At 40.5% G+C, this 71,708-nt stretch overlaps 6 protein-coding genes across 6 annotated transcripts; 4 read left to right on the forward strand and 2 right to left on the reverse strand.

Moving 5' to 3' along the window:
• Window positions 1–1,378: 1,378 nt before the first annotated feature.
• On the reverse strand, window positions 1,379–3,651 carry TMEM225 (transmembrane protein 225). The gene is made up of 4 exons (XM_008690167.1): window positions 3,474–3,651; window positions 2,716–2,862; window positions 2,331–2,465; window positions 1,379–1,617 (listed from the first exon to the last, which is right to left on the reverse strand). Exons 1-4 carry the CDS (start codon window positions 3,649–3,651, stop codon window positions 1,379–1,381), a joined length of 699 nt encoding a protein of 232 aa, XP_008688389.1.
• Window positions 3,652–14,876: 11,225 nt separating this feature from the next.
• On the forward strand, window positions 14,877–15,812 carry LOC103662483 (olfactory receptor 8D4). Its single transcript, XM_008690168.1, has one exon. The coding sequence runs from the start codon at window positions 14,877–14,879 to the stop codon at window positions 15,810–15,812; it is 936 nt and encodes a 311-aa protein (XP_008688390.1).
• A 7,112-nt stretch (window positions 15,813–22,924) lies between these two features.
• LOC103662484 (olfactory receptor 6M1-like) lies at window positions 22,925–23,872 on the forward strand. The gene has a single exon (XM_008690169.2). The coding sequence runs from the start codon at window positions 22,925–22,927 to the stop codon at window positions 23,870–23,872; it is 948 nt and encodes a 315-aa protein (XP_008688391.2).
• An 11,952-nt stretch (window positions 23,873–35,824) lies between these two features.
• LOC103662275 (olfactory receptor 6M1-like) lies at window positions 35,825–36,788 on the forward strand. The gene has a single exon (XM_008689933.2). It carries the CDS (start codon window positions 35,841–35,843, stop codon window positions 36,786–36,788), a length of 948 nt encoding a protein of 315 aa, XP_008688155.2. The 5' UTR covers window positions 35,825–35,840.
• Window positions 36,789–59,096: 22,308 nt separating this feature from the next.
• On the reverse strand, window positions 59,097–60,044 carry LOC103662485 (olfactory receptor 6M1-like). The gene has a single exon (XM_008690170.2). The coding sequence runs from the start codon at window positions 60,042–60,044 to the stop codon at window positions 59,097–59,099; it is 948 nt and encodes a 315-aa protein (XP_008688392.2).
• A 10,497-nt stretch (window positions 60,045–70,541) lies between these two features.
• LOC103662276 (olfactory receptor 6M1) lies at window positions 70,542–71,489 on the forward strand. Its single transcript, XM_008689934.2, has one exon. The coding sequence runs from the start codon at window positions 70,542–70,544 to the stop codon at window positions 71,487–71,489; it is 948 nt and encodes a 315-aa protein (XP_008688156.2).
• The last annotated feature ends 219 nt before the right edge of the window (window positions 71,490–71,708 follow it).

Genomic DNA, 71,708 nt, shown 5'->3' on the forward strand with positions numbered 1-71,708 from the left:
TAATGAAGGATTTCTGAAACAAGACACAATAAAGCACCAACTAAAAGGAAAAGGTTGTTATATTGTATTACATTTCATTTGAATACCTCTGTGAAACAAAAGGCATCATAAACAAAGTTAAAAGCCAAGGCGCAACCAGTTAGTATTAGTTTCCAATGTATAAGAACTACAAATCAATAAGAAATAGACAATTCATTTTAAAAAATGGTCAAACAGCAATTCCCAGAAGAGGAAATCCAAAAGCTCAATAATGAAATGAGAAGGTGAGCAAACTCAGTGATTGTTCAAGTAGAGATTAAAAAAAAAAAAATGAATGATTACATAAGTGTTGGCAAGGCACGAAGAGACTAGGACTCTCACACACTGCTGGCAGAAGCATACATTGTAACAGCCATTTTTTACATCCTGCTGTCAACATTTAAGTAACTTGGAGATGAAACTACTTTCTGATCCAGCTATTCTAGTCCTAGATAAATACCCTAGAGAAACTCTAGCTCATGGACAGCTGTGTATAAGGACGTACGTAGCAGCACTATCTGTAACAGAATAAAAGAAAACTACCAGATTTTCGTCAACTGGAGAATGAGTATTTTACTTTGTATCTCTACAACGGAAAGCTTAACAGTAGTTTCAATGAATGAAGTAAAACAAAACTTAATGAATCACAAAACCATACATAGAGTGAAAAAAGAAAAGCAAGTTGTAGAAAAATGGTCTGTACAGTCTGACTTTTAATCATCTTTGAACACTTTGAAAGCTAATCTATATAATTTTTAAAGAGGCATAAAGCTGTAAAAATGACAACATGAATGTAAAGTGATCAGCAACGCATCATTAAAATTATTTTGTGAAAAGAAACAAGGGAGGGAAATGAGATCAGGGAAATGCTTAGGCGAATATCACTTTTATCTATAAATTTAATTTGAAAATATCTAAAGCAAATCGGGCATAATGTTAGAATTTCGTAAAGTTGAGTGATGCGTGCACAGGTGTGTATCATACTGTTCTGTATTCTGTCCAAACGCTTGAAATATTTCACAATAAAATAAAGTACAAAAGGTATTCTATATTATTTCAATCTTTGTGGTGTATAGAGTTAACAATACAGCGAGTATGAGTTATATGATAATATTTATTATATGAATAACAAATGTTATTAAACGGTGAGAACAAATAGAAGAAACTATTTGTCCAGCAGGATGGGATTAAAAATAAAAAAAAAGAGCAACGCTCTGAATCTTCTTACAGACCCTAACCCAGGCACAGTCATTAAACAACGTCAAACACAGACAATATGGTTGTAGAGACACACAGGACATAACACGCAAGGCTGTTTCCATGTTTCCATTAAGTATATACGGAAAGATCGAATGCCAAGTCATAGAGCCCAGGTTACACGACGTGTTTGGAGTTGTGGTCTGTTTGGAGAATCGTCCTTTGTATGAACAATACTACGAGGTATTGCTGCTTCTGGTGAGGGAACAACTTTGATAGAACTGTCAGATTCCTCTATGTCCTGACTTTCTTTCTCAGGCGTATGGATGAGGGTCAGGCAGGGAAAAATCTTGGTGGACTGCTTGCACTCTAGGAAAGAGAGGATTCCTGGGGAAAAGAGAAGGCAGGGGGAGGGTGATGAAGGCACAATGGAGAGTCACAGAAACATGTCCCTCTGGGTCAGCAGAGAAACGCCAACCCAAAGCCCACTGGGTCCCTTTGAACTGCCCAAACCCTTGGGGAGGGGGAGGCTCTGTGGAAGAGATGAGAAGCATATGCAAAATAGCTTAAATGCTGCACACGCAAAAACACTAAAGACTCGTTTTGAAAGGAGACGTGCTTCTGAGTTTGTAAGTGCAACTCCAAATGAAAATCTAAAGACTTTATAAGAAAAGGAGGGTCCCCAGTGTTGGTGTGTGGCCATTTAACATCAGAAATTGCTTGTCTCTGAATTCAAAGTGCCTCGGCACCACCCTGGACGCCCAGGGTACCCTGTCCCTCTCCACATTAGCAAACATTCCGTATCAGCCACTCTCTTTGGTCGTGACTTTGATGCTTATCTCTGTCCTGAAGTGGGAGGCGGTGAAAGACTGTAGAAATGGCAGAAATGAGAGTTGCCCTTGAAGCAAGCTTATTGAATATTTCATACAGCCCTAATCTCCAACTCTACCCTTGGAGGAACTGTCCTCAGAGCGCCAGTCTACTGGAACTTTAGCCCTTTAACACGCAAGGGTTGGCACCTTTTCCCCATGCCCCTTCCCCATCCTTTTTTCCTCTCCTCTCTATCAGGGATTGACTGGTTCTTATCACCCATCAGGGGCCCTGAATATACTCACCAGAGACCATAAAGAGGCAAACGGTTAAGTAGGCAGTGAAAATGACCCAGGTGATCTTGTAACTGGAGTAGTACACGGATTGACCTTGCCTTAGCTTTTGATGATACAGGAGGAGTGCACAGAGCAGAAGGATACCTTTTGTTCAGACAAAAGGAGAAAAAAGTCCCTTCTGGAGAACTTTGGTTCTTCTACTCAAGCCTTAACCCAAGCTATGACTTCCAAGCCTCCACCCTATACACCTGCACCTTGTCCTAAAACCAATCCCCCTCAGTGGTCGATCCAATTCAGAAGCTGCATCTCTGAGCCAAAGAACTAGGAAGGCTGTAGCTTGGACCCATAAACCAAGTCTGTCTCCAAGCCTGTGTCAGGGGAACCAGGAAGTTACCTGTGAAGACACTGACGATGACAGTGATGAAGAGGACATGTTTAGTTTGAGGAATCAGATATGTGAATTCCAAACCCAGGAACAAATTATGGAAGAAGGATAAGCTGAGAACCGAAATCATCATGATCCTGACCAGTTGCAGGCCATCTGTTGGAAAGCAGAAGCTGTGTTGAGAGAAGGACAGAGATTTCTTCTAGGCTCATTTCCACCTGAGGACCACAAATCTCTAGGTAAGAATTGGAATGGGGTAAAAAGATTTGATTAAATAATAAAGAGGGATAAGGGGAAAGAATAAAGAGGCGGGGAGCTTCAAGTTGAGTGGGAGAGAGAACCAGAGGAAACTGCTCTCTCTCTCTGAGTCTCTAAAAGCTTCTTTTTCTTCTATTTTTTTCTCAGAACGATTTCTGGTTCAATACATTTCATCTGTCCTCCTCTAGTGCCAATACAAGGTATTTTCCTTGTTGCCAATTACCTTTCTTTTATGCCCTCGTGGTCTAGATGAGCTGATTACCCTGCTGCTGCTGGGAACACTTCTCAGATGTCCAGCAATTAAGTCTGTGAGCTTCTAAGCTTTTCCCCAAAATATGCAAAATGGTGAGATTTGGGCATTGGCTTTGACCATTGATTATGGAACTGGGCGCAGTGCAGCCCAAGGAAGGTGCCCCAGAGAACAACGAGTAAGCTGGTGAGATAAAAGGAAATCAAGGAAAGAGGAACCCTCCCTCTCCACCCGTCTCTTTCCATAGTGTAGTTCTGACCTTCTGGCCAAAGAATGGTGCAACAGATCCAGGGACTGTGGCTTACTGTATTTTTCTTTGTTTCCAATGTCAGTTCAACCCATTCTTCCATGAGGATTCCTATCGCCATGAAGACTAAGGCCCAGGAGGAGAAAAACATGTTGATGGCCTGGATGTTTCTGAGCGATACATTCACCATTGCGAGCAGGGCTTTCTAGCTGAGACCACCACCAATATCTCACATGGATCTTCTCTGATTTGTCTTCTCTGATTTGATTATTTCTTCACAGGAGGACAAGCAAAGTCTAAACTCTTAGTGATTGCAGAGGCATTGGACATGGAGGGGCTGATGTAAACTATGGAACAGAGAAGATAAATCCCCCTCCCCGCTACTCCTATATCTGGGCCGGTCTGCTGTCAGGGCTGCCAACTGCCATGGAATGCTCTCTTTGCTTGACCCTTGACCCTGGCGACTAGCGCAGTGGAAAGACCAAGGGGACTACAGGTCCTAAGAGAGCTACCCTTTATAGAGGGAGATACAATATCACATATTACAGCTGCCAGATGCGGTGATAACCAGAGGCCTTGAAAGAAGTTAAACATGCCTGACTGAAGAGGCCCAATTTTCGAGCTCGGGATCAGTGAAGAGCAGAAGGAATTCAAGATCATTGAAGGAGTCGTCGGCCAGCTAGCTTCACAAAAGGGAATGACCACTCAAAATTCAGGATGTTTTGGAGAAACTTGTGTCCGTGTTTGGAGAGCCTAAAGAAGTTTAGTTAGGCAAGCATCTGAGAAATGGACCAGCGCCTCGAAGGCACAAGAACTGGCTTGATACACTGAAGCACTAGTCTGGTATCATCGATAAGGGCCAGATTATTACTTTTTGACAATTGTCTTTGTAACTCGGCAGAGAAAACATTTATGGATTCCTTGAGTAGGCAACCATGGTGTGCAGTAAGCTCAGAGTCAGAGGACTTGTATTAAAATCCCCCCCAAAAAAGCCATTCACTGAACTAAGATGAAAGTCATATCTAATGGCCTCTTTCTGCCTATTTATTTGACCTTATTGTGGACCCCTTTCCACGGGCCAAACTGGATTTCTTTCATTGCCTCAACATGCTGTACTGTCTTTCTTCTAGACCTCTGTACATTTCTCGGTATATTGTATTTTAAAAACTTTTTAGAACAATGCTCAATAGGGGCACCTGGGTGGCTCAGTGGGTAAAGCGTCTGCCTTTGGCTCAGGTCCTGATCCCAGGGTCCTGGGATCGAGCCCCACGTCAGGCTCCCTGCTCAATGGAGAGTCTGCTTCTCCCTCTCCCCCTGCTTATGCTCTCATTCTCTCTCTCTCACTCACTCACACTCTCTCTCGGTCAAATAAATAAAAATTTTTTAAAAAACCATGCTCAATATATTTAATCTTACAAGGGAGATTTTGCAGGTAAGAAAATGGACTCAAGGGGCACCTGGGTGGCTTAGTCGGTTGAGTGGCTGACTCTTGATTTCAGCTCAGGTCATAATGTCAGGGTTGTGAGATCGAGCCCCAAGTGGGGCTCCATGCTCAGAGGGGAGTCTGCTTGAGATTATCTCTCCCTCTCCCTCTGCCCTTCTGCTCACATTTTTTTCTCTCTCTCTCTAAAAAGAAGGAAGAAAGAAAGAAAGAAAAAGAAGGGGAGAAAGAAAGAAAGAAAGAAAGAAAGAAAGAAAGAAAGAAAGAAAGAAAGAAGAAAGAGAAAGAAAGAAAGAAAGAAAGAAAGAAAGAAAGAAAGAAAGAAAGAAAGAAAGAAAAAGGAAGGAAGGAAGGAAGGAAGGAAGGAAGGAAGGAAGGAAGGAAAGAAGAAGGAAGGAAGAAGGAAAAGAAAGAAAAGAAAAGGGACTCGCAATCCTGGCTTTAAATCCTGGCTCTACCACTGAGCAGCCTTGTGCTCTTACAGATAATAATGCTTCCTACTACATAAGAATTTTGTAAAGATTACATGAGTTTAGAGATATAAAGCACCTAAAAAGAGTTCTCGTCACATGACAAATGATATGCAAGCAATCACCACAGTATTAATTTGGACTCCCTGGGACAGCGACTCTGAGGCAGAGAATCGTTTGTGGAGAGTTTATTGGGGAGTACGGCCAATAGTCACACCTGCCCGTGTCTGAGGGAAGCAGGTTTAAACAGAAGTTGAACTGAGATGTAGTTGCAACAAAAGAAACACTAGCCAACCCTACCAGGATCTCCAAATGTGGAGCAGCTTTCTGGAGTCATCTCGAATGGAGCAAGAGAGCTCAGTTTGCCGTGGAATACAGGCTGTCCCTGGGCTAGTATCTCCCCTCTGTGTCCAGGACAATTCCTTTCTCTCTCAGAAACTGAGAGCCTCAGTAGCCCTCACTTCTGGAAGTCATGGGAATGAGCTCCCACCCTTGCCCTCTCCTGTATCAGAGCCAGCTTGCTGTAAGAGCTGCCAACCGCCATGGAATCACCTGTTGGTTTGACACTTGACCCTTAGGGACTAGTGCGGAAGAAGGACCAAGAGGGTAATAGCACGTCACGACAATTTATATCATTAAATTCTTACATATTAATGCCTTTATATCTATGCAGTTGGTCCTTCAGAGTAGGATTCTGGGCTGAAAGATTTGTATCTCCTTTAAACTTTAATAGATAATGGCACTGAAAGATATAAAGATGTAGCCAGATTAGGGGAACTGGTGGGATGTGAGGGATTGATGAGAGACAGGTCAAAGAAGAAATCATGTTTCCAGCTAGGGAGAACAGTAGTCCGTGATGCCATTAAGTAAGATATAAAATATGGGCGGAAGCACAAGCCTGGTGAGGAAGAAGCTAGTAAGTAAATATGGTTTGGGTTCAGCTAAGGTATCTACAGCCCATACAAGAGACAGAATTTAGTTCTAGAACTTGATGACCAATTAGGGGTTATCAGCCTGTGGATGGCAGTGGAAGCATTGGTGTGCATATCCCCATGTAGAGATGTGACAAGAAGTAGAGAAGAAAATTCTGGAGAGGGGCATCTGGGTGGCTCAGTGGGTTAAGCATCTGCCTTTGGCTCAGGTCAAGATTCTGGGGTCCTGGGATGGAATCCCCCATGGGGTTCCCTGCTCAGTGGGGGGCCTGCTTCTCCCTCTCCCTCTGCCCCCTCCCCCACTTGTGTTCTCTCTCACTCACTCTGTTCTCTTTCTCAAATAAATAAATAAATAAATAATCTTTAAAAAAAGAATCCTTTAAAAAAAAAGAAAATTCTGGAGAACATTACCACTTATGAGAAAAAGCAAAGAAGGACGAGTCAGAGATTTTAAAAAAAAGATTTGTGATAACATTTTCCTCTAATAGTTTGCTTTCGTGGATTGTATTGGCACCCATCTTGAAAAAAATGGCTGGAATCAGAGGAGTTAGGGGATCACACAGCTGATTCCCTCACAGTGTCTTTCCTGCCCCCCTTCTTCCTTCCAAAATACTCGATAGACACATTAGTATAATCTCTTTATATTTTATAAAACACTTCTGTGTGTATTTCTTATTTGACCTTCAAAAAAATGTTAAAATTCAGATAGAACCTATTAGAATTATATCTATCTTATCAGTAAGAAACCTTACTTAGCTAACTTGCCCAATGCTACACAAAAGCTAGTAAATAGCAGGAATGGATCTTAAAATATCTTCAAGATGAGAAGCGCATGTGTGTTTCCTCTCTCTCTGGATATCCACTCCATGCACGTATTAGCCATCAGATTAGAAGCGTCCACAAAAGAAGGGTACAGCACGAATCACGAATCACGTCACTCCTGAGACACACGATCATGGACGGTTCAGTTATAATTTTAAAAACTGGAACCTGTTGGGGACAGTGTACATATGCACAAATGTTCTCTCACCTGAAGGCATCGTGGAAAGTAGAAACGATAATATTGTAGCACTCGTGATTGTAGGATTCCCTTGTAAATAATTGAACACAGTCCCCACTGGGGCCATTAAAACTTTTCTTAAACAAAGTGAACTCCAGAGGCCATAAAGGCAAATGGAATAGCTAGTCACCTAAATCAGTGTCTGAGTCACTTATTAGCTTGATTAGGTATCTCCATGATCCAAACGATAATTTCAAGAATGAGAGCCTTGTGAGCCTCTGTCTCCCAGGGCTGGGAATTAATGGGCAAGTCCTTAACTGTACTGTTCTGGGACTCTCCCTGGATAATGTGTTTTCCTTCACTTTAAAGGGACAGATGGCTACCTCCACCAGAAGTGCTCCAGTTCGGGACTGAGAGACCATACGCTAGTAGACCTTAGCACCTGAGACCTGGCTTGTCTGATTCCCGCCACAGGAACAGGTATTCAAGGACCCACTCTATCATTCTCCCTGTGCTGAAACAGCTCTTCCTGACATCTTCCTGAAGGGAAAGACATAAACAATCCCCATGAAACCCTGGGGCACATACATAAAAGTGGAATTTCCCCTTCCACCGGTTGACCCCAGTGATGGTGGTGATTGTGGTGTTGGTGGGCAGACAGTATCTACACCGCATACATTTATGGTCTGTGTTGAAATTTCCACTAGGATGCTTTTTCCTGTCATGTGGCTGCCCTATTCTCTTCTTCATCAGGATGTCCTCCTGAGGTTGGGTCTGGGCCTTCAGGATTCCCTGAAGTATAGAACTGGTTGATGACATTTTGCCACATGCTAGCCCAAGATTTCCTGATTCTGTACCCCTCTGGAATGTTTATTGAAATCCAAGATTCAATTTCCAGATTTATGGAATCAGAACTGAAGGAGGTGGGACCCCTTTCTGCCAGGTACCCCAAAAGATTTTTCAGCACACAAACACTTAAGAATCTCTTGCAATCATAGCACTGACTGCCTGGAAATGTGGTACCTGGTCTTCGGTACCGTATCCTTTTGGCCCCTTTCCACGGTGATCAGGGTCTTCGAGATGGAGTGCAAGAAACCCACTAGTTCAGGAATCCTAAAATGAGAGGGGCTTTACTTCCGGGGCTTCTTTTCATGAATCTCCTGAATATCTATGCAATTACGAGTCTGGTGCATTTTTTGAAGAGGTCAGTGATAAAAAAGGTTAGCAGATATTTTTCTAGTGAAGTGCACCAGCTTTATTTCCTGGGAAATATTTGCTCCAAATCGGTTTGCTTTTCAAGCTTAATGATGTGCGCTAAATCCCTTAGGAGACACTAAAAGTTCTTCTTGTCTCCCTCCGAATATAAGCAGCCACCTTCTTGCTTTCCTCTTGGGACAGCAAGACACGGGCTCTGGGATGAGGCTTTGTGAATTCGCTGCTTGTCAATCTGCCAGTTACCAGCTGGGTAGCCTTGAGCACGTGTCACGGTCACCCTGAGCTTTGTCGTCTCAAGGATAAAATGGAGCTCCATGTTTGCCTCATGGAGTAGTTACTGCTAGCAAATGCGATAATGTTTACCAAATGTCTGGAGCAGTACTCAACAAATACAAATCTTTTCACCTTATCCTCACCTCGAGTACTTGTGTGTGTGTGCAAGGTTGTGTGTGTGCTGGCATGGTATGTCTGCAGGCAGCAGGCCGTGCAGATACATCTGGACACGTCAGATGACATAAGGGGAGCCATCTTCAAATTTCCATTTACATCAAAACCAAGAGTTCTTGAAGAATTCAAATGGAGAAGAAGCAAGAACTTGATTTGATGAGTTGGTCCCCATAACATAAACTATATCCACCCTCAGAGAGGTACAAAATCTGAGAACAGTCCAGAGCGGTCACTGAGATTTGACTCTGGGCCATCTCCCTTTGCATTTTCATAATATGGGAGGGAACAAAAAAGCAAAAATCTAATTTTAGTAGAAATCTCTGTGAGACATTGCTCCACCATTAGCATTGCTTGGATCAACCCTAGCAAAGTACAACATGCAGACAAAATGCAAAAGCGTGTCTTCACCCCACCGACCTTGACCCCACTAGAGCTGGAGTAGTAATGCCTGGTGGAGGCTTGTGGCACTGGGACTGGGGCTGGGCCAGGGCTCTCCCCGGTGCGGCGGGCTATTTCCAGTACTGATGAGTGACAGCAGCAGTGCATGAGGTTGTGTGGGTCCTGTGGCTCTGCCCAAACCTAAGTGCCCTAACTGAAAGCCTCGTAAAGCTCGAGCTTTGGGGCGCCTGGGTGGCTCAGCTGGTTAAGTGACCAACTCTTGATTTCAGCTCAGGTCATGATCTCAGGGTCGTGGGATCGAGCTCCACAAAGGGCTCTGCCTGGGTGTGGAGCCTGCTTGGGATTCTCTCTCTCCCTCTGCCCCTCCACCCCCCACTCACACACACACTCTCTCTCTCTAAAAAAGTAAAATAAAATGTTTATTAAAAATCATTTTTAGGGGCGCCTGGGTGGCTCAGTCATTAAGCGTCTGCCTTCGGCTCAGGGCGTGATCCCGGAGTTCTGGGATCGAGCCCCCCATCAGGCTCCTCCGCTGGAAGCCTGCTTCTTCCTCTCCCACTCCTCCTGCTTGTGTTCCCTCTCTCGCTGGCTGTCTCTCTCTCTGTCAAATGAATAAATAAAATCTTTTTTAAAAAATCATTTTTAAAAAAGGTTCTAGCTTAAAAGGGCTTAAAAAGCAAAACAAAAAAACTATACAATGACAAAAACAAAAAATAACAAAACCACCTCTAGCATCCTGGCTTTGTACTGGCTCACCTGACTTTATAATCTTCTCATGTCTCTGCCTGGTGACAGCGCCTTGAATCTTACTGTTTGAGCATAAGAAAGTGAAGAAAGGAGGAAGAGAATTAGATCCAAATCATTCTCTGTGTGATTTCTTGATCTCCATGTTCTTTTTCTTTTTTTAAAGATTTTATGTATTTATTTAAGAGAGAGAGTGAGCAAGAGAGAGAGAAAGAGAGAGCATGAGTGGGGGGAGGGAGAGGGAGAGGCAGGCTCCCCACTGATCAAGGAGCCTGATGTGGGGCTTGATCCCAGGACGCAGGCAGATGCTTAAGGGACTGAGCCACCCAGGCGTCCCAATAAATAAATCTTTAAAAAAAAAAAAAAAAAAAAAAATTATTTCTATAGTTTAAAAGAATTTCCGTGAGAAAATAATACCTTTTTTAAAGTCTAGTCCACTTCCTTAGCATTGTATTCTAAATAGTTCCTAAAGTTGGGCCATGCTGATTGCATTACTCTAGAAACACGACCCCATTAAATGGCTAGGTTTACTTCTGTAAAAAGTGGATAATAGGCCAGCACAGGGACAGTTCTTACAAATCTACAAATATACCAAACCTCAGGAGATAAGAAACCCAAGAGGATTACCGGTCTTTATTTTTCCAGATGTGCAATACTTGAACTGAGACTCGATGTCACGGATGCATTTAAACCCGCTCTTTGTTTGCCATGGTTGTTTAGACACTTAAGGATGAAAAGATATAATTAACCCATCTCTGTTCCTAAAGTAAAAAGGATAGGAAAAAGAAGAGGCACTCAGCACGAGTCTTCAGAGGAGGAAAGTGAGTTTCACAGCTATAATGTGCATATGGTATAGGTATTAAAAGGCATTCTAGCATCAACTCCTGATTGTCCACCAGAGCTCTCGAGGTTCTGATGTTTGCAGGCCACTCAGGCACAGGAATAGAGGGCAGAAGCCATGGGCTTCTTTCATCCTGGATTCAGCTGTGCTTTGCCCCCTCACCTCCCCCTAAGGAGCCTTGTGCCTCATCGGTGAATTCATCTGTGAAATCACCAGCATCTAAAATAGGAATTTTACAAATATATTTACATAGACCTTATAATGCACAGAATGTGTTTCTGCTTATGTCCTATTTAATCTGCACAACTCTTAAAGTATTTATTATTTTTTACAGATTAAAATATGAACCTCAAAGAGAATTTATGATGAAATATTACACTGTAAGTCTTAGAGCCGTGGTTGAATTAAATTTTATGGCTCATAGTTCAGTGCTCTTTTTGCCGCCTCTGTGCTAATGGTTTCCTTCTTTGTAAAGGGGGCCATGGAGATTTGACAATTAAGTCAGACTTAGGAAAAAAAAAATTCTGGGCCTGGGCTGTCCAATACTGTAGCCACTAGCCACATGTGGCTACTGGGCATTTCAAATGTGGCTAGTTTGATTTTAGAAGGGCTGTAAGTATAAAATACATTAAGAACTTCAGAGATCTGTACCAAAAAAAAAAAAAGAAAAGAAAAATGAGTTCGTTAGAATTTTTTAATAATTTTTTAAAAGATTTTATTCATTTATTTGTCAGGGAAAGAGAGACAGAGAAAGAGCACACAAGCAGGGGAAGGGGCAGAGGGAGAGGGAGAAACAGTCTGTCCACTGAGCAGGGAGCCCAATGCGGGGCTCAATCGCACGACTCCAGAATCATGACCTGAGAGGAAGGCAGACACTTAACAGACTGAGCCACCCAGAGGCCCCAGTTCATTAGGATATCTCTATCACAATGCATAAATCCTTAAAACAGGAACTTTTATATCATTAATGTTGAAACAAGAAAATTTTAACATATATCAAGTTAAAGAAAGTGAAGTATTAAAATTGACTTCAACTGTTTGTTTTACTTTAAAAAAAATGGATTTCTGAAATTTCAAATCACCCCTATGAGTGCATATATTTCTATCAAGCAATGCTGACCTGGACACCACTTTTGTAAAATACTTCCGATCGTCATAGTTTTAACAGCACTGTGTGGTTCATTAAAATGTTTAAAAACATGTTTTAAGCTACTAAATTACTTTTGAGTTCCTGAAATTATTTGAGATCTGAATCAGGTCTGAGTCAGTGTAGTAGGTCATTCTGGAAAGTGGTCAAACACAACATAACAAGCTTTAACCCCAGAATCCTGGAACTTACTATTTAGTAGATGGTCAGATAAAGTCGATACTTTTTTTTTGTGCAATGTTAGCATTGCTGGCTCACATTGCTAATATTTTAGCAATGCTAATATGTATACACTGCTAGCATTGTTCCCTCCTACGTGGATTAAGGTATAATTTTATAACATTTCTTCCTTGCAAACACAGAAGCATAATACAGTTTGTTGTAATAAGTTATCAGATATGCACCTCTCACTGCTGTGAGGTTTCTGAGTCTACATATAGGTGGCAAAATACTGAAATGTAAAATACAGTTTTATCCTTTATCCAAGAAATCTATTCTTGAGAAGCTGTTTTCAAAGGTGGGCTTTACATGATCACGTAATGCCTTCTGGAGCAGAGAAGAAGCAGACAAAGTGGTTCAGAGGAAGAAACAGGAAGGAAGGAAGGTGATTTCGGTTCCAGGAAAGAATAATCAAAAATAGTGCTTCTCACACTTCAACGTGCACACAGATCCTGTGGGCATCTTGCCAAAATGTAGATTCTGACTCAGTTGGTAGGGGTTAGGTTTTGAGATGGTGCATAAATTTCCAAATCTTACAAATTTCCAAATGATGCTGGTGCTGGGTCTGTGGACTGCACAATGAGTAGCCAGGACTTAAACACTGAAATGTGTGGAAAGCAAGAAATATAGAAGAGAGAATCATAACTAACTTCAATAGAAGACAGGTGGGTTCAGGGCCCTGGAACAGAACTAGGAACAGGGGCAGGACAGAAAACATGTTACTTTGATAGAGAGCCCTGCAGGAATCTGGGGAAGTGTGAGAGAATTAGAAATGTGGCCAGACTGGTTGGTGTGTTTCTGACAATCAGGACAGTCTGAAGGCACACGTGAGAAGAGATTAAAGGCCAAAACTGAATATATGCATCTTCTTGAACATCCTCTGGTATTTCCCTGTATGGTCTCTGTGATAGACTATACCTGTGCATGCTGATTGGTAAGGGATGAAGGGAAAGGAAGATTCTGGAGTATTTTGGCATCAGCCTAAGGACAATTGGACACTCTCTCTTTTGCACGTGGTTCCCCTATTTCATCCCTCAGGATGGAAGAAGAAGAACAGACACAAAAGTCATGTGTTCTATAGAATTTGGAAACCTTCTCAGAGAACAGCTGTCCAGTGTTATGAAGTCTCCTTGTTGTCAACTGATTTGGGAAATTGGGAGGAGGCCCCTGCATCCTTGAGAATGCAAGTGGCCAAAGGAAATGTGCCTTGTCCTAATGTAACTGTAATAGATTGAAAGTAGGAGGACATGAACAGCTTCTTGAAGAGCCAGGCAGAAAGGTAGGTCCTGGGCTGGGCAGGTTGAGAAAATAGTAAACCAGATGTCCGAGCAGCGCTCTGCATACACCGTGGGTGAACACGAGAGTCTGGACAGGGCTCTATGACAGCCCAACACTAAAAGAAAAATGGTCAGTTTTTCAGAGATAAGGCCTGGGTTGGCCCCAGAGCAGGGAACTCCAGGTTGCCTGCCATCTCTGTCCCCTCGGGGGAGACACGTGAGTGGAAGGTAGGATGCACTCCATGGGAGCCTCCCATGGAAGCAGAAACACCTGGGTTGTTTGCATCCAAAGCAGCAGCGCTATCTGCAGAGCATTCCATCGTGCTCGGTGGCCTTGGTGAGAGCGATAGGCTTAGCCCACAGGATGGCCAGGGAGTCAGAAGCCAAACACTGTTGTAGGAGGTTTGCTGTGCTATCATCGTTCAGCTTTACTGAAGTGTATGAAGAATTAACTTCCTACCTGGAAATCAGCTTGTGATTAGATTAAAAATAGAACGAATACGCGAATGAAAACACAGTTTCTTCGAAGGTTCTGAGCCACACTAGTGCTAAAATATGTTTTGTGGAAAAGTGGGTGGGGGCCTCTACCATCAAATAAGTTTGGAAAACGTTGTATGTTGCATAGCTCCCTAGGAGACTCTGAAATATCCTCGGTTCAGAAACGCTTTTAACTTTGCATAACTCTGCACGTCGAAATCGTGGGCTACCGATTTCATGTAACACCTATTAACGTCTCCCTAGAATTCATACTCTGCTGAACACCCCCGGAAACCTTGACGTGCAAAGCATAATCGACCTTAACAATGGACATCTTCTCTGTAGGAAATCCTGGAGGCAGGCCAGCCCTGGGCAAATGTGTCATTAACAAAAGCATTTATTTTCTCCATCCACAGCCCTTTCTTTAAGAACATCTTCAGCTGATTTGCTTTAGAAAGCCTCTCCTGTGTCTTTAGTCTTCTCTCTGACATTAGAGTTAAAGGTTTCATACTAGGCTAGAAGAATCTGAGACAGGGGAGAGATTGCTGAAATTTATTTATAGCTCCTAAAATCTATAGTTAAATAGATGCTTACCTACTATGTTATCGGAGTGCTGACTTTGCAGAGGGAGGTGGCCAAAGTCCCGCATGTCAATGGAGGCACGGGCTTGGTGCCAAGGGGCTAAGATAACCTTCGTTGCGCGTCTTCATGCTATAAATACCTGAACTGCAGAACTCGGAGATGCTAGGATTCTGCCTGCCTGACTTGGTTCTTTCCTCTCATCTCTGCAGATTTCTCAGAAGAGAATGGGCATCAGAAATCATTCCTCAGTGACTGGGTTTCTTCTTTCAGGACTAACTGACCAACCCGAGCTTCAGCTGCCTCTTTTCTGCCTCTTCTTAGGGATTTATGCAGTGACAGTGGTGGGAAATCTCGGCATGATCTCAATAATCAGCTTGAGTTCTCAACTTCACACCCCTATGTACCATTTCCTCAGTAGTCTGTCTTTTTTAGACGTGTGCTATTCTTCTGTTATTACGCCCAGAATGTTGGCAGGCTTTTTACGAAGCGATAAAGCTATCTCCTATTCTGGATGCATGACTCAGCTATTTTTCTTCTGCATTTTTGTCATTTCCGAGTGCTACATGTTAGCGGCCATGGCCTATGACCGCTACGTGGCCATCTGCAAACCCCTGCTCTACCATGTCATCATGTCCCCTGGGGCCTGCTCTCTGCTGGTGGCTGCTAGCTTCTCGGTAGGATTCACCGATGCGATGATTCATGGAGGTTGTATATTAAGGCTGACTTTCTGTGGCCCAAACGTCATTAAACATTATTTCTGTGACATCATCCCACTTATTCAACTCTCTTGTTCAAGCACTGACATTGATGAGCTTTTGATCTTTGTCATTGGCGGATTTAACATGGTAGCCACCAGCCTGACCATCATCATTTCTTACGGCTTCATCGTCTCCAGCATCCTCCACATCCGCTCTGCCCAGGGCAGGTCCAAAGCCTTCAGCACCTGCAGCTTCCACTTGACAGCCGTCCTCATATTTTATGGGACGCTCGTGTCCATGTATCTCAAACCTGCCTCCAGCAGTTCACTCATCCAGGAGAAAGCGTCCTCAGTATTTTATACCACTGTGATTCCGATGTTGAATCCCCTGATATACAGTCTGAGGAACAAGGAAGTGAAAAATGCACTCGCGAAACTCTTAAAAAGAAAAATATCTTTATAATGAATATGCTCTTTAGTAAGATTTACTTACATATATATAATCACAATGTGTATGTGTCTGGGTGTATACCCTGACTCTTTAAAAGTCATTGAAGCGAGGTGAAATTCTATGCATAATTTTATAAATTAGTATATATATAAATTTAGTATAAGTTAGTCATATTTAAAATGTAATTAATATATGTTTATTAACATTGGTACTCTCCAGAGAATACCTCTTTGTTTCCATCCACGATGTATGAATCAGATATTGGGGTGCCTGGGTGGCTCAGTAGGTGAAGCATCTGCCTTTGACTCAGGTCATGATCCCAGGGTCCTGCGATTGAACCCCAAGGCAGGCTCCCTGCTCAGCGGGGGGGGAGGGGGGGGAGGTCCGCCTCTCCCTCTGCCCCTCCTCCAGCTCCTGCATTCTCTCTCTCTCTCTCTCAAATAAATAGATAAAATCTTAAAAAAAATAAAACATGCAATTTTATGGAGGAAAAGTCAATAAATTCAAGTAGCAGTCAAGTCGTTAACCACAACGCAATAAAACTGGAATTTCAGTTAACTTATTAACATTGTATGGTGATAGACGGTAGCTACACTTGTGGTGAGCATAGACAACATATAGATTTGTTGAATCACTGTGTTGTACACCTGAAACTAATGTAACATTGTGTATCAACTATACTTCAGTTAAAAAAAATTGAAAAAAAGAAGAAAAGTACATAATAATTGGGAACAACAATACAATCTACCAAAGTTGGTTAATGTTTGCCTTGTATGTCCTTTCTCTATCCTTTTATTTTTTCAGCCATTTCTACTTCTCTTTTAGATGTTCTCCAGTAACCAGAATATAGCTTGATTTTTCAACCTATATTTTTCAACGTATATTTTTCAAGCCAACAATTTCTGGCTTTTAATAGAAATGTCAAAGTTTCAAGGCTTTGATAGGACGAATCAAGGGGTCCCAGAAACTAAGTGATGTTGTGATGTAGAATGAAATGCAGTAGACAAAAGCCACAATGCAAAGAACACACACGAAAAGACACTGTCAGAAAACAATGCCAGTTGGACACTTCTCCGTTACCTGTCTGGCTGCTTTGGGAGGTCTCTACCCCATATCTTTTGGGGATTACATTCAGTCAATTTAGAAAATGTCTGTATTCACTTACTGGCACTTAACCATCACTCCAGGTCACCAACCCAAGGATTTTTAGGATAATATAAGGATTAGGTAGAGACGCATATAATAAATGAAGAGAAAGTCACCTTCTGTAGGTTTTGCAAGAATAGGGAATTTTTTCTTCATTTTAACAGAGGGGGAAAAAGGAAAGTTTATCATTTTCAGAGCACGGGAAGGATTATTATTGCCAACATCTCCGGGAAAGGAAAACCGACATCATTTCATCAATTATTGGGGAACATCAAAAGTTTTTTACGTTTCAATTTCCCTAAAGTTCTAAAGCAGGCCACCAAGCTTTTATTAACTGAATAAAACAAAACACCTGGGATAATTCCCCTGGAGTCCTGAACATGTCTGTTTGGCATCTCCAACTTTGTGGTTGTGATTATTTTTGCAGGGCTAAAATTCTTTGATTACAAAATAGTAATTAACCTCTTTCACCTCATATTCCCAAGAGCTATTCTCAATTAAATCTTTGAGAGCAAGCAAGAACTTCAAATATTACTGTTTATTCATGGCCTATTTTCTTTAGAGGAAAGGACACATCCCATCCTAGATACAGAAAAAAAGAGGGAGAGATTCAAGGTTCCATTTATCTTATAAAGGATTCAGAGTTTTCAGAATAAATACAGGAAACAAGTGGCAATCAGCTTCCAGGTCAATGTAATGATGGGTTTTGGAACAGAGCTGTACTAAGATGCAATAGATAGAGTGTGTCTCTCCGGGTAGAGAAATATTTGGGAAGGATATTGACATCTAGACCGTGATAGAACTACATGATCCTAAATATCGCTTCCAATCCTGAGATTTTTCTGGATCTAAAATGTTCTGGTTATTCAATTCCTCAAAGTAACAAAACCAGCATTTCCAGACTTGGAACACGAGGTAACAGTAACATTTCTGTTCTGGCTGAACCAGAGACCTGAGTCTTGATTCAGCTTTATGTGTCCTATCATTCATTTAGACCATAATCAGAGCTTCTCTGACCTTTTCTCTCCTCTCTACAAAAGTGGAACTAAGAGTATTATGCTTATCTCTAAAGAATGCAATCTTTGGAGTCAAAACTCCACTCGAGGGGCGCCTGGGTGGCGCAGTTGTTAAGCGTCTGCCTTCGGCTCAGGGCGTGATCCCAGTGTTCTGGGATTGAGCCCCGCATCAGGCTCCTCTGCTGTGAGCCTGCTTCTTCCTCTCCCACTCCCCCTGCTTGTGTTCCCTCTCTCGCTGTCTGTCTCTCTCTGTCAAATAAATAAACAAAATCTTTATTAAAAAAAAAAAAAGAACTCCACTCGAATCTGACTCTGCCACACACCAGCTATGGAACTTTAGGTAAGTGATTCAACCTCTGTAAATTTCAGTTTTTTCATGGGCAAAATGTAGATCACAACAATACCTGCTTCTTACTTCAGAACGTCGTTGAATCTATACGTATGAAATAGCAGAGCCTCGAATAAATTAAAACATCTGCCAGGAGAATAGGACAAACTCAAAATCAGTCATAGGGATGATTTAATATTCACCTGTCAGAAACAGCTCAAAACAAAAAGATTGTATGAAACAAAAGCTGCAAATCTAAAACTTAGCAAGAAAATATTGCATTTAACAAATGGACGATACACATCCTTTTCTGATGCCACTTGAATTTTTACAGCGGTAACAGAATGCCTGACATGTAATTCTTGGCCAGTATCACAGCTATGACTTCAAACCTAACAGTAGAAATCAAGGCCTTTTGAGGAGATGAGATTAGTGACTTTAAACAAGCTTCAGGCTGGTACTGGGATCAATTGGTAGAAGCAACTGGGAAAAAGGGTATCACCTCAAGTTAATAATTTTCAAAGGGTCAGAAATCACCAAATATGAGATAAGATAAATGAATTAGCAGGGAATTTCCCACAACTGAAAGATTCTAAACATAGATGGTTTGACTTTTGCTGAGAAAGAAAAGGTAAGTTTGTACAATGACCCCTGGACAACCAATACTGTGAACTTTTCCAAGAGATCCAAGTCAGAGGGGAAAACAAAAACAGAAACAAAAAACATTTCATCATTCAACATTTAAAAGGAATCAAACAAATACAATTCTGAAAAATTAAGGTCTTTTTATGTTTAAATATTTAAAAATATAAATGCATAGGGGTCAGTTTTGAATTGTCCTCAGGGTATAAGAATATCTTCCCTTTTATTGCTGTAATAGAAGCATAGGCTTCTATGCATAGGAGAAAGCAGTGTGGCTTACAAGGTCAAATCCTTTGAGGATCCCCACACAGATTTTATTGTGGACAGAAGTCCAGGCTCCATAGAGATCTGTGTTATCACATCTCCACTGCACAGGAATATTTTTACATTTTTATTACTGACGGAGATGGAGTTGACAACATTTTTTTTCTTCATGTCTTATCCTTAACAGGTGCCTTCTTCACTTCCATCCAAGGTTCCCAGTCCTATTTATCCTGTTTGTTGTTGTTGTTGTTGTTGTTTAGCAGGTATTGAACAGGTATTGAACATTTGTGCCAGCTACTGTTAGTTGTTTGTTGATAAGAACCTGATGTCATTCCAACCCTTACTATCAATGTAAGCAGAAGATAGTTACGGCATTTCCATTTACCAGTGAGAAAATTAAAGTCACATCTAGAAATCATGGCAATGGAACTCCTACTAGAGCCTTCCAACTGCAAACACACTTACCACTATCCTATATGGTTCAGCTTATACATAAAACTTGAAGTGAGAAATTATTTGGTTTTTTTAAAGACTCATCCACAATTTCAGACATGCTGGGTTTGTGAAAGGATTTCAGAGTAATTTGTATTTATATGAGTTGACCAGTGGAAATGAAGGGAAATAAAAACCTTAGTAAGGAGACTGAGACCTGGATTTTGAAAGAGGTTGTTAAGAGATAAAATATTTAATTATTTTAAGACTTTACTCAGTTTAGGTTCGGTTACCTGTTTTGTCTATTGTCCAGTCAGCAGGGAACAAGTTTATTTGGCTAGAGGGAACACTGGATCCTTAGATAAACTTTGTGAGAGCTATGCCTTAGTAACTCGTCAGAGAAGTCATATAAAATTAGGTTATTTGTGTGTTTAATGAATTGTTCATTTAAACAGTGACCTGTTGAGCTTGTCTCTCTCTCTCTCTCTCTCACACACACACACACACAAATATTTTAAAGTTTTAAACTTTATAATATTTTAAATATTATAAAATAAATTTATTTATTGAAATCTTCCACTACAATGATACTTTGTTTTTACAGTTGCATGATTTTTTTTCTTTATATGTGTTTCTGAAGCTGTTTATTAGGTATCTGCATATTTAGAATTGTAATAAGTTCATGATGGATTGAAACTTTTAAAATCACAGAATGGCCCTGTCAGTCCCTAATGACACATTTTGTCTTACTATTTTGCAAGTTATTAATACTGGCTACCCAAAAGTATAGCATTCCTATGAAACCTTTTGTTAAACCAACATAGGATAAAGTGAAGAAGAAATTACCATTAATTTACATGGAAAATTTTTTGAGCATTCCTGGATGCCAAAAAATCACCTTAGACTTTTTTATACCTTTAGGACACATCTTGCTAATAGATGTACAAAATAAATACTCGCGAATACAGTTCAAAGCTGAGTTCAATGCTGAGACTCTGAGTGTAGTTCCCTGGGAAAAAGCTTGGTGGCGCCACGCTCTGTTCTGCGTGGGTGCTGCCACTACAATGGCTTGACTCCCTAAGAAACACACGTAAAAATTCTCATGGGATTTCTTGGATTTCTTTAAGATAGCAAAAACAGGTACCAATGTATGTTGTCCTTGAAAATGAAGTGGCAAAATGGGAACTTTGGAAAAGTGGGGGACACTTGCATAGCCACATTAACTTTTTTTGGGATTAGTATATGTTTGACAAATCTTTTTTTTTTTTTTTAAGATTTATTTATTTATTTGAGAGAGAGAGAGAGAGCAAGCAGGAGGGGGGGCAGAGGGAAAGAATCTCAGGCAGACTCCCTGCTGAGCACAGAGGCAACTTGGGACTTGATCTCACCACCCTGAGATCATGACCTGAGAGAAACCAAGAGTCAGACCTCAACTGGCTGAGCCACCCAGGCACCCCTGACAAATCTTTTTTTAAAAGCCTTTTATTTTCAATTTTTCCATGTTCTTACCTTTTATGTATGTTTCTTATAAATAGAACACAGCAGGGATTTTTTTAAATATAATATTATGTCTGTCTTGAAAGAATTTAGTTTAGTTTTTCTTTATTGTAATAATTAATAAATTAGAATTGGTCTCTACAGCTTACTTTTTATTTTTATTTGTCCTAATGTTCTGTTTTTGTCCCAATTTTTCTGTTTTTTTAATTAATGGATTGCTTTGACTGTTGGTGTTTATTTGTATCATTGTTATAGTTGTATTTTATCTTCCTTATATCACTTTGTCTATAATCTTTCTTCTCTTTTCAAATCTGTACATTCCACTGGGTGTTTTTAAATTTAACTTGGTATTTTTTAAAAGCCTTGATTTTTTTTGTGGCATTCTCACTTTTAAAATTACATCCTATATTTCTTGAAATATTCCATATATAAGAGTACTATATAACATTCCAAAGGATGCCTAGGTGGCTCAGTGGGTTAAGTGTCTGCAGCTCAGGTCATGATCCCAGGGTCCTGGGATCGGGTCCTACATCCGGCTCCTCGCTCAGCAGGGAGCCTGCTTCTCCCTCTGCCTGCCACTCCCCCTGCTTGTGCTTGCTCTTGCTCTCTCTCTCTCTCTGGCAAATAAATAAATAAAATCTTTTTAAAAATTAATAATATGTCCAACAATTCTGAACTCTGTTGTCCTTGTGCTAAATCTCTTATTCTTTTTTTTTTTTCTACTCTCATTTATAGTAACGCAATTGTTAGCATGTTTGGAAATCTTTGTCCAAAAGTTCTTTGCTTCTTAATATCTGGGAGTTCTTGGGGGCCTGACTTGGAGAATTTTTCTTCTGGAAAGGATCCGCTCCTCCTCCCATTGTTTGGCATGCCTCACCCAGGGACACTTCACTCTTTCAAAGCTGTGGTTCAGAGAGGAAGTCTCAGGATTCCCTTTCCAGCTTCACTGATCTTCCAGTGCTGGAAGATTCAATGTGTCCATATCAGCACAATCACAGGGTCGCCCTGCTCCTCACTGATGCTTGTTGGTACAAGTCAAATCTTCTGCTTTGATTCCCTGCTGTTTCAGTTCTCTGTTTCCCTCCCCAGTTCTCTGTCTTGGCTGATTTAGGTCCCAGACACCCTGATCTTGGCTACCAGGTCTTTACACTCCAACACCAGCCACTGCAGCTCTGACACTTGACTGCCTGGCCTCAGTTTGGTTCCTGTTTGTTTCTTTGTTATTTAGAAAATGGATCCAGACACCTCTCCTAACTTTTGATGCAGCCAGCATGTCTCAGAAAGTGTGTCCCATCCAATTCTTCTTGTAGCCTAAGAGAATCCTTCAGATCTTCATATGCTGGTCAGCCTCAATATAGGAAGGATAATAGATTTTTGTCTGATGACTTCTCTTTCCTCAATGAAGTCTGATACAAGGCTATCAGCTAAGATATCCATATTCTTAAAGATTAAAAAGTAACATGTTCAAAATGACTTGAGTGAATTTCGGTTCATTATACAATTCAGTTAGCTTGAACGGATTTGGATTTAAGGAAGGAAATAAAGAGAAGAAATATATGCATCTAATAGAAATCGAAAAGTTAAAGTTTAAAGAGACCACAGAATTTTTTTTCCAACCCATCAACTATGAGGATGGGAACCGAGGCCAAGCAAGGTAATGTGATTCACCAGAATCCACATAATACAGTCAGAGAGAGGACTAGGACCCCAACCTCTTGAATGCTCTCTCCAGCAAAACTTGAAAGAGATCCTAAACTATTCTATTTTTCTTCATTTGTTTCTTCACCCCTCCAGTAGAAATGGCTATGAGAAACCAGAGTACCTTGACTGAATTCACATTGACCTCCTTTCCTATCATCCAAGAGCTTCAAATCTTGCTGTTTGTCATTCTCCTGCTGGTTTATATGCTCACCATAACAGGAAACATTGTCATCATTTCCTTAATATGGACTGATAATCGTCTCCAAACACCAATGTATTTCTTCCTCAGTAATTTGTCATTTTTGGACATTCTGTTCACAACTACTATTACCCCCAAGTTGCTAACTTGTCTCTTAGAAGAGAAGAAAACCATATCCTTTGCTGGCTGCATCACCCAAATTTATTTCTACTTCTTTCTGGGGACAGTGGAGTTTCTTCTCCTGGCGGTGATGTCCTTTGACCGCTACGTGGCCATCTGTAACCCCCTGCGCTATACCATCATCATGAACAGCAGGGTCTGTCTCCTGCTGGTTCTGGGCTGCTGGGTGGGAGCCTTCCTCTCAGTGCTGTGCCCAACTATCGTGGTGTCCAGATTGCCATTCTGCACTGAAGAAATTAGTCATTTCTTCTGTGACATTGCCCCTTTGCTACAAGTGGCCTGCATAGACACTCATTTCATCGAGATGATAAACTTCCTCTTATCCTCCCTTGTCCTCCTGACCTCGCTGGTATTCACCATTGTGTCCTACGCCTACATCATCTCTACCATCCTGCGCATCCCTTCAGCCCAAGGCCGTCGGAAGGCCTTTTCCACCTGTGCTTCTCACATCACGGTTGTGTCCATTGCCTATGGGAGCAATATCTTCATGTACATGAGGCCCAGCCAGAGCCACTCGCTGGAGTTTGACAAAGTGACAGCTGTCTTCACCACAATGGTGACCCCTCTTCTGAACCCTTTCATTTATAGCTTGAGGAATGAAAAGGTAAAAGAGGTCTTGAGGGAATCAATTAGCAGGATAGTCGCACCACATTCCAAGGGAACATGATGCTAAGCAATTTCAGGGCATCTAAACTATGCTTTCTTTATATGGCGTCTTGTGCTGTATGAAGAGTGACACCAAAGTGGACTGAACTCTCAGAATCTGTTGGCAAGATGAATAAGCATCAAACACATCATCGATAGTGAAGTATGGAAAATCAGAAGGAAAAAAAAGAATTCTATGTCCCCTTAGTCCTTGACATATTTTGCATACAGTAGTAAAGGATTGTGGAAACACTCCAGACCCTGAGTCATAAGAGCTAATGTCTAATATTTGTTGAGCCACTAATTTCAGTGAACTTAGATTAGTTATATGACTTCTCTAAGCCTCCTCTTGCCCATCTGGAAAATGATGGCAGGGATTGGCATGTAAATACAAGCGAGCACAACCAATATTTGTTTATGAGTTTGGTGCCAGAGGCCTACGAGGGCAGCAGTTATGGGAACACTTGTGACCCAGCCAGTATGCAAAAGGAATGGCCCCGTAAAGAATTGCAGATAGATCTGTCATGATAACGCTTCATAATCAGTAGAGTCTTACTTCGATTATATCTTTCCCAAATCCTATTTTGATTTTGATTTTGATTTTTTTTCTTTGGAACTGCCCACTTTTTAAATCCTATTGTCTTTTGCTCACAGGTTTGGACTCTACACCCAAAGAAATCTGTTTGAATTCATTTATAAATCCAATTTATTCAATTGCTCTCATTTACTTGATTTTCTCACACAATTTTGTGATAGTTGAAATATTGTTACAGGAGTTAAGATGGCGGAGTAGAAAGGGGACCCTATTCTTACCTTGTCCCTCAAACACAGCTAGATAAATACCAACTCATTCTGAACACCCAAGAAATTGATCAATTGATCTGAAGACTGGAAGAACAAGCTACGCAACTAGAGGCAGAGAAGAGGCCACATCGTGGAAGGTAGAAGGTGTGGAGACATAGTTTGGGGGAGAAAAGAATCACTAGTATTGCAGAGGGGAGGCAGTCCTGATTATGGAGAAAGGAGAGAGAGACAGAGGGAGACACAGAACAGTGCAGAAGGAACACTTCCCCCAAAATCATTGACTGGGAAAATGAGAGGAGCTACTTATCATGAGTTTTTACAAACAGTGAGCTTAAAGTATGAAGTTTTAGAAGTCCGTGGCATGGCCGGTGTGGAGCCTGGCAGGCATAACCGTGCTCCTGTGGAGAAGGAGGACAGAAGCCCAGGAGTGGATAGCATGCTCTCAGGATCCACTGGGTTCCACTGGGAGAGACAGTTACTCTTCTTGGAGTGCATCTGGGACAGGTGGCATTACTTCTCAGGGAGAAAAGAGCCAGTGGGCACCATTGAACTGCCCATTTGTTAGCATAGGAGCAGAGACACCTGCTGACGGCAGCTAACCTGGATGTTGGCTCTTTTTTGTTGTTGTTCTTGTTGCACTTTCCTCTAAACTCCAAGTTCTTGCACATTGGTGCAACTGACCTTCCCGGACAAATCTGCGTCGGACCCAGCGTGGTGAGACCCTCGCCCAGAGGAGCAGCATGGATCCGTGGCATGTTGAGTCCCTAAAATTTGGAGTTTTGAAACTCAGCTGGCATGCCTGAGATAAAATACAGGGACACAGGTGCAGATGGCCCAGACACAGGTGCAGATGGCCCAGACACAGACAGGGTGAAGGCACCAACTGTGGGACACCTGGGACACACGAGGGGAGATTGTTCACTCTCCTGTGAGGGCTTCCTGGATAGCATGGGTACAAATGCCCCTCTCTGGGGATGAGACAGTGGGCTGGCACCATTTTTCTCCCTCCATGCATGAGCGTGGACTAGCTTCAGAGAGCAGCACAGTGCCCACAGTGGAGAACTGAGCCACTTACACCAAGCCCCTCTCCCCTGCGCTGTGCAGGTGCTTCTGTTCTAGGGCAAGTGTGCCCCCCCACACACACACACCAAGCCGATTGACCATAGACTGTTGCAGAGCTTCAGCTCTAGTGAAAATAGGATGAGGCCTCTTTTAACAAGCAGACCAGAGCACACCTAGTTAAAACTAGGTGCGTGATCCAGAATTTAAAATGACAACCATGAGGATACTAGCTGGGCAGTGCACACAGAACATTCTCTTACTGCAGAGATAAAAGATCGAAAAACTAAAAACTAGTCAGGCCGAAATAAAAAACTGCTATAACTGACTGGATATAATGGCCACCAACATGGAAGAAGAAGAGGAGTGAATCAATGATATAGAAGGTAAAATTGTGGGAAATAATGAAGCTGAAAAAAGAGGGAAAGAAAAATATTGGATCATGAATGTAGACAGGGAACTCAGCGACTCCATAAAGCATAATAATATTCAAATCCTAGGAGTCCCAGAAGAAGAAGAGGGAAAAGAGGCAGAAGTTTGCTTTGAGAAATTCCTTAGTCTGGAGAAGGAAACATGTATCCAAATCCAGAAGGCACAGAGAACTCCCATCAAAATCAACCAACACAGGCCAACACCAAGGCATATCATAGTAAAATTTGCAAAATACAGAGATAAGGGGGAAAAGCTTAAAACCAGCAAGGGAAAACAAAACCTTAACTTACAAGGAAAGACAAATAAAGTTAGCAGCAGATCTATCTACAGAAACTTGGCAGGCCAGAAAGGACTGGCATGGTATACTCAGTGTGCTAAGTGAGAAAAATATGCAGCCCAAGAATATTTTATCCAGCAAGGCTACCGTACAGAATAGAAGGAGAGATAAAGAGTTTCCCAGACAAGCAAAAACTAAAGGAGTTCATGACCACTAAACCAGCAAGAAATATTAAAAGGGACTCTTCGAATGGGAAAGAAAGACCAAAAGCAACCAAGACTAGAAAAGAACAGAGAAAATCTACAGCAACAACAACTTTACAGGTATAATGCAATGGCACTAAATTCATATCTAACAATAATCACTCAGAATGTAAACGGACTAAATGCTCCAGTCGAAAGACATAGGGTATTAGAACAGATAAAAAACCAAGACCCATCTATACGTTGCCTACAAGAGACTCATTTTAGACCTAAAGACATCTATCTGTAGGTTGAAAGTGAGGGGATGCTAACGGATGCCAAAAGAAAATCAGAGTAGCCATATTTATATCAGACAAACTAGATTTTAAACCAAAGACTGTAACAAGAAATGGAGAAGGGCACTATGTCATAATTAAGGGGCCTATCCAACAAGAAGATCTAACAATTGTAAATATTTATGCCCCCCAACTTGGGAGCACCCAAATATATAAAACAATTAATAACAAACAAAAAGAACTCATTGATAATAATACAATAATAATAGGGGACTTATATCAATAGACAGATCATCTAAGCAGAAAATCAACAAGAAAACAATGGCTTTTTTTTAAAAGATTTTGTTCATTTATTGGACAGAGAGAGACACAGGGAGAGAGGGAACACCAGCAGGAGGAGTGGAAGAGGGAAAAGCAGGCTTCCCACTGAGCAGGGAGCCTGATGCGGGGCTTGATCCCAGGACCCTGGGATCATGACCTGAGCCGAAGGCAGACGCTTAACAACTGAGCCACTCAGGCACGCCAGGAAACAATGGCTTTGAATGCCACACTAGACCAGATGGACTTCACTGATATATTCAGAACAGTTCACCCTAAAGCAGCAGAATATACATTCTTTTCAAGTACGCATGGAACATTCTCCAGAATAAACACATACTGGGTCACAAATCAGGCCAAGGCTGAGATCATACAATGCATATTTTCCAACCACAGCACTATGAAACTTGAGGTTAACCTCAAGAAAAAATTTGGAAAGACCACAAATGCATGGAAGTTAATGAACAATCTACCAAGGAATGACTGGGTCAACCAGGCAATTAAAGAAGAAATTAAAAAATACATGGAAGCAAGTGAAAACGAAAACGGAACAGTCCAAAAACCTTTGGGACACAGCAAAGGGGTAAGAGGGAAGTATATAGCAATACAGGCCTACCTCAAGAAGCAAGAAAAATCGCAAATACTCAACCTAACCTTACACCTAAAGGAGCTAGAAAAGGAACAGCAAATAAAGCCTAAAGCCAGTGGAAGGGAAATAATAAAGAATAGAACAGAAACAAATGATATAGAAACAAACAAAAAATAGAAGGACAGATCAATGAAACTGGAGCTTGTTCTTTGAAAGGATTAATAAAGTCGAAAAATCCCTAACCAGACTTATCGAAAAGAAAAGAGGACCCAAATAAGTAAAATCATGAATAAGAGAGGAGAGATTACAACCAACACCACAGAACTACAATTATAAGAGAATGTTATGAAAAATTTTATGCCAACAAACTGTAATTTGGAAAAAATAGATAAATTCCTAGAAACACGTAAACTACCAAAAATGAAACAGGAAGAAGTAGAAAATTTGAACAGACTGATAATCAGCAAAGAAACTGAACAGTAATAAAAGATCTCCCAACAAACAAAAGCCCAGGGCGAAATGGCTTCCCAGGGGACTTCTACCAAACATTCAAAGGAGAGTCAATACCTATTTTCAAACTCTTCCAAAAAATAGAAATGGAAGGAAAACTTCCAAACTCATTCTACCAGGCCAGCATTACTTTGACTCCAAAACCAGACAAAGACCCCACTAAAAAGGAGAATTACAGACCAATATTCCTGATGAACATGGATGCAGAAATTCTCAACAGGATACTAGCAAATTGAACCCAACGTGTATTAAAAGAATTCTTCACCACCATCAAGTGGGATTTATACCTGGGCTGCAGGGGTGGTTCAATATTCACAAATCAATCAATGTGACACAGCACATTAATAAAAGAAAGGATAAGAAACACATGATCCTCTCAATAGATGCAGAAAAAGCACTTGACAAAGCATAGCGTCCTTTCTTGATAAAAACCCCCAACAAAGTAGGGATAGAGGGAGCATACCTCAACATTATAAAGACCATGTATGAAAGACCCACAGCTACCATCGTCCTCAATGGGGAAACGCTGAGAGCTTTTCCTCTGTGGTCAGGAACAAGACAAGGATGTCCCTTCTCACCATTGTTACTTAACAAAGTATGGAAGTCCTAGCCTCAGCAATCAGACAACAAAAAAAAATAAAAGTCATCCAAATAGGCAAGGAAGAAGTCAAGTTTTCACTATTTGCAGACAACATGATACTCTATGTATAAAACTCAAAAGACTCTGACCAAAAAATTGCTGGAACTGGTACAAAAGTTCAATAAAATTGCAGGATACCAAATCAATGTACGTAAATCTGTTGAATGACTAAAATTAACAACACAGGAAACAGCAGATGTTGGCAAGGATATGGAAAAAGGGGAGCCTCTTACACTGTTGGTGGGAATGCAAACTGGTGCGCCCACTCCGGAAAACAGCATGGAGGTTCCCCAAAAAGTTTAAAATAGAGCTACCCTACGAACCAGGAATTGCACTACTAGGGATTTACCCAAAGGATACACAAATACGCTTTGAAGGGGCACATGGACCCTGCTGTTTATAACAGCAAAGTGCACAGTAGCCAAAATACGGAAAAAGCCCGTAAGTAAGTGGTGAGATTATATATATATATATATATACACAATAGAAAATATTGTATATAGAATATACAATAGAATATTATATATATATATACAATAGAATATTATTCAGCAGTAAAAAAGAATGAAATCTTGCCATTTGCAAAGACACAGATGGAGCTAACGTATTGTGTTAAGCGAAATAAGTCAGCAAAAGACAAATACCACATGATTTCACTCATATGTGAAATTTAAGGAACAAAACAGATGGACATAGGGGAAAGAGAAAAAAAGAGAGGGAGGGAGGCAAACCATAAGAGAGACTCTTAGCTATAGGGAACAAGCTAAGGTTTACAAGAGGGGAGATGGGTGGGGGGCTAGGTGGGTGATGGGGATTAAGGAGGGCACTTGTGATGAGCACTGGGTGTGGTATGTAAGTGATGAATCACTAAATTCTACTCCTGAAATCAATATTACACTGTATGTTAACAAACTAGAATTTAAATAAAATCCTGAAACATTAAAAAAGAAAGAAAAGTGATTAAATAATTATGCATAGTTTATAAATATTTTAATTAATAATAATGCATAATTTAATAAAAATGAATAGTAAATTAACACTGATACATATTTGACTACACTTTGCAGCCAAATTTTATTTATTTATTTATTTATTTATTTATTTATTTTAAAGATTTTATTTGTTTATTTGACACAGAGAGCGACAGCCAGCAAGAGAGGGAACACAAGCAGGGGGAGTGGGAGAGGAAGAAGCAGGCTCCCAGCGGAGGAGCCTGATGTGGGGCTCGATCCCATGACGCCGGGATCACGCCCTGAGCCGAAGGCAGACACCCAACGACTGTGCCACACAGGCACCCCTGCAGCCAAATTTTAACACCATTATTCTCTCAATAAATGCATCATCATAATAATAGTAATAATAATAATTAAAGAAAATATTGTTACTTAAACTTGCCAGTTACAAAAGCAGTTACTACTTTTGTAATGTCTTTTTCATGTTATGTTTTCTCTCCATTGTTCACCACTCATTGGTTTATGAGAGAGCAGACTGTCCGACAACCACCCCAAATCTCTTGGAGAACAGTTCTTTAAACACAACCTTATATCCTATACACTAAAAGACTAAGTTGAAATTATTTATATGTTAATAGATTTTTTTTCTATTTACGCCTATGTGTTTGACATCCTGGTAAAGACTGGATCCAAGCAGCAGTAACTGATTTCAGACAAGTATTTAAATGTGTACGATGGTCGTATTTGCTTTAAGAAGAACTGCATTCCGTTCACCTTACGCAGCAGAGGTCTGGAGGAGGGGAAATGATGCTCACATGAGAAGTGAAAGGCTTACAAAGGAAAGCCTTAAGGGTAAATACGTAAATAATTAGAAAAGGGATTTTCAAAACTTCTTAGTTTATTCTTATTTTACACTTTACAATCTCTCAGAGGCTGAAAGGAAATATTCCAAATGGATAAGTCTGGCTCATCTGACTTTTAGGTGACTTTTGTTTTAATTGAAGTACCGTTGACACATAGTGTGACATTACCGTAGGTGTACAACATAGTGATTCAAGAAGTTTATAAGGGCTGCTATGCTCACCACAAGCGAGCCCGGAAACACTTGGATGAATCTCCAAATACCTGATTAAGTAAAAGAAAACAAACACAAAAGACTGCATGAAGATGGGTCGCCTGGGTGGCGCAGTCCTTAAGCGTCTGCCTTCGGCTCAGAGCGTGATCCCAGCGTTATGGGATCGAGCCCCACATCGGGCTCCTCCGCTATGAGCCTGCTTCTTCCTCTCCCACTCCCCCTGACTGTGTTCCCTCTCTCACTGGCTTTCTCTATCTCTGTCAAATAAATAAATAAAATCTTTAAAAAAAAAAAAAAACGACATGAAGTAAGCCTGCATTTATATAGAAATCTAGAAAATACAAATTACCCTGACAGAAAACACGTCAGTGGTTATCAGGGGCTGAGGTGAGGAGGGGAGAGCATCTCCTGCGAAAGGGCACAACGGTTTCTAAGACGATGGAAATCTTCTAAACGACCATAGTGCTGCCGGTGGCTACGTGACGGGACACGTGTGTCAAAACTCAACCAACTGTCCACTTAAATTGTCCATTATGTGTATATCGTACATCAATAAAACGGATTTAAAATATACACACAGACACATAAATCTATGTAAATAATTTCTTTTTGGGAAACAGCTTAAAGCTTATTTCAGTACATCATGACCATTTCGTGTATTCCTTTTATTACATGAAGAAAACACGTTTTAAGTTCAAGTTTCTAGTTCCTTGTGGCGTTAAAGCAATTCTCTATGTTCTCTTTAAATAAATAATATAAACAACCAAGAGAGTGTCCCAGGAGACCCTAACTTTATGACTGTGATTAGTTCCTCCCATTCTGACGTTCTGTGATTGCAATAATAAGCATTAACCTTTTCTTCTGCCGTAGTCCCAGGTGCCACCGCGAACCAAATCTCTGAAGGTGAACACGAAATCTCATTAAATATCGGAGTTCATCCCCTGTAAAAACTTTAGTAGAGGCAGGGAAGTGCTATTTTCTGGGGAGAGTAAATAAAGGTGGTGACATGTGAATACAAGTGACAGGGTTCTGATGAGTGAGCAGGGCTGACCTAAGGACTGGTGACCGTTTAGAGAGATATTTCAGTGACGCGAATATGGATCCTTCTGACAATCAGACGGATCCACAGAAGAAATTGAAATTCACTGAATAGACAGGAAGTGGCATTCNTGCAACCAAGACAGAAAAAACCCAGCTGTGATTTGGGAAGCATTCGGCCACTTTTGCCAGAGATCCACAATAGAAGTCAAACGACCTGCTGAGATTCAGCTGCTTGTGACTTCTCCACTCACCACCCATCCTCGCCATCTGCCCTTCTGGACAGAAATGTGCTCCACGATACACAGGACTTGCAACTCCGAGGAATGTTCTCAGGGTGAGATACACTGTGCGTGTCACGTGAAAGACGAAGAGATTATGGAACACTTGGACTTATTCTGAGTGTAGTCGAGACTTCACTTTTTCTGTGGACGTACGAAGAAGAACTGAGAAAAATCCACAGAGGTTATGAAAAAGGACAGTTTTTCATTCAGAGGAAGAAGGATGGGCTACTTCAGCAAGCACTGAATAACCGTTCGGTGTGGTTTTGAAAGGGGGATCAGCTGCCACGTGGGGAAAAGTCTCAGACTAGGACCAAGATTACACAGAATTCAACACCGAAGCAATCACAGTATTGAAAGAATAGCGGCAGGAATGCAGCAGGAAAAACATACCCAAGGTTCGAGGTTCCTAACCTACTCGGATAGAGAAAATACCGAGGGGGCTCGATCAGTATGATGTAAGTATGGTTTATTACGCAATTATCCGTGTTTATATGCTAAGCAGTCTGAGTCTCAGTAAATTTGTTTACATGTATATTTTCTGAATTTAAGCGTAATTACTGCTCTCCCCCAAATTATAGTGAAGGCAGCTGTCAAGTATGATAGCTTTACCCTAAGTATGTAAATGAAAGTCTTTAATGTACTCGGCTTGCAATTAAACTTTGCCACCTTTTACTGACAGCAGCAAAGATCCCAAATGATCTCTCATCCCCACCCCCACCACATCTCAGTCCTTTTCTGTTCCTCCTTCCCCATCCCGATGTTCTTAGCAAACATGCACTGAACGCCAAGTATCCATACATCACTGTATAAATAGGCCCTCGCTGAGGACCTCAATCTGTCACTGTCATTATCCTCATTTTAGAAAACACTTAAGACACGATGCTTAGGAGTCTCCTTAAAGATCCAAAGCTACAGCGGCCAAATGAGAAAAACCCCGCAGGTTCTGATCCCAAATCTACTATGATTTTTCCATTAGTCCACTTTGTTCTGACCTAACCTGGAATCTTGAAAGGTACCGATGTGCAGTTTAATGCCACTTTATAAGGATCCACAATGGTAATGAAGAACAATCTTCCCCCAAAATGAAAGCCCCAACTTGGCAAGGTTATAATTACATTCTTAGACGCAGATTGTCCTCATCCAGAACCTTTCGCCCTAGACAGGAAGGGCTCGGGAGGGCACAGAGGTCATCCAGAGAAGACCAGCACAAAGCCAGCTGCTTCTCCACGATCACGAAGTTGAGAGACTCCCCAAGGAGAGCAATGCTACATCTTTGGCTCTTCTCAGAGTTTATTTGACCCAAATACAGCAGAACAGAAATCTCTCGATGCCATTTTTTCCATTCATCTAGGACCGCATGACCACCACGGCAAACAGCACCTCTGTTTGTGTTCGACCATCCCAGGACCTTGTTTAAGAAATGGCACAGTGCTTTTGCAGATCCCAGCCTATCTAACTTCACAACACCAGAGGGGAATCAAGCTCGTATCAGGGTCATCAAAGACTAAATATCCACAAAGGGAAATGAAGGACTTCAGGGAGGGTGGGAAACAATTGGCTAGATAAACGGGAGGAACAGTGGAATAGATGAGAGGCAGGTGCATGAGAACCCACTTTCGTCTGCCTTAACACCTGCTCCTCTCCGGTGTGGTCAGTAAGGAAGGTGGGAGGGGGAAAGGAGAGGGAATTTCAAAGCATTTCCACTTGTCCACATACCATGCTCTATTCTGTTTTTATGTTAGACCTCAGCAATATTAACATGTGTCCACCAGATATGCTTATGCCTTTTTGTGTTGTAGTAATCAGTCTGGAAGTTTATTACCTGGGTACAGGTGTAGTGGGGGAAGGGTGAGTTTCACAATATTTATGGGGAAAGAAAACCGACTGGTAGAAGACCTTATTCCAATTGATCAGGCCCTTTTGAGGTCCTTTGATAACTTAAAAGCAATTTATTTTTGGAATAAATGAATGGGAAATACAAGTAATGAGCAACTACAAGGACCAGAAAAAGTACAGCAAACTTTTCAAATGGAAATCCATTCAGAGGGGGAAAAAAAAAGTCTTTAAGGAAAAGAGGCTGCTAGGAGTTACTTTTCCCAGACAGAGAAACTGAAGAAAATGGCTTCCTTTCAGGAGGAACTCGGTGGGGCCCAAACCTAGAGGGATCCTAGCTCACGTTCATAAACTGGTCATTTGAACATAAAACTAAAGGATTAGCCCCAAAATAAAACACAAAGGACAGAGCTTCAACTGAATTGTACAAACATGCAGTAGCTGTTCACCGTCGCTGAGCAGGATTCCAAGAGGAGCGTTTCAAACACCATCCAGCTGCAGCCACTCTTTTGTACTATTATTAGCAATTTGATGTTCAAATTGCTGAAAAGAATATACGGTATAAGGGAAAAAAGAACATAAGGAATAAGGGACCTATTTTAAAAATGCCCAGTTGTGGGGCGCCTGGGTGGCACAGCGGTTAAGCGTCTGCCTTCGGCTCAGGGCGTGATCCCAGCGTTATGGGATCGAGCCCCACATCAGGCTCCTCCGCTATGAGCCTGCTTCTTCCTCTCCCACTCCCCCTGCTTGTGTTCCCTCTCTCGCTGGCTGTCTCTGTCTCTGTCGAATAAATAAATAAAATCTTTAAAAAAAAAAATGCCCAGTTGGGAAATGGGAGGGAAAAGTTTTGTTGTTCTTGAGGACCCTGCCTCCACATGCCATTGTAAGAAGCAAAGACGGAACACACCGATCATTTTCCCAAAAGACGTTTTTCAAATGTCTGAAACAGGTTATGCAAGTTATGAACCATACATCGTGCACCTATTTGCTCCGTCACAGTGTAGACATCAAAACTCTTTATCGGTATAAGAATTAGAACAAACTAAGCAGCCTTAGGAGAGATCAATTATTATTGCATTCAGACAACGTGAGTTCCACCAGGTATCACATTGAGACTCACGCAATCCCAATAACAGAAGTGAGGAGAGACGAATGCAGGTCAGCTCCCCCTTCATTGGACTCCCTTGGTCAGTATCGGGGTTTCTGCTCTTTTATGTGGAGCGGGAAGGCTTGAGATAACTCAGAGGAAAGGAACTCAACTTTTATTAACATACGCTTTCTCCTGTTGCAACTTGACTGTTTGGATTCTCAGTTAAGTATTCTCTCTTCTCAGGCGCAGAATTTAGCTGGGAAAACAGGAGATTAGGAAGAATGTAAGAGAGAAGGGAAGGAGCACTGAGTCAAAGAGAAAAACCATCATAAAGACCAGAGCTCAATGGGACCGTAGAGGTAATTTCATTCAACCAAAAACTTTAAATATGAGAATCCCAAGGTTAGAAGAAGTAATGTAATTTTCCCAGGGTCCTACATTTATTAGAGTGAGTGAAATCAGCATGAAATCACTCTTGACTCTATATCCAAAGCTTTTACTACTTATGTTTAGCACTGACATTGAGAGTTGAAAACTTATTTTAGCTGATTTTCATCGCTATAACTTTTTTTTTTTTCAGAGACGTGCTGCCCACTAGGTTTTACATGCGATGGATATGCAAAATCAGACCACAGTGACTGAATTTACCCTGACTGCCTTCCCTGTTATCTGGAAGCTTCAGATCTCCCTCTTTGTGGTCCTCCTGTTTACTTACATGCTAACTCTAACGGGAAATACTGTCATCATTTCCTTGATCTGGGCTGATAATCACCTCCAAACCCCAATGTACTTCTTCCTCAGTAATTTGTCATTTTTGGACATTTTATACACTACCTCAGTTACCCCAAAGCTATTAGCTTGTCTCCTAGAAGACAAGAAGACCATATCTTTTGCTGGTTGCATCACCCAAACATACTTCTTTTTTTTCTTGGGGACAGTAGAGTTTATCCTCCTGGCGGTGATGTCCTTTGACCGCTATGTGGCCATCTGTAACCCCCTGCGCTATACCATCATCATGAACAGCAGGGTCTGTCTCCTGCTGGTTCTGGGCTGCTGGGTAGGGGCCTTCCTTTCAGTGCTGTGCCCAACTATTGTGGTGTCCAGATTGCCATTCTGCACTGAAGAAATTAGTCATTTCTTCTGTGACATTGCCCCTTTGCTACAAGTGGCCTGCATAGACACTCATTTCATTGAGATGATAAACTTCCTCTTATCCTCCCTTGTCCTCCTGACCTCGCTGGTATTCACCATTGTGTCCTACGCCTACATCATCTCTACCATCCTGCGCATCCCTTCAGCCCAAGGCCGTCGGAAGGCCTTTTCCACCTGTGCTTCTCACATCACGGTTGTGTCCATCTCCTACGGGAGCAACATCTTCATGTACGTGAGGCCCAGCCAGAGCCACTCGCTGGACTTTGACAAAGTGACGGCTGTCCTCACCACAATGGTGACCCCTCTTCTGAACCCCTTCATTTATAGCCTAAGGAATGAAAAGGTAAAAGAAGTTTTGAGAGAAGCAATCCACAAAATTTTGTCCTTATGGCACAAGAGAACCTGAACCTTATTGCACAGAAAAACTCGAAAGTTTGTTTACTAATAATGACTATGTTCAACCCTTGGACTCCATGTAGAGGAAAGCATGCTGGAGACCATATAGTTAAAGATTTGTGGGAAGATACAAAAAGGCTTCATGTCATATCAGATACAAGGTGTTATAGTCAAGGTCCAGAGTAGGCAAGTCAAGCATAGAGAAAATAATACATTTTAAACACTATTATTGGACTGTCTCACACAGAGAATATGATGAATTAATGGAAAATACTTAACTGAGGTCAGAAAACCTGAATTTTAAGCTTGGGTGTATTGCTTTTTTATCACATGACTCGTAGCCCATCTGAACTTCAGGTTTCTCATCGGTAAAGTGGAAAATACAGTTGGCGCTTTTCCTTTTCCTCTCTGTTATTATAAACTTAACCAGAATGGTCTAAGAAATACAAGCACAGGTAACTAAAAGTGAGCTCTTCTAACTGGTTCATCTGATGTTTGAGGTGACTACCTTTAACCCAACAGCTAAATACTGAAGAGAATAATAGAAACCAGGAAGAAGAATATCCCAGGTTTGTACAGTGTACTTAAACATAAAAATGTATATATACCTCACTTCATCCACTTAACCATCTTGAGAAGCTGATATTATTATCTCCATTTTACAGATGAGAAAACTGAGGTTCCCAGAGGCTAAGCATCTTGCCCCAAACTATACTCCTGGAGGGGGGCACAAGTTTCGAGGATGCAAATTCCAGTCTCTTGTAGTACCTCCCTGTACCAGGAAGTGTGGAATGGGAAGAAACTTAAGAGGGGATGAGTTAACATGGAAGTGATCCACTTTTTCTGAAACCAGAGCATCCCCTGCCTGCCCTAACAGTCTGGCAGACCTGCAGATCAGGGCAGACCAGAATACAGTCAACATAGACTGTGAGAGGCCATTGGTGTGAAAGGAAAACCACTACTATCTTTATGCCATAACTGACCACAAGTCTAGGTTAATCAACTGTGGCAGCCAGCCAATGTGGCAATCATAGGCAGGAAAAATAAAACATCCTAGAATTCCTTTGGTTAGGAGAAAATAGAAGCAGAGAATCAATCAAGCCAGCTTAAGCAAAATGCGTGTTTGTGACAATAATAATTAAGAACGCCACTCAGACTCCCAGAAGATAAGGAACAGGAAGACCTTCCAGGGCCAAGAATCAGGAATTAGAAAACCTTAAGGAACCAAGGCAGGTGCCTTCTTCCCTTGTTCTCTGGGTCATATGATCTGGGGTCATATAATCTCACATGTTACTATTTTTCTCCATATATCTTGGGGTAGGCTGAATAATGGCCCCTCCAAATATCCAGATCCTAACTCCCGAAACCATGAATGAAAGTAAAAAAATGAGGTATATACAGCAAAAGGATTTTGTAGATGTGATTAAATTAAAGATCTTGAGAGAGGGAGATTATCCTGGATTATCTAGATGGGTCCTAATTATAATCACAAGTGTAATGTGAGAGACATAGAGGGAGACTTGACCACATAAGAGATAGTAACGTAATAATGGGAGCAGAGAGAGATTCGAAATTGCTATTCTGCTGACCTGAAGTTGAAGCAACAGGCCATGAGCCAAGGAACACACTTCTAGAAGGTGGAAAAAGCAAGGAAATGGGTTCTTGCTTCCTAGAGCATCTGGCACAACCCACTGACACCTGTTTAGGCCCATTGGAATTGGTTTTGGGTTTCTGGTCTCCAGACTGTGACAGTAAGTACATCTTAGTTTTATTTTAAGACCCCGAATTTGAGGTCCTGCCTCTCTGTCTGTACTCTTCCTCCAAGGGTACCCCCCTCCACCCACCCAGGCATACCAGGTACCTCCTCCAGGGCCCATGAGTGATAAACTCTATCATAACTCCTGTTGTGGTCTGTTGAACTGCAGCTCACCATCTGGTATCCTCTGTTCCACTTAAGAAACATTAACTTGATAAATTCATAACAAGGTGGTACAACCATATATGACTACTTGCTTCATCCTTGAAATGTACTAAAAAAAAGTAGTTGTGTATGTGTGTGTGTGTGTGTGCATATGTGTGGTGATACATTTCAGAAGTATGTATTTCTATCTGTGAACTTCAAAATCTCTCATTAAAAAAAAAAATCCTTTATCATCTTGGATTGCTGGCCCACCCCAAGGATATTGTTTAAACCTAAGCAAAGATTCATTCCCTAATATGCTTTCTTACTTTCAGCATTTGGCTGCAAGTAAGCCCCCTTTTTAAAAAGATGATAATGCTGAAAATGATAATGTATAAGCTCTTTCTAGTCATCAAAATTTAAGTCATTAATATATTTTCACTGTTAACCTTTTCTTTTTAAAGATTTCATTTATTTGAGAGAGAGAGTGAGAGAGAGCAGGGAGGGGGAGGGGGAGGGGTAGAGGGAGAAGCAGGCTCCCTGCTCAGCTGGGAGCCCAATGCAGGACTGGATCCCAGAACCCTGGGAACATGGCCTGAGCTGAAGGCAGATGCTTAACCAACTGAGCCATTCAGGTACCCCAGGTTTTTTAGACATTCTGAGTAGAGATCTTGAAAAGCACTGACCATCATACAACCACACAATCAATGTAAAAGAGAAGAACTTGAAATGACGTGTCAAATAAAAGAATACTATATCCAACCAATCAATAAAATATCAAGTTATTCTAATACCGTTAGTACTTATACAGTCTCTTCATGTGCAGAAATACATGTACATGTCCTCCTGATGCAGAACTGAGTTCAGAGTCATCACCCGACTTCAGCAGAGTATACAAAAAATGCAGCGTGTCGTTTTACTTATTTAGTCAAACATGTCTCATTCTGTTTAGGCACCAGTCACAAGAGTGACTCTGAAAACACCTGTACTTGGGGCGCCTGGGTGGCTCAGTTAGTTGACTGACTCTTGATGTAGGCTCAGGTCATGATCTCAGGGTCCTGAGATTGAGCCCCGCACTGATCAAGGCTAAAAAGAAACAAGCTATCAAGCCATTAAAAAACATGGAGGGAAAATATTATCAAACAAAAGAATTAGTTTGAAAAAGCTGTTTCTCCATGATTCCAACTCTATGACATTCTGGAAGAAGCAAAACTATGGAGTCTGTAAACAGATCGGTGGTGGTGTGAATGGAGAGAAATCAGTAGTCAGAGCACCGAACATTTTTAGGGCAGTGAAATACTCTGTATGATGCGGCAATGATGGATGCACACGATTACACGTTTGTCTACACCACAGAATGTACAACACCAAGAGTGAACCTTAAAGTAAACTGTGGGCTTCGTGTGATGGGACAGTGTAGGTTCATTGGTGGTAACAAATGTATCGCTTTGGTGAGGGATGTTGGTCGTGGGGGAGGCTGTGCATGCAGAGGGACTGTGGGTATATGGGAAATCTTGGCATCTTCCTCTCAGTGTTGCGCTAAGAAAATAAAGTCCTTTAAATAAATAATGGAATTGATATAGGAAAAAGTATCTTTCAAAGAAAAAGAAATGCTTAAAATACGCTTCTTGTATCAACAGTGAACGGTATTAACACAATAGTGTAAAAAGTCAGTTTGTTCGATCAAAAATTATGATGTATCTGTACAGGAGATACAGGAGGAAGATAATGACCGAAGAACTTAACACTCATCTTTCATAACAGGAATTTGATAGACAATGTATAAGTTTGATAAATTAAGAAAGAAAGATATAAGCATTTATTTAAAAATATGAAGGTAACATTAGAAGAAACAAAAGTGTTTAAAATAATTCCCTATAAGAAAAAGGGCTAGGAAGTGAGAGGAAAGGAAGAAGTGACCTCTCTTTTTCTATGCAAAACTTTTAACATTCATTCACTTTTAACTATATAATCTGTTTAGTTTAAAAAATGAAAATCAGGGGTGGCTCAGTTGGTTAAGTGACCAGCTCTTGATTTCGGCTCAGGTCACGATCTCAGGGTGGTGAGATCAAGCCCCGGGTTGAGCTCCACGTTCAGCATGGAGTCTGTCTGGGATTCTCTCTCCCTCTCCCTGCCCCTCTATCCCTTCCTGCTTGTGCTCTCTCTCTCAAATAAATAAATAAATCTTTTTAAAAAAATGAAAATCAGTTTTAAAACAATGGAGGGAAAATGAGACTGGAGGAAAGAATAGCTTAGCTCCCAACCAGGAGCCATGGAAGTAAAGATGCCAACACACCCAGAAATTCTCAGCTCACAGTGACCGAGCACAAGGTATTTAGAGAGCCAAGAAGCCTTCATCACCGTAGAATGGAAAAGCCATTCAAGCATCTGAGTTGCGGACACTTAACGCACTTGAGATAAGCAGCAAGGACATTTGACTTAGGGTTAAAACAGTGAATGTGAAGGCTGATGCGAAGAGTCAAAGCAGTACCTTTGAGTACCTAGTGATCCCAAGGAGATCAGGAGCTCCCGTTGCCCAAGCAGGAGCTATGGACTCACCCATCACAGTCCTGCACTGTGGAAAGGGTCTTCTGCAGCAATACCCGGACCGTGTACATGCGAACAAGAGGAACACCAGGACACAGAGACCCCCCCGAAAATGCTGCAAGTTGAGTGCCAATTCTCCTGAAGCGTAGACCACAGAGGAGCAAAAGAGAAACTATATCAGTATGTTAACGCTGATTATCTCCGTAAGAGGATTGTAATTGTATTTTTCCCTTCATAGTTTCAGACTTCTCTTCACGTATCTATGAGCATGGACTACGTAAAGTGCTCACATTTTTCAAAAGGGTCACGGTTGTTTCAAATGAGTCATTGCCCATCTGACCTTAGAGGCAGATGCAACCTCAGTCGAACTCGGTGCTTGCCAATAACTTGAGAAAGAGTTGGGGGCTGTTCCCGAAATGTTATATTTTCTCAAAATATCTTCCAGCTAGTAGGTCGATGAGTCAACAAACAATTGCAATATATTCAATCTATCTGTCTGCCTATTTCATAAAAAAAGAAGGAAAATTCTATTCAAGGAAAGAAAGTCTAACGTCCACAGCAGGAAGATATCATAGAAATAGCCTGTTAACAGAATGTCTGACACAAAAGATGGATCCAATACATAATGATTGAGGGAAGGATAAATTAGTGGATAAATAAAGAGAAGAAAATAAACCATCTTAAACTTATTGCCCTAGAATTCGTGATGTAACTAAGAATATTGGAGGCAGGCAGCACATTCGTAGACAAAACAGCATGACCAAAGTTGCAAAATTCCTCACAGGTCATATTTCCTGATTGTTCTGAATTTGTTACAGCACAACTATGTAGAAACCCTTCATTAGACTCTGCTCTTCTGGATTCCCTTTCATTTCTGCTCTGCCCCTTCTCCCTTTGGTATTATCCCCATGTTCACTGTTCTCTGGCTCGCCTGAGTCCACAAGGAATAGCCTGGAAAAGGTTGAGGAGTTCAAGACTTCAAAAGGTAGTGTTTGGGTTCCTGTAGTTTCACATTTAGAAGCAGAGATGCAGGCAAGGTAATTAACATGATAGCCTCAGAAAGAAAATCAAATAAGTCCCACTGGGAAAATCTTATTGCCAGATGAAAATGCATACATATTCACAAATCTGAATTTGTCCATGAAAGCACAAGGTCACAGACTCCTTAAATACGTATGAGCTGTCTATAAACTGATGAGCTCACTGAGGAGCTGAGAGATGAGATAGCTGTCCCAAAGGCACTCAGCCAGCAAGTGGAGCCAAACCACGGGTCTGACTTCAAAACCCAGGCTCCTGCTTCCTACCCCCCACTGTTGCCCTCTGTGGTAAAAACTGCAGGAAAGCTATTTGCAGTGAGTATCACCCACAGATACAGATGTAAAATCAAAGACAAGGAATGAGAGAGCTTTCGAGAGCATCCCTCTCAGATACTTCATTTCACAAATGAGAGACCTGAGGGTAGAGTTTTCAAGATCTAGGTGGTAAGAAAGCCAGAACCAGAACGGGCCTTTTGTTTGCCGATTTAATATTATTTCCTTCATGGCATCGAGCCTCCTATTCAGTCCACATTTATTAAACACTTATCAAACGTGAAGACAGAGTTCTAGAACTATAGAAGATAACAAATCTCCTCTAACGAAGTGGAGTTAGGAGAAGGAAAATTGAGGAAAACACTAAAGGAAATTTGGGTTCCAGTCAAATGCATCCGTTATAAAATCACACTCTTGGCTTGCCAGCAAATGAGGAGGCTTGCTCTATAACGCAGTCTGCCCCTCCCCCATTTTTTTAATTTTTTTTAATAATATTTTTTTATTATATTATGTTAGTCACCATACAGTACATCCCTAGTTTTTGATGTAAAGTTCCATGATTCATTACTTGCGTATAACACCCAGTGCTCCATGCAATATGTGCCCTCCTTACTACCCATCACCAGCCTATCCCATCCCCCCCCCCGAAAGCAAACTGAGGCACTCCCACATTTTATCCCCATGATATGGGGCTCCTGAGACACAAATCGTCTTACTTTTCTACAAGGTTAAGGATAAGAGATTTGTGTTAGGCTTTGGTGGCCGGGGGAGTGAAAGTGGTAAACACAGAGAGTAAATGTTTACATGGCCACCATTCAGAGGCAATCATGAGAAGCTATCCTATCTACTTTACCACGATTCCCACTTATTATTTCTCACCAGAACTTCCTCGTAACTGCTCCCCAGTTTGCAGCACTTCTGGGTATCCCAAACACACACACACACACACACGCACACACACACGCACACACGCACACATACACGTGGCTGGAGAAAAGTGTTGCCCTGCTCAGTCTTCACCCCATTGGTGAGGAGAGGGGTTCTGCCTTCCCTAAAGGATGTGGGGCTGGCTGAAGGCAAGATTCCTGATGCAGGACAGATGAGACTGAGTGTAGTTTACTAGTCACATACGCTTGCAGCCGAGGGAGGAGGACACCGCATGCCATGCAGGACCACATGCGGGATGTACTCAGAGGCAGAGTGAACACTGCTTAGTTGGCAGGAACCAAAGCCCTTTTGGGGTTTTTGTTTTTGGTTTGGTTTGGTTTAGTTGTTGTTTCTAAATTTTTATTTAAATTCCAGTTAACGTACAGTGTAGCATTAGTTTCAGGTGTACAATTTAGTCATTCGGCACTTCCATACATCACCCTGTGCTCATCATGACAAGTGCCTTCCTTACTGCCCATCACCTATTTTCCCCCTCCCCCAACCCCTCCCCCTTCCCCCACCCCCCCGTAACCCTTAGTTTGTTCTCTTTAGTTAAGAGTCTGTTTCTTGGTTTGCTTCTCTCCCTCTTTTTTTCCCCTTTGCTCATTTGTTTTCTTTCTCTTTAATCTCAATCTTTTTTTTATTTAAGATTTTTAATTTATTTACTTGTCACAAAGAGCACAAGCAGGGGGAGCAGCAGGCAGAGGGAGAAGCCAACTCCCCGCTGAGCAAGGAGCCTGATGCAGGACTCCATCCCCTGGGATCATGACCTGAGCCAGAGGCAGATGTTCCATTGACTGAGCCACCCAGGTGTCCCACATTTGTTTTGTTTCTTAAATTCCACATATTAGTGAAATCATATGGTATTTGTCTTTCTCTGACTGATTTCACTAAACATAATACTCTCCAGCTCCATCCATGTTGTTGCAAATGGCAAGATTTCATTCTCTTTTATGTCCGAGTAATATTCCTGTGTGTGTGTGTGTGTGTGTGTGTGTGTACATTCATCAGTCTTCTTTACCCATGCATCAGTCAGTTAAGGACGGGTATAATGCAGCTGGTCTGGTTGAGAGAGGAACGAGCTAAATGGGGGGGCCTTTCCTCAAGTGGGGGAGTATATCTGGCAAAAGTGGGGGAACTTAGGACTCTGGGGCCCTGTGAGGCTTGGTGGTGTCAAGACTACACATAAAATAGTAGACATTATAATATATCTCCCCAGTGTTACTTGAAATATATTTTAAAATATTGCCCACAAGCTCTTGTGTTTATGCCAGGTTCCATTTTGGAGGCGTTCATTCCACTGCAAGGAACTATCTATTCTTTTTCACTCTCTCTCTTCTTTTTCTCCCTCCCTCCCTCTCTTCTCTTTTAGAAATATGTATATTTATAGAAAAATATATTGTATGAATATATATTTGAAAAATGTATAATATATATATGCACACATTTTTACAAATATCCATACATCAGGCAGAAAGGCTGATAAGGAAAAAATGGGGTCATCCATAGGCTGGAGATCTAAGTGAGGTCATGGAGTATGTGTTTAGGAAATAAAACTATAGAATTGGGAGATTGTGGTCCACGATTGATAACCTTGGAGTCTGGAATTTCAGAGCTTGAGAAATTCTATCTAAGGGCAACACTCAGGTCATAACAATGGAGCTGATGCTTTAAAAGGAATGCCCATGATACTCATTGGAAGGAAGATCAAGAAATTCAAATTTTAGGGGCACCTGGGTGGCACAGCGGTTAAGCGTCTGCCTTCGGCTCAGGACGTGATCCCGGCGTTATGGGATCGAGCCCCACATCAGGCTCTTCCGCTATGAGCCTGCTTCTTCCTCTCCCACTCCCCCTGCTTGTGTTCCCTCTCTCGCTGGCTGTCTCTACCTCTGTCAAATAAATAAATAAAATCTTAAAAAAAAAAAGAAATTCAAATTTTAGTATATTTTATGAACTGTTCACATGGATGTTAAGGTTCCCTAGAACGATAGGAATCCTTAGGATGAAGTGGAAGACCACGAACCTCTAAAAAAGTCTTTACTCAATGTGTCGCCAATGGTTTTTATGTTTTGAAATTCAGTTTAAAAAACCTCCTCCCTCATTGTCTTACCTGAACACTCCATGGCCGTTCTTTACATCTTCCTTGAATCTCGGGTAATAAAGGGCAGAAACAAAACTTACAAGATTGTGTAATATAAGCCTTGGAGACATTTTATCAAAAAACAGAGGAATAGTGATTTGAAAGTGGAAGTTGGGAACAAAAGAACACTGCCAACATTCGCAACAGTAATCCTGAGCCCATTCCTCCAGCCCTCTGGAACATGGAAGGGAGGCACGCTTCCTTGTAGGAACCTCAGGGCTATCACTGTCCTCAAGTGAAAGTGAAATTGATATTAAGATCAACAGGTACCATGTTTGGGTTAAGAGGGGAATGTTTAAAGAAATTTTTATGGAAAAAATAGAAATATTAGAGAATACAGGGGATGCTATGGCAAGCTTGCAGCTGTGGGATAAAGTCTGGAGGTTGGAAGACCAGAGTTGAACCGGGCTGAGTTCAGTCCAGGGGTTATCTTTCTGAACCGGGACATGACAGGAATGAAAAGCATAATGCAATTTACTATAGCTGTCCGCAAGTTTTAAAGTGTAAAGTACATCACGTTCAAGCAAAAATATGCAGGCATACAAATGGACACAGGAGGGGATGCTTAACATCCCTGATCCTCAGGGAAATACTAGTTGAGACATCACCTCACACCTACCAGACTGGCTAAAATTAACAACACAGGAAACAACAGGTGTTGGCTAGGATACAGAGAAAGGGGAGCCCTTTTGCACTGTTGGTGGGAATGCAAACTGGTGCAGCCACTCTGAAAAATGGTATGGAAGGTTCTTGAATGTTAAAAATAGATGTATCCTATCATCAATCGCAATACTACGTACTTACCCAAAGGATACAAAAATACTAATTCGAAGGGATAAATGCACACTGGTGTTTACAGCAGCATTATCAACAACAGCCAAATTGTGAAAGAAACCCAAATATCCACTGATGGATGAATAGATAAAGATGTGGTATATATATACACACACTCAATGGACTATTACTCAGCCGTAACAAAGAACGAAATCTTGCCATTTGCCATGACATGGATGGAGCTATTAAGTACTACACTAAGAGAAATAAGTCAGTCAGGTATTTAAACATTCTTATTTTTTTCTTTGCATTTTAGTGCAAATAATTTATCCTAAGTGCTCTCTCAGTTCACAGATTGATCCTTTCTTCTTCTCGTAACACCATTGAAGGGATTTGTTACTTTTGAGAGTGTGGCTTTTGCTTGTAGCATTTCACTGACTTCATTTTAATATTGTCTGAGGAAATTTTAGGTCTTTTCATGAATGTTTTCTACTCTTTTCACTAAAATTTCTTCTACAGATGTATTGTAGTTAGTTTGAAGTTCTTGTCCATGAATTCTAGCACCTGGGAGTATGTGCTTACTGACTAATTTTTTTTCTTAATATGGGATTATTTTCTTGCTTATTCGCATGTATCATACTTTGCCATTTTATGTTCAACATTATAGTAAAAGATCATGAGAGACCAAAGTAGATAAAATGTATCCAAAAAAGACCATTCCTTGCTCTTTGTCACGTCACCGGGGAAGGTTTCTGGCTTATTGATTTTCTTTGTGATTTTTCTCCATTTCATTTTATTGGCTCCTCATTTTTGCTATTTCCTTCATTTTGGATTAATTTGTTCTTTTTTTTTACCAGATTATTAAAGTGCAAGCTTATATCATTAATGTGAGACTTTACTTTTTTCCCAATCTAAGCTTTTATTTTTTTTTAAAGATTTTATTTATTCATTCTACAGAGAGATAGAGACAGCCAGTGAGAGAGGGAACACAAGCAGGGGGAGTGGGAGAGGAAGAAGCAGGCTCCCAGCAGAAGAGCCTGACATGGGGCTCAATCCCAGAACGCCAGGATCACGCCCTGAGCTGAAGGCAGACGCTTAAACGACTGAGCCACCCAGGCGCCCCCCAATCTAAGCTTTTAATGCTATACTTTCTTTTTTAAACTTTCCCTTAGCTGTAACAATTTTGTTATATTGTGTTTTTCTTTTATTTCTTTTTTTAAGATTTTATTTTTTAAGTAATCTTTACACCCAACATGGGGCTCGAACTCAGAACCCTGAGATCAAGAGTTGCCGGCTCCTGTGACTGAGCCAGCCAGGCGCCCCTGTGTTTTTATTTTCATTCAATTCAAAATATTTTTAAATTTCCCATCTGCCTTCCTCTTTGGCCCCAGATTATTTAATGACTTTGTTTTCTAATTTTAAAATATTTGGGGACTTCATACATACCCCTTTTGCTAATTAGTTTAATTCTGCTTTGGTCAGAGAATATATTTGCATAATTTTAAATTCATGATCTTTCTCCATTTTATTTTTTTAATTAACATAAAATGTTTATTTGTTTCAGGGGTACAGGTCTGTGATTCATCAGTCTTACACAATTCACGGCACTCACCATAGCACATACCTTCCCTAATGTCCATCACCCAGCCACCCCATCCCTCCCACCCCCCTCCACTCCATATCTTCCTCCTTTTTGGTGTGACTGTTGCTATTTTAAGTTGAGTATATTGCAGCCTGAATCAAAGACTATTTCCTTAATCTTCTTTTCATCTAGGTGAAACTATGTGACTAATTCTGGCCAGACAGATGCAAGCAGAATTTTTGAGTGGTTCTACTAGTAAGGTTTCTTACAAGGGAGGGAATGATCCTTTCTTCTCCTTTTTTCCTTCTTACACCTTTGGGAGTTAACATGTAATAGCTGGAATTCTGACAATCATTCAAGACCACAAGTGGACCCTGAGCATGGAAGTGGCTTATGAGAGTGATAGAGCAAAAACATATGGGTTTTCCACTCATGTTATGCATGCATAAAGAGTTTTACTTTTTCTTCATTCTTGATGCCTTTTTAATTTTTTTTTCTTTTTTTTACTCCATGGGCTAGGCTTTAATGGATAATATTTATTTATTTATTTATTATTTTTTAAAGATTTATTTATTTATTTATTTTAAAGATTTCATTTATTTATTCGACAGAGATAGAGACAGCCAGCGAGAGAGGGAACACAAGCAGGGGAGTGGGAGAGGAAGAAGCAGGCTCATAGTGGAGGAGCCTGATGTGGGGCTCGATCCCATAACGCCGGGATCACGTCCTGAGCCGAAGGCAGACGCTTAACCGCTGTGCCACCCAGGCGCCCCTAAAGATATATTTATTTATTTTAGAGAGAGAGAGCATGGGCTGGAGGGACAGAGGGAGAGGGAGAGAATCTCAAGCAGACTCCGTGCACCAAGGCCGATGCCCGGCTCAGTCTCACCACCCTGAGATCATAACCTGAGCCAAAACAAGATTCAGACACTTAACGGACTGCACCACCCAGGCACCCCATTTATTTATTTATTTATTTATTTATTTATTTATTTATTTATTTGAAAGAGTGAGCAAGAGCGGAAGTGGGAGGAGGGGCAGAGAGAGAGAGACAGAGAAGCAGACACCCCCCTGAACAGGGATCCTGACATGGGGCTTGATCCCAGGACCCAGAGATCATGACCTGAGCCAAAGGTCACACTTAACTGACTGAGCCACCCAGGCACCCCCAGGCACCCCATTTTAATGGATAATATTTAATAGAAATGGTGACACAGGCACTCTATTTTCCTTTGTTATTTTAAGGGGAATATGTGTCACAATCAAGAATGATGGTTTTGAATGTGTTAGGGACTGTTTATCAGATTAAGACAATTTCCTTCTAGTCTTAGTTTGCAAGGAAGTTTTATAATTAATGGAGGTTGAATATTATCAGCTATATTCTGCTTCAATTATGAGGAAAAATAGTTTGTGTTGACATGGTAAATTACAGTTCCCTGATTTTTTTTTTTATGTCAAATCAGTTTTGTATTCCTGGCATACACCCAACTCTTTTACACATAACTGAATTCTATTTGCTAGTATTTTCTTGAGGATTTTTTTCATCTAGATTCATGGGTGAGATTAGCCTATACTTTTCCTTCCTCATAAAATCTGGTGTTGGGATCCAAGTTACAGTAGCCCTTAAAATTAATAAGAGAGTATTTTGTATTTTAAAAATTCTCTTGGTGAGTTATATGATTGGAATGATCTGTTCTTCAACATCTGGTAAATTTGCTCGTAAATTTATCTGAGCGTGGAATTTCTTTATGTAGCTATATAAGAAAATTTATTGAGGTTTACTTTATGTATAAAAGGCACCGTAATTTCAAAGTTAACTCAAAAGTTTTGATGATGGTATATGACCATAAGCCACCAGTTTAAACGAGATATAGAACATGTTAATTATTCCAGAAAGTTCCCTCATGTGCTTCCCAATCATTACATATCTCCCATTTCCTGCAATAGTTTTCTAATTTCTGTTAGCATAGGTTAGATTTGCCTATTTGTGGACTTCGCAAAATATAATCATATAGTTCTTTTGCATTGGGGTTATTTTGCTCAACATAATATTTTTCAAAATTCATCCAGGTTATTGTATGTATCAGTAGCTACCTCCATGTTAATGTTGAATAATATTCCATTGTAAAAACATACCACCTCTTATCCAGTATCCTGTGGATAGACATTTGCATTATTTTCAGTGTTCAGATATTAGGAATAAAACTGCTTTGTACAGTTAAGTATGGTATTTTTAATAGACATATAATTTCATTTCTCTTGGTTAAATTAGGTAAATACCTTGACATGGTATTGTCAGCTCACAGCGTAAAGATACATGTTTAACTTTACCAGAAAATGCCAATTTTCCCAAAGCAATTGTACTGTTTTATACTCATGCCAGAATTTTATGAGATTTCAGTTTCTCCTTGCCAGGTTTGGTATTGTCTGCTTTAAAAAAAAAAAAATAAAGTTTTGGCTATTTTAGTAGATGTGAAATATCTCAGTATGATTTTAATGTGCATTTTTCTGATGCCTGGTAATGCTGTGGTTCTTTTCATGTGTCTGTTAGTGAAAAACAAGTCTTTTGTGCGGTGCCCATTCAAGTGTTTTGTGCATTTAAAAAATCGCTTTTGGGGCAACTGGGTGGCGCAGTCGTTAAGCGTCTGCCTTCGGCTCAGGGCGTGATCCCGGAGTTCTGGGATTGAGCCCCACGTTGGGCTCTTCTGCTGGGAGCCTGCTTCTTCCTCTCCCACTCCCCCTGCTTGTGTTCCCTCTCTTGCTGGCTGTCTCTATCTCTGTCAAATAAATAAATAAAATCTTTAAAAATAAATAAATAAATAAATAATTGCTTTTTATTGTTGATTTGTGGGAGTTCTTTGTATTAAAAACAGAATTGGTTTTTAATACTTGTGCTTTTGTTGTTGCTTTGTAGGAGTTTTTCATATAGTCAAGATTTTATTAAATGTGTATATTGCAAATATTTCTTTAAGTCTTTATCTTACTGATTCATTTACTTAGCTCTGTATCCGGACTACAAGGAAATTGTAATTTTGAGAGTCTATTTTATAAATTGTTTCTTTGAAGGTTAGTGTTGGTCTTTTTTGTTTTCCTTTTCTAAGAAGTTTGCTACTTCAAGAACACAGATTTTTTTTTCCTGTGTCTCTTCCTAGGAATTTTGTGGTTTTAGCTCAGTTTATGTATGGAGTGATGTAATTGTGATTTTTATATGAAAGTTTGGTTGTTACAGCAACATTCCTTGGAAAGCTTGAATTCTTTGATTAAGCTTGATATCTTTGCAAAAATATCTGCAGGTTATCTCTCAATTCTCTATTTTGCTCCATTGATTTTTGCCTATCCTTATGCCAAGAGCATATACTCAGTATTTATAAGAAAATTGGAGATCTTGAAATCCGTTGTAAATGTCCTCAACCTTGTTCTTTCTTTTTGATGATTTTGTTAATTTCAGATGTTTTGTAATTCTATTATCTGAAATATCTTCTATAGGATAGGAATTATTTTCTTACTCTAAATTTGTCACAAGTCATCTCTACAGTATTCTACTCCTATTCTATTCCTAGTGTACTGGGAATTTTTAATGATTATTTTAATATATATAATGCTAATTTGCCTATTTATGTTTTTTTATTTCTTTCTGCACACCTTCTGACACTTTATATTCTCCTGGGAATTTGTGTATTTAATCTCAGGTTTTAGTATCTTTATTTAAAATTCATTTGGGTTTTAAAATTTGTTCCATGCTTGTATCTGAATTATTTTTTACTTCTTGTTCTATATTTTATTTATTTTTCTCTCTCTTATTTATTTTCCCTCTCCCACTGATAAATCTTGGCAGTGGTATACCTACTGAAAAGTTTGGGAAAAATTTTCTCAAAATTGGGTTTTGGTTTGTGTTTTTTTGTTGTTCCGTTATTTATATTTAGTCCTGTTTCCTTTATATCTGAAATTATCTTTATAATTTTCACCTTTCATCTTTGTTGTTGCTGCTTATTTGTTCTATCCTTCTTTTCCTATTCTGTTGAGTTGAATGCTCAGTTTCTTCATTTTCAAGTTTAAAAATAAATTGTTGGGGCACCTGGGTGGCACAGTCGTTAAGCATCTGCCTTCGGCTCAGGGCTTGATCCCGGCGTTATGGGATCGAGCCCCACGTCAGGCTCCTCCGCTATGAGCCTGCTTCTTCCTCTCCCACTCCCCCTGCTTGTGTTCCCTCTCTCGCTGGCTGTCTCTACCTCTGTCAAATAAATAAATAAAATCCTTAAAAAAAATAAATAAAAATAAAAATAAATTGTTGATAAGTAAATTTAAATGTGTAAATTATTCTATAGACAGTAATTAGCACTGTATATTTTCCTGTTACTTCATTTTAAATATTTCATAATTTCCTTTGAAAAATCATTTTAAATAAAAAGATTTTTGAACATGGTTATTTACTTCAAGCCTCAGTGATTTTGTTTGGTATCACCTGCTCAAGGAAAGGAGGCGGTCCGTCAAGACCGAACGTTGTACACCCGCGTCCAACAATCTCCATCAGGCCGTTTTCTTTGTGCCAGGGCAAAGTGGCTCAGGTCTTTCACTGCGACCCTGGCCTCCTGTTGTTCAGAGTCATAATCTTCTCCTTTGCCTCATATCATTTTAATCAGCACTGATGCTGTTAGGACTTTAGGTCCCTTCTTTCTGTAATTATCAAGTTTTAAGACTGTACCAAAGTTCATACAAATTGAGTGACTCCACTGTGGTCCTTTTACAGTTTGAGGATTTGGTAGAACATTGGGATCACCTAAGCTGATAATGATTCATTGAAATTTTAGTAGTTATTCTATCTTCACCCTCTTTCATGCTATTTTTAATTAACTAGGCTCTAGGCAGACCTCCCTGGTGCTTGTCTAATTTCAGTCTTTCATTTCTTCCCAAAGGTGGAACTCTTCCAGTATGCTTATTGGAAATAAAGTCCTATATTACTTTTTGAATTGTAAAATAAGTATCAACACTTAATAACTTTTTCACCTATTTTTTGCAATACAAGAGAGGGAATGGGACCATTAAAAAAAAAATGCATTCAGTTTTTCTCAGATACCCTTCTCAGGTTTGGTTTCCAAATACATTAAGTTCAAGATTTAAAAAAAAAAAAAAAGCCCTTAGAACATTTAATTACATGAATAATACAAAAAAAAGCCTTGTTCTTTTTTTTTTTTAGATTTATTTATTTACTTGAGAGAGAGAGACAGAGAGAAGAGGGAAGGGCAGAGGGACAGGGAGAGAGAGAGAGAGAAAGAATCTCAAGCAGACCACTGCTGAATGCAGAGCCCAATGGAGAGCTGGATCCCAAGACCCTGAGATCATGACCTGAGCTGAAATCAAGAGTTGGATGTTTAACCAACTGAGCCACCCAGGTGCTCCAACAACTGTGCTCTTAAGATGCAGAAATTTCCAAAGATTTGTATTTATCTTTATAGAGGGATCCCAATTTAACAAAGTATTCTTTATGAATCTATTTTTTAAATGAATTCAGAATTTTTTTCTTGAATTTCAAAGTAAGAGGAAAAGTTATTAAATATTTGTGCTTCAGGGAGCACCTAAATTTGACTATTCTTCTAATATATATTTTATTATGCGTGAAAATTATGTTTATTCATTTTTTCCTATCTTAAACATAAATACTTGCTTCCAAAATTTCAAAAGCTCTGAAATGTGGAGGAAAAAAGCATCTGTAGTAGTCAGTGTTCTCCAGAGAAATGGAATATATATATATATATATATGTATATATGTACTAGCATATATAATGTAGATGTTACGAGGAATTGGCACATGTAATTGTGAAAAGTCCCATGATCGCTGGTGGCATAATTCTAGTCTGAGAAGGTGGGGAGCCAGTGATGTAAATACCAGTTCAAAGCAGAAGACGGATGTCCCAGCTCAGGCAGGCAGAAGGATGACAAATCGTCCCTCTATGCAAGCCCTCGAAGGGTTGGACCATGCCCACTCACACTGAGGAGGACAATCCACTCTACTGAGCCCACAGACAGAACTGTAGCCTCCTCTGGAAGCCCTCTCACAGACATACCCAGCAATAATGTGTAATCTGGGCCCCCGTGGCCCAGTCGAGTTGACATATAAAGTTAAGTAGGGCAATAGCTCTAATCTTACTCTTCAACACACAATTGCTTCAACATGCTGGATAGTGTAGTTTCTTCCAGTTTGTATACTTTTTATTTATTTATTTATTCACCTAAGAGAGAGAACAAACAGGGGGAGGGGCAGAGGGAGAGGGGCAGGCAGACTCCCTGCTGAGCAAGAGCCCCATGTGGGACTGGATCTCAGGATCCTGAGATCATGGCCTGAGCCAAAGGCAGATGCTCAACCAACGCTGAGCCACCCAGGTGTCCCTTCCAGGTTTGAAATGAATTTTCATATATAAGTGATCCATGTTTAAACTTCCAAGAAGGGCTTGAAGGTACCGTTTCTAGAGATTCAAGTGTATAGTTCGGTATTAAAGGTCTTTTTCATCATTTCATTTCCACCTCTTAATTCATTTCTCTGAGCATAGCAGAATAAGCTCTTTCTTGGATTTGATGGGATGAATTTACTAATGAGATGAGACTGATTTCCAGGATTCGTGCAGAATATAGCTTTGCCTAATCTGGTCGCATCCCCTGCTGCCTACACAGGATGATACGTGTTTGCTTAAACAAGCAAAATGACGCTGCATTTTTTATATACTCCCCTAAAGTCAGGCAATGACTCTGAATTCAGTTCTACATCCGGAGGACAGATGTATGCATTTGTGCACTATATAATTCCTAATAGAAATAGAATAACTTGATATTTTATCTATTGGTCATACATAGTGTTCCCTTATTTAATTTGTTATTTCAAGTTCTTCTCTCTTAAAATAATTATACCGTTATATGATGGTGTTTTTTTTTTTCAAGATCTCTACTCAGAATGATTAAAAAACCAAAAAGAGGGTAAGATTCAAGAACTGTTAATTACTATAAATTTTATAACCAGAAAGAGCTTATATATTATGATTCTTGACATTATCGTATTTTAAAAAGAGGAGCTTAGCGCTAAATGCTGAAAATAAGAAAGCATGGTAATGAATGAATCCCTAGTTAACTTTAAATAACATCCATGGGATAAGCCAGCAATTCTAGACGATTAAAGAGTTATTTATTTATTTTTAAGATTTTATTCATTTAGTTCAGAGACAGAGTGAGAGAGAGAGAGCACACGACCAGGGACAGAGGGAGAGAGAGAAACAGACTCCCCTGCTGAGCAGGGAGCCTGGTGCCACACTGGATCCCAGGACCCTGGGATCATGACCTGAGCTGAAGGCAGACGCTTAACCGACTGGGACACCCAGGTGCCCCAAAGAATTTTTTTTTTTTAATAAAGAGTTTTTAAGGCTCTCAGACAAAATACACACCTCTGAAATGTACCACACATACCCACACACAAACACAAACAACTACTTTTTAGTACATTTCAAGAATGAAGCAAATAGTCATATGTGGTTGTACCACCTTGTTATTAATTTATCAAGTTAACATTTCTTTTTTTTTTTTTAAGATTTTATTTATTTATTTGACAGAGAGAGACACAGCCAGCGAGAGAGGGAACACAAGCAGGGGGAGTGGGAGAGGAAGAAGCAGGCTCCCAGCAGAGGAGCCCGATATGGGGCTCGACCCCAGAACTCCGGGATCATGCCCTGAGCTGAAGGCAGACGTTTAACGACTGAGCCACCCAGGCGCCCCCAAGTTAACATTTCTTAAGTGGAGCAGAGGATACCAGATGGTGAGCTGCAGTTGGAGGAATTGCAATAGAGAGGCTTATTACTCACAGGCTCTGGAACGAGTACCTGACAGGCCTCGGGGCCATTTGGGAGGTGAAGGAAGGGTGCAGACAGAGAGGCAGGACCTGGGGCACATGCCCTCATTAGAGTCTATGGGTGGAGGGCTATGGGGCCCCAAGCTAAGACCAGATTTGTCAATTGTAACCAAAAGAGCAAGTTTTGGTAAGTTACACTGGGGCCTTATTAAAGGGGCCCATCAAGGGAAGGTGCTGCTGGCAGGCGGGGAAGATGGTTGAACATAAGGGCTGTTGGGGAGGTCATGTCAGAAAGTCACATGTGTTTATGACTCTGCAGGCTGCTATCTGGGGCATGTGCTTGCATGAGGGGACTAATACCAATTTAAAGTCACGGCAGGCTGCTTGGCCAAGTGGGGGCCCAGGCAGCAATACCATGGAGTAGCTCAGCTAAACTCTTAACCACCGATAATAAATTATTTGCTATATTTCACGGCCGCCTTTGAGAATCTTGTGATGTAATTGAGATATATGTTCATAGCTATTGTTACTGAACACTTTATTACAACTGAGTCAGGAGGAAGGAATATGTGAGAATTAGCTGGCCAGGGGAAGGATCACTGAATTCATTACATACAACAGTGGTTCTCTGGTTGGGATGCCCTTTGCCCATAGTTGGAGGAATATAGTTTATCTAGCAAGTGGATGTTGTTTGAAATTTGTACTGGTTATTTTGGTCTATTCCTCCTCTTCCCCCCATATTGAAAAAGAGTAGTCTAATATACCTAGTCATAGTTGAGTATGGGAAAATTAAGGGACTTCTCAGGTGTCCCCAAATTTGAGACAAGTAACTAACAAGAATCAATGTAGAGGGGTGCCTGGGTGGCACAGCGGTTAAGCGTCTGCCTTTGGCTCAGGGCGTGATCCCGGCGTTATAGGATCGAGCCCCACATCAGGCTCCTCTGCTATGAGCCTGCTTCTTCCTCTCCCACTCCCCCTGCTTGTGTTCCCTCTCTCACTGGCTGTCTCTATCTCTGTCAAATAAATAAATAAAATCTTAAAAAAAAAATCAATGTAGAAACTGATATTATTATCCTGTATTATAACAATGTTGATCATAAGAATAATAATCAACATCAAAGTAAAGCAGTATGTTTATGCTGTTTTTCAGAGTTTATGGAGTCTTTTTATACTTTCAGTTTCAAGCCTGCCCCAACCTGGCGCCGGGTATAGTTGGGTACCAAAATTTTGCTGAAATTCTCTTATTTGCTTAGGATTTCCTTTTCTGTATTAATGATACCAGAACAGGGCTTTTGAGTAACATAGGAATTCATTAAAAAATTAAAACAGCACAAAGGGACAACTATATTCATCTTTACCTAACAATGACTTAAATAAAAACAAACACAGCTAATTCATACACAGCTAATTCATATATGTATTTCCTACACTGCTGCTTTTCACTAGTCTTTCATATTCTGGGATTTGAAAATTCTTCTGGTTTAAGTGATAAAAGAGTTTAGGATTGAGTATTGGCTTTAAAAAATCCTATTGTGCTCTGTTCTTTATTTTTTCTTTCTTGGATAATTACTGTTAGCAACATAATGCTGGCAAGCAGAGTAATGGCACCTATGATATTCATGTCCTAATCCCCAGAATCTGTGAATATGTTACTTGACTTGGCAGAAGGGACTTTGCAAATGTAATTCAGGAAAAGGATCTTGGGTCCATGATATTATCCTGGATATTAGGGTGGGTCCAATCCAATCAAGTGAGTCCTTAAAAGTGGAGAACTTTGTCAGTCAAGTCAGAGAGGAGATGGAAGGAGAGCTTTAAGAGTTTCTGAGAGGTGCTTGCCCTGCTACTGTTGGCTTTGAAGGTAGAGGAAGGGGGGGCCATGAGCCAAGAACTGAAGTACCTTCTAGAAACTGGAAATGGCCCTTGCTTGATCGCCAGCAAGAAAACAGGACCTTGTTCCCACATCTTCAAGGAAGGGAATTATGTCAACAACCCAGATGAGTAGGAAAAATGGATTTTCCCCTAGAGCCCCTAGAAATTCAGCAGCCTGCTGAATTTGGACTGGAGAGCCCTGCACTGAATGCATGACCTACAGAATGGTCAGATGATAAATTTGTGTTGTCTGCCAAATTTGTTATGGCAGCAATAGGAAATCAATATAGTAACTTTCCACATCTTATCTTATTTAGCGTCTGATACTAAATGCAGAACAGACTGTTAACGTCTGCTTCATTCCCAGTAATATTGTTCTACCTTCTTTTCAACTTTAAACATTTGCTTGCTACAATATCTTATGATGGACTGTGTTCTTTTATAGTATTCTGAGTCCGTTCTTAAGGCAGCACTTTCTCTATCTGCTTTTCCATGAAAGATTTCATGCCAATTTAGGGTGTCAGTCATCGTTCATGTAGCTAGAAGGTCAATGACCACTCTAGTCATAATTTTTTTTATCTTAGAGTTGCCTATTGTCTTCTTCCTGTTTTCACACTGCCTTTTAGAGTACTTGTCCCGCAGCACAGGTTCAGTGGTGGTAAGGACAGAGGGCAACTTAACTCCTTGCCAATCTTTCCTCTTACAAAGAAATGAATAGAAGACATCTCACTTCAATTGGACCAATCAGATCCTCCTTCCAGGAATTAGGATTTTAAACTTGAGTGATTTAAAATATATATTCTTATAAATTCCATGTATATCAACATATAAGTTCATATTTAAATACACTGTACAAATCCTGGGTTATGTGACTGTTCTTCCTTGTTTTTGTTATTATTATTATTATTACTATTATTTTCTACATTATTTAGGTGTCAAGGATGAAGCCGATCATCTTTCATCATCTTTATACCTAGAAAAAGTATTAACTTACAATTATGTGTGGTTGCATTTCTTAGGCCATCTAAGTTAAGAGTATAATGAGAAAAAGAGAAAGGAAAAGTGTAAAATATCTCCTACTTCAACAATGAGAAAATGAAAGTTCAGGTAGTGTGAATGTCGTGTGATAAAAAAGAAATACAGCCAGGCTTAATATTCAGGTTTTCTGACTTCAGTTAATATTTTACATTAATTCATGATATTGTGTGTGTGAGACAGAGCAACAATAGGGTTTAAAACATATTATTTTCTCTATGCTTGAATTACCCACGCTGGACCTTGACCGTAATACCTTGTATCTGATGTGGCATGAAGCCTTTTTATATCTTCCCCAAAATCTTGGACTTTATGGTCTTCAAGCAGCTTTTCTCCACGTGGAGTCCAAGGGCTGACAGAGTCATTATTAGCACACAAAATTTCAAGTTCTCCTGTGCAATAAAGCTCAAGTTTTTTTGCTCCATAAGGACATAATTTTGCAGATTGCTTCTCTCAAAACTTCTTTTACCTTTTCATTCCTCAGACTATAAATGAAGGGGTTCAGAAGAGGGGTCACCATTATGGTCATGACAGCCGTCACTTTGTCAAAGTCCAGCGAGTGGCTCTGGCTGGGCCTCACGTACATGAAGATGTTGCTCCCGTAGGCGATGGACACAACCGTGATGTGAGAAGCACAGGTGGAAAAGGCCTTCCGACGGCCTTGGGCAGAGGGGATGCGCAGGATGGTAGAGATGATGTAGGTGTAGGACACAATGGTGAAAACCAGCGAGGTCAGGAGGACAAAGCAGGATAAGAGGAAGCTTATCATCTCGATGAAATGAGTGTCTATGCAGGCTGCCTGTAGCAAAGGGCCAATATCACAGAAGAAATGACTAATTTCTCTATAACAGTAAGGCAGTGTGGACACCACAATAATTGGGCACAGCACTGAAAAGAAGGCCCCTACCCAGCAGCCCAGAACCAGCAGGAGACAGACCCTGCTGTTCATGATGATGGTATAGCGCAGGGGGTTACAGATGGCCACATAGCGGTCAAAGGACATCACCGCCAGGAGGATAAACTCTACTGTCCCCAAGAAAAAAAAGAAGTATATTTGGGTGAGGCAGCCAGCAAAAGATATGTTCTTCTTGTCTTCTAGGAGACAAGCTAACAGCTTTGGGGTAACTGAGGTTGTGTATGAAATGTCCAAAAATGACAAATTACTGAGGAAGAAGTACATTGGGGTTTGGAGGCGATTATCAGCCCAGATCAAGGAAATGATGACAGTATTTCCCGTTAGAGTTAGCATGTAAGTAAACAGGAGGACCACAAAGAGGGAGATCTGAAGCTTCCAGATCACAGGGAAGGCAGTCAGGGTAAATTCAGTCACTGTGGTCTGATTTTGCGTATCCATCGCATGCAAAACCTAGTGGGCAGCACGTCTCTGAAAAAAAAATTATAGAGATGAAAAACAGCTAAAATAAGTTTTCAACTCTCAATGTCAGTGCTAAAGATAAGTAGTAAAAGCTTCGGATGTAGAGTCAAGAGTGATTTCATGCTGATTTCACTCACTCTAATAAATGTAGGACCCTGGGAAAATTACATGACTTCTTCTAACCTCGGGATTCTCATATTTAAAATTTTGGTTGAATGAAGTTACCTCTGTGGTCCCATTAATTTCTAGTCTTCATGATGGTTTTTGTCTTTGACCCAGTGCTCCTTCCTTTCTGTCTTTTTTCTTCCTGATTTCCTTTTTTCCCAGCAAAGTTCTGTGCCTGAGAAGAGAGAATACTTAACTGAGAATCCAAACAGTCAAGTTGCAAAAGGAGAAAGGGAATGTTAATAAATTTGAGTTCCATGCAATACGTGCCCTCCTTAATACGTACTGCATGGAGCACTGGGTGTTATACGAAAACAATGAATCATGGAACACTACATCGAAAACTAATGATGTACTGTTTGGTGACTAACATAACATAATAAAATGTTTTTAAAAAGTTGAGTTCTTTTCCTCTCAGTTATTTCAAGCCTTCCCACTCCACATAAAAGAGCAGAAACCCCGATACTGACCAAGGGAGTCCAATGAAGGGGGAGCTGACCTGCATTCGTCTCTCCTCACTTCTGTTAATGGGATTGCGTGAGTCTCAAAGTGATATCTGGTTGAACTCACGTTGTCTGAATGTAATAATAATTGATCTCTCCTAAGGCTGCTTAGTTTGTTCTAATTCTTATACCGATAAAGAGTTTTGATGTCTACACTGTGACGGAGCAAGTAGGTGCATGATGTATGGTTCATAACTTGCATAACCTGTTTCAGACATTTGAAAAACGTCTTTTGGGAAAATGATCGGTGTGTTCCGTCTTTGCTCCTTACAATGGCATGTGGAGGCAGGGTCCTCAAGAACAACAAAACTTTTCCCTCCCATTTCCCAACTGGGCATTTTTTTATAAGTTCTCTTAAATAGGTCCCTTATTCCTTATATTCTTTTTTCCCTTATACCGTATATTCTTTTCAGCAATTTGAACATCAAATTGCTAATAATGGTACAAAAGAGTGGCTGCAGCTGGATGGTGTTTGAAACGCTCCTCTTGGAATCCTGCTCAGCGACGGTGAACAGCTACTGCATGTTTGTACAATTCAGTTGAAGCTCTGTCCTTGGTGTTTTATTTTGGGGCTAATCCTTTAGTTTTATGTTCAAATGACCAGTTTATGAACGTGAGCTAGGATCCCTCTAGGTTTGGGCCCCACCGAGTTCCTCCTGAAAGGAAGCCATTTTCTTCAGTTTCTCTGTCTGGGAAAAGTAACTCCTAGCAGCCTCTTTTGCCTTAAAGACTTTTTTTTTTTTTTTTCCCCTCTGAATGGATTTCCATTTGAAAAGTTTGCTGTACTTTTTCTGGTCCTTGTAGTTGCTCATTACTTGTACTTCCCATTCATTTATTCCAAAAATAAATTGCTTTTAAGTTATCGAAGGACTTCAAAGGGGCTGATCTATTGAAATAAGGTCTTGTACCAGTCGGTTTTCTTCCCCCAATAAATATTGTGATACTCACCCCTCCCCCACTGCTCCTGCACCCGGGTAATAAACTTCCAGACTGATTACTACAACACAAAAGGCATCAGCATATCTGGTGGACACATGTTAATATTGCTGAGGTCTAACATAAAAACAGAATAGAGCATGGTATGTGGACAAGTGGAAATGCTTTGAAATTCCCTCTCCTTTCCCCCTCCCACCTTCCTTACTGACCACACCGGAGAGGAGCAGGTGTTAAGGCAGACGAAGGTGGGTTCTCATGCACCTGCCTCTCATCTATTCCACTGTTCCTCCCGTTTATCTAGCCAATTGTTTCCCACCCTCCCTGAAGTCCTTCATTTCCCTCTGTGGATATTTAGTCTTTGATGACCCTGATGGGAGCTTGATTCCCCTCTGGTGTTGTGAAGTTAGATAGGCTGGGATCTGCAAAAGCACTGTGCCATTTCTTAAACAAGGTCCTGGGATGGTCGAACACAAACAGAGGTGCTGTTTGCCGTGGTGGTCATGCGGTCCTAGATGAATGGAAAAAATGGCATCGAGAGATTTCTCTTCTGCTGTATTTGGGTCAAATAAACTCTGAGAAGAGCCAAAGATGTAGCATTGCTCTCCTTGGGGAGTCTCTCAACTTCGTGATCGTGGAGAAGCAGCTGGCTTTGTGCTGGTCTTCTCTGGATGACCTCTGTGCCCTCCCGAGCCCTTCCTGTCTAGGGCGAAAGGTTCTGGATGAGGACAATCTGCGTCTAAGAATGTAATTATAACCTTGCCAAGTTGGGGCTTTCATTTTGGGGGAAGATTGTTCTTCATTACCATTTGTGGATCCTTATAAAGTGGCATTAAACTGCTCATCAGTACCTTTCAAGATTCCAGGTTAGGTCAGAACAATGTGGACTAATGGAAAAATCATAGTAGATTTGGGATCAGAGAACCTGCGGGTTTTTTCTCATTTGGCCGCTGTAGCTTTGGATCTTTAAGGAGACTCCTAAGCATCGTGTCTTAAGTGTTTTCTAAAATGAGGATAATGACAGTGACAGATTGAGGTCCTCAGCGAGGGCCTATGTATACACTGATGTATGGATACTTGGCGTTCAGTGCATGTTTGCTAAGAACATCGGGATGGGGAAGGAGGAACAGAAAAGGACTGAGATGTGGTGGGGGTGGGGATGAGAGATCATTTGGGATCTTTGCTGCTGTCAGTAAAAGGTGGCAAAGTTTAATTGCAAGCCGAGTACATTAAAGACTTTCATTTACATACTTAGGGTAAAGCTATCATACTTGACAGCTGCCTTCACTATAATTTGGGGGAGAGCAGTAATTACGCTTAAATTCAGAAAATATACATGTAAACAAATTTACTGAGACTCAGACTGCTTAGCATATAAATACGGATAATTGCGTAATAAAGCATACTTACATCATACTGATCGAGCCCCCTCGGTATTTTCTCTATCCGAGTATGTTAGGAACCTCGAACTTTGGGTATGTTTTTCCTGCTGCGTTCCCGCTGTTATTCTTTCAATACTGTGATTGCTTCGGTGTTGAATTCTGTGTAATCTTGGTCCTAGTCTGAGACTTTTCCCCACGTGGCAGCTGATCCCCCTTTCAAAACCACACCGAATGGTTATTCAGTGCTTGCTGAAGTAGCCCATCCTTCTTCCTCTGAATGAAAAACTGTCCTTTTTCATAACCTCTGTGGATTTTTCTCAGTTCTTCTTCGTACATACACAGAAAAGGTGAAGTCTCGACTTACACTCAGAATAAGTCCAAGTGTTCCATAATCTCTTCGTCTTTCACGTGACACGCGCAGTGTATCTCACCCTGAGAACATTCCTCGGAGTTGCAAGTCCTGTGTATCGTGGAGCACATTTCTGTCCAGAAGGGCAGATGGCGAGGATGGGTGGTGAGTGGAGAAGTCACACGCAGCTCAATCTGAGCAGGTCGTCTGACTTCTATTGTGGATCTCTGGCAAAACTGGCCGAATGCTTCCCAAATCACAGCTGGGTTTTTTCTGTCTTGGTTGCAGGAATGCCACTTCCTGTCTATTCAGTGAATTTCAATTTCTTCTGTGGATCCGTCTGATTGTCAGAAGGATCCATATTCGCGTCACTGAAACATCTCTCTAAACGGTCACCATTCCTTAGGTCAGCCCTGCTCACTCATCAGAACCCTGTCACTGGATTTCACATGTCACCACCTTTATTTACTCTCCCCAGAAAATAGCACTTCCCTGCCTCTACTAAAGTTTTTACAGGGGATGAACTCCGATATTTAATGAGATTTCGTGTTCACCTTCAGAGATTTGGTTCGCGGTGGCACCTGGGACTACGGCAGAAGAAAAGGTTAATGCTTATTATTGCAATCACAGAACGTCAGAATGGGAGGAACTAATCACAGTCATAAAGTTAGGGTCTCCTGGGACACTCTCTTGGTTGTTTATATTATTTATTTAAAGAGAACATAGAGGATTGCTTTAACGCCACAAGGAACTAGAAACTTGAACTTAAAACGTGTTTTTTTCATGTAATAAAAGGAATACACGAAATGGTCATGATGTACTGAAATAAGCTTTAAGCTGTCTTCCAAAAAGACAGCTTTTTTTAAAAATCCGTTTTATTGATGTACGATATACACATAATGGACAATTTAAGTGGACAGTTGGTTGAGTTTTGACGCACGTGTCCCGTCACGTAGCCACCAACACCACTATGGTCGTTTAGAAGATTTCCATCATCTTAGAAACCGTTGTGCCCTTTCGCAGGAGATGCTCTCCCCTCCTCACCTCAGCCCCTGATAACCACTGACGTGTTTTCTGTCAGGGTAATTTGCATTTTCTAGATTTCTATATAAATTCAGGCTTACTTCATGTCATCTTTTGCATTTGTTTTCTTTCACTTAATCGGGTATTTGGAGATTAATCCAAGTGTTTCCGGGTCAGCCATCTCTTCCTTTGTGTGATGGAGGATTATCTGTAACACGGATTGTGTAGCTAGATGACAGTGTGTTTATTCATCAGATGATGGATACTCGAGTTGTTTGCAGTATTGGCGAATGTGAATAAAGCCTCTAGGAACAGTTGAGTTCATGTTTTTACGTGAATATTTGTTTTCACTTCTGTTAGATACGTTCTGAGAAGTGGGATTACTGTGTGTGATGGTAAGAATATATTTAATTATAAGAAACTGTCAGAGGTTCTCCAAAGGCATTGCGTCATTTTCATTTGTACTGGTAATATGTTGACTCTCACAGTTCCACATCCTTGCTAACGCTTGGTGTTAGCAGTCTTTTAAATTTTAGCCATCTAGTGCATGTTGGTGGAATGATCCGATGCGTTATATTTTTTTAGTTTACTTGATGTGTAATAAATAATAATATTAAAATAATATATTAATATTTTATTAATTAATATCTTATCTTGAATGGAAAACACTGTGTTTGTAAATTCCAAATTCACATTCATGTTCTGACCTTTCCAACCAAATACCGACCTTTTTCGCCAAGGCAGGCCTTAAACACCTCGATGATCTAGATATCCTCTTTGCCCCATAACTTCCCACTGAGTTCCACAGAAAACGATTCTAGAGTCTAATATAATTAACAATAATAATAATATAAAAATATAAATAATATAACAAATAAATAAAATTGCACATATTTAAAGTGTACATCATGAAGACTTGACATAAATATATATTTTTGGAAATAATTATCACAATCAATTAATTGACACATCCTTCACCTGATACAGTTATTTTTTGGGGTGTACTATTTAGCAAATTTCAAGCACACAATACAGTATTATTAACTGTGGTCACCATGTTGTATGTTAGACACCCAAGGTTTATTCATCTTATAACTGAAGGCTTTATGCCTTTGCCTAGCATCACCCCGTTTTCCTCTATTCCGCCTATGAGTGAAACCATAAGGTATTTGTCTGACATATTTATAGCAGCATTACCTACCAAAGTCAAATTATGAAACAGCTCAAGTGTCCATTGATGAATGGATAAAGATGTGGCATATATATAATGGAGTATTATTCAGCCATAAAAAAGAATGAAATCTTGCCATTTTTTGCAACAACATGGATGGAGCTAGAGAGTATAATGCTAAGCGAAATCAGTCAGTCAGAGAAAGACAAAAACCATATGACTTCACTCCTATGTGGAATTTAAGAAAAAAAAATAGATGAACATAGGGGATAGGGAGAGGTAAATGAAGAAACAGACTCTTAACTCTAGAGAACAAACTGAGAGTTCCCAGAGGGAAGCTGGGTGGGGGGAGGGGTGAAGTAGGTGATGGGGATCCAGGAGCACACTTGTTATGAACACCAGATGTTGTATGGAAGTGTGGAATCACTATATTGTGAAACTAATATTACATTGTATGTTAACTAACAGGATTTTAAATAAAACTTTTTAAAAGATAAAAAAAAATTTTTTTTAAAAGCATGCTATGCTCTTAGAGACAGAGGCAGTAGACGGCATCCGAAACTAGAATATTTATTGTTGGAGAACAACTTCTATTTTATCAATGACTTAAAAAGAATGAAGAGTTTTTCAAGTATTATTTTTCCTTTAAATAGGTAAAGCAAAATACCAAGAATATCCCCGAGGAACTCCTAGCAGGTCAATTTGGCACCTTCTAAAACTTTGTAATTGTGATTAGGTAGTTCAAAACCAACATTCTTTTGTAACAATATTATTAATTAACTTCCTTTGACCCATATCCCCAAGAGCTGTTTTCATCTAAATCTCTAAGGCAAATAAGCCCATGAAAAAACCTAGTTCATCCACTTACATAGAAGAAAGGAAACTTTATAGAGAAAAAGAATGGGATAACTTTTTTAAAAATATTCAAGTCACCTTTAATCTTAGAGATTTAGAGTATTCAAGACCATTTAGTAAAATCTCCAGTGGAAAATTTAGTATTCTAGTAACCATAAAGGTAGAACGAGACACCAAAAACTATTCTAAGTTCCCCTCACTGGGCTGTCACTTGCAACGATGCTGTAAGAAGGATTCTGAATCAGCCGCATCTGAGTTAGTTATATGGGATTCTGTGTCCAGTTACCAGCCCAGTTACTAAATAATTCGAAAATTTGATAATTAACCAAAGACTCAGAACTAGCTTTCTTGCAAGGGGAAAAATACCTGTGAATTGAGAATCAATGATTTTCCAGGATAATTTTTTAAAATAGAGTCAGGCACTCTAATCCAGGTGATTGATTTATTCCTGCAAGTTTTTCAAGGCTCTTAATACTTTACTACCACATCCTCTATCTGCAAAACCAGACTCCAGAATCTTTTTGTGTGGAACTCACTGGGAAGTTATGGGGCAAAGAGGATATCTAGATCATCGAGGTGTTTCAGGCCTGCCATGGCGAAAAAGGTCAGTATTTGTTCGGAAAGGTCAGAACGTGAATGTGTATTTGGAATTTGCAAAGACTGTTTTCAGTTCAAGATAAGAGCTTTTCCTTCAGCCAGTGCTAAAGCAAGATAGAGATTTCCCACTCACTGAAGCCATCCAAGCCGTGGCTGGATGGATACGCAGCGAGCTTGTTAATCACAAGGACACATATTGGGGTCAGCGTTCAGTGACCTAGTCAATTTTATTTTATCTTTAAGAGATATTTCTATGAGCTAGTTATAGAAACAGAAGTGGCAAGAGAAAAATTTCAAAGTACAATATTCGGAGTAAATGCATGCACACATAATAATCCCAGTTGGAGCCTCTTGCTATGTCTACACGTACAAAACATGCTGGGAGAATCTTACATCATCTACACAATCCGTGAAATGCAAGTATACTGTTTCATCTATGTTTTATTTACTAATATATTTCTTTTGTTAAATGTATCTTCTCGTGTGTGGTCTGTCTGATCTGTCATGTTCTTAGTGGGATCAGATGCAAATCTGGGAGATTCAGATTAAGGATTCATTAAGAATATTCCTCAGTGCCCAATTAAACTTTCCGTAATTTATTGCTATTTACTCAAGAAACCGTTCACTCTAATTATTCATCTCCTTTAAGTTTATCTCAATCCTTTCTGAGCGAAGCCATACTTTTTTTAGCAAGAATCTGTTAGTACTGCCACACATATGATTTAATTTAAACCTCACAGTACCTCCTTTTGAATGCTATATTTATCTAACACTTGAATCTGAAAGGGTGAACTATCATTTGCCTGTTGAACAACCTCACGGAAAAAATATTACAACACACGCACAAAACAGACACTTGGTGCCTCAGACAGAAAGTTCACGTGAGATTTCACGAGATGTTATGTTGGTGTAGGTGTTTGTGATTAGCCACTTCTGTGCAATAATTTACAGAATCGTTTCAGAGCTTGCATGAGTTCGAGCCCATACGCACATCCATAATACCATCACCACAATTAGGGTGACAGACACCCCCAAGGCCTCCCAGAGTTCCCTTCACACAATCACTTCAAAGGGTCATATAGTGTCTGATTCCATGGATGGCACCATGAAATATCTAGCCAGTTGTTTAGTGTTGCTATCTTAGATGACCAACATTTCCTTCCTGTATAGATAAGGATTGAGGAAATATTCTTGCATATAAATCACATAAAACTCATCAAATTATACATATTAAATATGTGCAGTTCTACGTTGTTGTTTTTTAAGATTTTATTTTTAAGTAATCTCTGCACGCAACGTGGGGCTTGAACTCACGACCCCGAGGTCAAGAGTTGCACGCTCCACCAACTGAACCAGCCAGGCGCCCCATGTGCAGTTCATTGCATATCGATTGTACCTCAAAAAAGCTGATTTTAAAAATGAGCGTGCAGAGTTCTAGTAATTGATGTGGAAGGATGATGATTATTATTTAAAAAAAGAAAGAAAGAAAGAAAGAAAGAAAAAAGAAAGAAAGAAAAGTAGGAAAAGCCAGTCACAAGGTAGTATGTGAGTATTATTTAGTTTAGATACATTGGTATGGAACTTAATTTTGGAATGGTCTGGAAATACATTCACCAAAATGCTGTCACTGTATCTCTAGCAGGTTTGCTTACAGATTATAATTTTTTTTTAAAGATTTTATTCATTTATATGACGGAGAGACAGCCAGTGAGAGAGGGAACACAGCAGGGGAGAGGGAGAGGAAGAAGCAGGCTCCCAGCCGAGGAGCCCGATGTGGGGCTCGATCCCAGAACGCCAGGATCACGCCCTGGGCCGAAGGCAGATGCTCAACGACTGCGCTACCCAGGCGCCCCTATAATTTTCTTTTTTGCACTTGGATATTCTAATTCTTCGCTAAGGAGGAGCTAAGTAAAATCTAGACTAAGAGAGCATGGAGATTACAGCATGGGTGCTTTTAGCCTGAAATGGGAATATCTGTGCCAAAGACCATTTCTCAGACACTGAGATAAGGAACAACTAGAAGATCTTGATGTAGTTTTATGATTTCAACTAATTAAGTGAGTCAATTTTCTCTCTTCTACCTCCTGTGTATAACCTGCAGCTCTCTGATTTTATCACATTGTGTAGTGTCCTCTTAAATAATCAGCCAGAAGTAAGTCAGGTAAAAACAAACACCATACAATTTCACGTACGTGCGGAGTCTAAACAGTATAACAAATGAACAAACCAACAGAGTTGTAAATACAGAGAACAAGCTGGTGGTTGTCAGAAGGGAGGTGGGGGGGGTGGGATTAAGAGGGCCAAACTTCCAGTCATAAAATAAATAAGTCACAGGGATGAGAAGTATAGCACATGGAATATAATAATATTGCAATAATGTATAGTGACACATGGGAACTATACTTATCGTAGTGAAACCAAGTAGCGCACAGAATTGTTTTTTAAGGATTTTATTTATTTATTTATTTATTTATTTATTTATTTATTTATCATGTGCATGAGAGAGAAAGAGAATGAGAAAGAGTGGGAGTGGAGGTGGAGGAGGGAGAAGGAGAAGCAGACTCCCCACTGAGCAAGGAGCCTGATGCTCGGCTCGATCCTAGGACCCTGGCATCATGACCTGAGCCAAAGGCAGACACTTAACTGACTGAGCCACCCAGGTGCCCCAATGCCCAGAATTATTGAATGAATATGTTGTACACCTGAAACGTTGTATGTTAATTGTACTTCAATAAAAAATAATAATCAGCCAGATATATAATGTATCGCTTACATAGTTCACAGAATTTATAGAAGGTAGGTTTTGGACATAAGGCATAACCCAAAGATAAGATAACCACTGTGAGCTTTTGATGTGTCATCTGAAGTGATTAGCAGGAACGATGAGCCATTGTTCCTTTCAGATATTTCTGGTCTGTTTCCACAGATCTGTACATGCAAGGAAAAGACTTTCGAAATCGAGACTCTGGAGATCACCAAATATTGGAAAAAAGAAACCAACCTTTCTTTCTTACTCGTGGCAGGTCACCCAGGTCAACTGCCCAAGCGAAAGAAAATTTGTTATAGAAAAGGCTAGAAAGCACTTAAAAGAATTTCCCTCTCAGTGACTGGAAACTTCAGAAAAACAGTTCTAGTTAAAATGTGAGTCAGTACTTCATAGCACATTTTTAACTGGGAAAATGAGGCTGGGTGCACTGGAGAGAAGAGAAATTTGACTTAATGAGAATGAATAGAATTTTATTACTAGAAGGAAGCTTAGAGGATTTTTTTAATCCACTCTTCTCCCTTAGTCTTATGGAAAAAGTTGTGTCTAAATGGTATTTTGATTTTCCCAAGGATGCCCAATAATGACTTTCCAATTGACAGCTAACCTTCTGACCCATCTCCCAGTGGAAGGCCCGCTCCACAACACATTTTCAACAGATATTTATAAAATTACCTCCTTAGCTGATTTTCCTTTTCTTGTTTCTTAAGGGAAACCGTGCCCTCCATGTAGCCATGGCCATGGGAAATTGGAGCACAGTGACTGAATTCACCCTGATCGCCTTCCCTGCCCTCCTAGAGCTTCGAATCTTCCTCTTTGTGGTTCTTTTGCTGACTTACACATTAACTGCGACAGGAAACATTATCATCATCTTCCTAATATGGACTGATAATCACCTTCAAACCCCAATGTACATTTTCCTCAGTAATTTGTCCTGTATAGATATTTTATACACCACGGTCGTTACCCCAAAGTTGCTAGCCTGCCTTCTAGGAGAGAAGAAAACCATATCCTTTGCTGGCTGCATCACTCAAACATATTTCTACTTCTTTCTGGGGACAGTAGAGTTTCTCCTCCTGGCGGTGATGTCCTTTGACCGCTACGTGGCCATCTGTAACCCCCTGCGCTATACCATCATCATGAACAGCAGGGCCTGCCTCCTGCTGGTCCTGGGCTGCTGGGTGGGAGCCTTTCTGTCCGTGTTGGTACCAACCATTGTAGTGACAAGGCTACCTTACTGTAGAAAAGAAATTAATCATTTTTTCTGTGACATTGCCCCTCTTCTGCAGGTGGCCTGTGTAGATACGCACCTCATTGAGCAGATAAACTTTCTCCTATCTGCCCTTGTCATCCTGAGCTCCCTGGCATTCACTACTGGGTCCTACGCCTACATCATCTCTACCATCCTGCGCATCCCCTCAGCCCAAGGCCGTCAAAAAGCTTTTTCTACCTGCGCTTCTCACATCACAGTTGTGTCCATTGCCTACGGGAGCAACATCTTTGTGTACGTGAGACCCAATCAGAACTATTCCCTGGATTTTGACAAGGTAGCTGCTGTCCTTATTACAGTGGTGACCCCTCTTCTGAACCCTTTTATTTATAGCTTGAGAAATGAAAAGGTGAAAGAAGTATTGAGAGAGACAGTGAACAGACTCATGTCCTTGATACTTAGGAAAACTTGACCTTAGTGTTTAGTACCTCACACCACATTTCTCATCTACAACACGTTCATTCTGCATCAATATAGTGCCAGGTGGACATTCCAGGAATCTGAGACTGTGTCAACAGGAGGAGCAATGGCCATACCAAACTGAAGGAAATTCTGCTTCCATCTTGGGGAAAAAAAAACATCTAACCCATCAACTTTTGTATATTCATGGCTTTAAACCACGAAACATTAC

The sequence above is a fragment of the Ursus maritimus genome, unplaced genomic scaffold, assembly GCF_017311325.1.
Source record: "Ursus maritimus isolate PB19 unplaced genomic scaffold, ASM1731132v1 scaffold_16, whole genome shotgun sequence".
NCBI classification, from domain to species: Eukaryota; Metazoa; Chordata; class Mammalia; order Carnivora; family Ursidae; genus Ursus; species Ursus maritimus.

Excerpts from the sequence above, each read along its gene's own strand:
- LOC103662485 (XM_008690170.2), bottom strand. The coding sequence starts at position 60,044 with ATGGATACGCAAAATCAGACCACAGTGACTGAATTTACCCTGACTGCC.
- LOC103662484 (XM_008690169.2), top strand. The coding sequence starts at position 22,925 with ATGGCTATGAGAAACCAGAGTACCTTGACTGAATTCACATTGACCTCC.
- TMEM225 (XM_008690167.1), bottom strand. The coding sequence starts at position 3,651 with ATGGTGAATGTATCGCTCAGAAACATCCAGGCCATCAACATGTTTTTC. Across the intron at positions 2,863-3,473 it reads CACCATTCTTTGGCCAGAAG|ATGGCCTGCAACTGGTCAGG; the intron begins GTCAGAACTACA and ends GCTTTCCAACAG. Across the intron at positions 2,466-2,715 it reads CATCGTCAGTGTCTTCACAG|GTATCCTTCTGCTCTGTGCA; the intron begins GTAACTTCCTGG and ends TCTGAACAAAAG.
- LOC103662276 (XM_008689934.2), top strand. The coding sequence starts at position 70,542 with ATGGCCATGGGAAATTGGAGCACAGTGACTGAATTCACCCTGATCGCC.
- LOC103662483 (XM_008690168.1), top strand. The coding sequence starts at position 14,877 with ATGGGCATCAGAAATCATTCCTCAGTGACTGGGTTTCTTCTTTCAGGA.
- LOC103662275 (XM_008689933.2), top strand. The coding sequence starts at position 35,841 with ATGGATATGCAAAATCAGACCACAGTGACTGAATTTACCCTGACTGCC.